This window comes from Pinus tabuliformis, chromosome X, assembly GCF_031772625.1.
Source record: "Pinus tabuliformis cultivar Carrire ecotype Pingquan chromosome X, CPIR1, whole genome shotgun sequence".
Classification (NCBI taxonomy): domain Eukaryota; kingdom Viridiplantae; phylum Streptophyta; class Pinopsida; order Pinales; family Pinaceae; genus Pinus; species Pinus tabuliformis.
Genome location: NC_142308.1, coordinates 12749955 through 12822043, shown reverse-complemented (window position 1 = coordinate 12822043; position 72089 = coordinate 12749955). Strand labels below are relative to the sequence as shown.

At 40.1% G+C, this 72089-nt stretch overlaps 1 protein-coding gene across 1 annotated transcript; it reads right to left on the bottom strand.

Moving 5' to 3' along the window:
- Positions 1 to 26114: 26114 nt before the first annotated feature.
- On the bottom strand, positions 26115 to 66082 carry LOC149138042 (cytochrome c oxidase subunit 6b-3-like). The gene is made up of 4 exons (XM_089447037.1): positions 65891 to 66082; positions 50071 to 50162; positions 49524 to 49605; positions 26115 to 26481 (listed from the first exon to the last, which is right to left on the bottom strand). Exons 1-4 carry the CDS (start codon positions 65918 to 65920, stop codon positions 26428 to 26430), a joined length of 258 nt encoding a protein of 85 aa, XP_089303163.1. The 5' UTR covers positions 65921 to 66082; the 3' UTR covers positions 26115 to 26427.
- Positions 66083 to 72089: the final 6007 nt, after the last annotated feature.

The window sequence follows — 72089 nt, the reverse complement described above, 5'->3', positions numbered from 1 at the left end:
GTCTCTCTGCACCTGTAATGACCAAGTCATCCACATATAGCACCAGAATGAGAGGCTCCTCACCTATCACAATATAGTAAAGGTTCGGATCGGCCTCACTCTTTGTGAAACCCATCCCCTGCAAGTATGTATCTATTCTAGAGTACCAAGCTCTGGGAGCTTGCTTCAGGCCATAAAGGGCCTTCTTCAATCTGCACACATGGGACTCCTTCCCATGCACCTCAAAGCCCTGTGGCTATTCAATATACACCTCCTCATGTATGAAGCCATTGAGAAATGCAGTCTTCACATCCATCTGGTGGATCTTCCAACCCATCTCTGCTGTTATCGATATAATGGAGCGGATCGAAGTATATCGAGCCACGGGAGCGAAGGTCTCCTCATAATCAACTCCCTCTACCTGGGAGAACCCTCTAGCCACAAACCTCGCTTTGAATTTCTCAACGCTGCCATCTGCAGCATGCTTTACCTTGTAAAGCCATCTGGAAGTAACCACGGATTTGCCCTCAGGCCTCGACACCACCTCCCAAACATCATTCTTCATGATAGAAGAATACTCCTCCTGCATGGCCTCTCTCCAGACCTGTTGGCTAGTTGCCTCCTCATAGCTAGAAGGCTCAAAGTCAAGGATGCTAGTAGCCATTGCCATATAGCTACAAAACCTCTCAGGTGGTCTACTCTCTCTGACCGGCCTCTTAGGCTCAGCAACAGATGTGGCATCTCTCAAGGTGTCCTGAAGCCACTTGGGCTTCCTCTTCCCTAGGCATACTTCTCCCATTGGAGAATGAAACTCCTCCTCCTCATCATCATCAGGAGCTTGAACTCTTGACTGTCTGTCTGTTGTCCTCCTTCCTGCACCTGAACCTGTAGAAGCTGAAGTACTGTGTGAATTGTCCATCAGTGGACTCCCTAGTGAACTGCTCTATGAACTACTCTGCACGCTGCCCGAAGCACCACCCCTCTGGCTCGGCGAGCCACTGCTCACTGATGGACCTGACATCCTCATAGATGTACCTCCGGATCCTCCTGATCCACGCCCAGTGGATCCCTGCGACTGACTCAACTGTTGTTGAGGGTCTGGCTGATCCAGATACTCTAACTCTCGTGATCTCCTAAAGGCCCTGTCCTCCTCGAACTTCACATCCCGCCTGACAACAACTTTCCTCTGTGCAGGAATGTAAATCCGAAAGGCCTTTGAGGTCTCACTGTAGCCCACAAAGATACCCTTCTTTGCGATGGGCTCTAGTTTGATCCTCTTCTCCTTGGGTATGTAGGAGTATGTAATGCACCCAAAGATACGAAGATGACCAATATCAGGCTTCTTCCCAGAAAAATCCTCCTCTGGAGTCATGTGCCCCAAGGCACGATGCGGACTCCTGTTCTGCAAATAAATAGCTTTGTTGCAGGCCTCTGCCCACAAGAACAATGGCAACCCCTGATCATGTAACATGGCTTTGGCAGCCCCTCTGATGGATCTGTTCTTACTCTCCGCAACCCCGTTCTGTTGGGGGTTGTAAGGAACAGTGAACTCCCTCCTAATGCCTTCCTCCGCACAATAGTCAACAAACTCTCCAAGGGTGTACTCTCCCCCATTGTCTGACCTCAGGGACTTGATCTTCTGACCTGTCTGTGTCTCCACAAGAGCTCTAAACTCCTGAAACCGCTTGAAGACCTCACTCTTGGTCTTCAAGAAATAAATCCAAGTCCTCCTAGAGTGATCATCAATGAATAAAACATAGTACTCATATCCACTCAAGGAAACATGAGACATCCGACCGCTCACATTGGAATGAATCAAATCAAGAATCTCAGTCGCTCTGCTGTCACTGTTGGGAAAAGGGGATTTGGCATACTTGCCCATCGCACATCATCTGCAAGTATCAAAGTGATCAGTGCTGAAATCTGGCACACCTGTAGTGATCTCTCGCAAGGTCCTCAAGGCTCCATGATACATATGCCCCATCCTGCGGTGCCAAATCTCACACAGCTCAGAACTACTAGCTCTGCTGTCGGTACTACTGCTCAATGCCAAAAGGGGTTGGAATGCAAACTTGTACACCTTTGCATGGCATACACCTATCACTCTAGCTGAATCAGCTAGAGTGCCCTTGGGATACATCAACACCTGTCCTCCCCTGAACAGTACCTCATATCCTCTGTCCTCCAAAGCTGAGATGGATATGAGGTTCTTCCTCATCCCTGGCACATAAAGAACATCTGACACCTTCAAGGGAGGTTTGGACTCCCTTTGAAATGTCAGTGTCCCCACACCGACTGCTCTAACAACTTTGTCATCACCGAGTACTACCTCTATATCAGTGCCACTCTCTGAAAGCTCTGAGAAGTACTCACGGACTCCTGTCATGTGACGTGAAGCCCCATTGTCCACATACCAAATACCCGAAGATGCTCCACTAATCAAGGGAAAAGCATGCTCCCTCTGAACCTGTGTGGCAGGTGATCCTGCACTAGAGGACTTACACGCAGTGAACGCAAAATCCCGGTCAAAACGATCTGCAAAGTCCTCAACCTCTGCTGAAGCTGTCATGCTCTGGTTCTTCCCCTTCTTCTTCTTCTTCTCCGGACACACAACTGCATAGTGTCCCATCTTTTGACAATTCCAACACTTCACCTTGGAATAGTCCTTCTGTGTGTTATCCTGTTTACCTTTACCTTTGCCTTTGCCCCCACCATTGCTTGTGGAAGCCTGCTTCTTCCCTTTGTCTTTCTTGCCTCCTGCCAACAGTGCTACATCATCATCCTGCTCAACTCGCTTGGCTGCCCCAAGCTGACCTTTCCTGATCTCTGTCTGAATGCAATCATCCCAAAACTTCTCCTATGTGGGAAGGGTCTCACGTGCACAAACCCCATCAGCAAAGTTCATCCATGAACGGGGGAGGCCATTCACTGCAATCCGCACCAACTCAATGGATGGAATGACCTCTCCAACTACTGCCAACTCATCTCTCACATTAGTAATCTTTGTGAGATATCCAGCTGCACTATCATTGCCCATCTTAATGGTCTTCAGCTTCTCTTTCAGGACCATTTTCCGGTTCTCATTGGTACTCTGGTAGAGATTGGACAATGTTGTCCACATCTCATGGGCATTTCTCTTTTCTCTCACATGAGGAATGCAATGGTCTTTGACTCCGTCTAGAATCAGTCTCTTACCCTTGTTATTCTTTTTATTATAATCAGTCAACTAAGTAGCATCAGTAGGCACAACAACAGGGTTCTGTATGGTATGCACCATAATGTCCCAGACTTCTGCCTCCTCAAAGATGCTCTGCATTCTCTCCTTCCAAACACTGTAATTGGAATGCCCATCCAACATATCCTCCACCCTCAATCCCAATGACATCCTGTTGTCCTAAAACTGAAAAATAGCACTGCTGTAGTAAGGATAAAACTGTTGTTTGTGAAAAATCAGCTCGCTGGAATTTTCTGAGTGAAAAATCAGCAGGCTGTAATTTTCCTCCTTGCTGTCCCAAACTGCACTTCAGCACTCAAGCTCTGATACCATGTAAAAATTTCTCATTTCCCACCCCGATTTTCAGTTTCACCTTATTTCTCCAAAATAGTTAAATTCTCTTTCCCATATCCATATATTCAACAACTGGAAAATAAATTTTGCTGAAAACACAAATTCTGGAAATTTTACAGAATGCTGAAAATGCAGAAATATAAAAATCAGCACATACAAGCAGCGATTTAACACATTTAAACACAGTGATTTTTTGTCAAGGTGACCCTGGAAAAACCCCTACAACTCTTGGGGAAAACCAGTTCGAGAGCTCTTTCTTATTTCTGAAAAATGCTTTTTACAGTGAAATATTCAGCAAAAAAATCAGTAAGCAAACTTTTACAACTTATCTTGTTTTCCATGCCTCACAACGAACTAGAAAAACTTGCAAACAACAAAACAGAACAGCAATAAATGTTGTACGACCTCCTAGAAAAGCTTGCAAGCTGCCATAAATACGTGTACAGATTTCCTCGATTTGCGTGCAGAAAAAAACCATCAGTATAGTTGTACGGATTTGCCTTGATTTGCATGCCAAGGTACAGCCACTTGCTGTACGGATTTTTGCTCCTCGATTTCTGTGCACTTGCTGTACGGATTTCTAGAAAAACGTGTCCAATATCTGCCTTTCACTGTGTGCTAACTCAGTTGTACGGATTTTTTAAAATGTTGCCTTGGAATGTGTGCCAAGCTGCTGCCTCCTTCTCCTTCCTGTCCAGAAATCTCCCTTGCTCTCTTGCTCTCATTCTCCCAAACTGCTCATGAAAAAATTAATGACCTTTTCCTCCTTTCCCTCCTTTAATCTAACCCTAAGTGACTTTTGGGGAATCCCTAAATCCAATCGCTGAAATAGATTGAGATCTAGAGATGAGATTAAATGTTCATTTAAATCTCACTTTCTATTTTTTAATTCACCCCACTTTAATAAAAATCCACTTAGTCATTTATTTCCAAAGTCATTTTTCCTTTCTAATTTTACATTGACTTTATTAAAGTCACTTTAAAATTAGACTTTAGTAACTTTATCACTTAAAGTCACTTTTAAATTAGATTTGACTTTATAAAAAGTATAAAGTCATTTTAGGAGAAAAATTAAATTCTTTTGGACACTTTTCCCTAGGCCAAAGATCAAAGCCTTAGGGAACCCCCTATCCTCTAGTACCAAATTTCAACATGTCTCATGCATTCATGTTAGTTGCATATGTGTTTCTTATGTTGTAAGACTATGTGCTTATTGCATTTATATGGTATGGGTTATGGTTGCAGTAAGGTCGCCACGGGAAGTTGACAATGTTGTTGTGGACTGTGTTGTCATGAGTGTGTGGTTGATTATGCATTTTTTATGCACGTTAATGTTCACATGTGGTCAAATGTACAGTGATGTAGTGGTTGTTGTCATGCATGAGGTCATGGTATGTGTAGTTGATATGATCATGTATTGATGACTGGACTTTAGCTAGAATGGTGGTTATATAGTCGTATGCTTATTTGTTATATTTCTATATGTTGTCATGATTATGTTATATATATATTACGTTGATTTGTTCATTTTGCGAACGAGGTATCCTCCTTGAATTATGCTAAGGTACGTTGGTTTATTGTGATGTGGTTTACATGACATGATATACCTTGCAGGAAGAATATCAAAGATGACTAGCAAGATGGTAGACTATAGTTCATGAGAGTCTCCTTATGGATCAGATGAGCAGCATGGTGTTGTACACTCCTCTGATTTGAAAAACACACTAAGCAGCTTAAAGGCGGAAGTAAGGAGTTGTAAGGCAAACAATGACAGAATCATACAGGCACAGGAGAAACAAGGAAAGGTAAATGCAATGATACTTCAGAGTTTTTCAGAATTTCAGTGACAAGGACCACTTCGGATCAGCCATGAGTAGGAGGATAGAACTAATGGGGCATTTGGCAGTAGGTTGCATGGTGGTCACGAGTCGGATAGAGATGACACAGTGAGAGGTGGCATGGTGTTGGATACTCCACATAGGGGAGGTGATGAACATAGGTACTTACTCTAGTTTTGGTTCTGATAGGCATTATGGTCATCATCGTTATCATCCATACAGGATGAGTGATAGGGGATACTTTCCAAATGAATTTAAGAAAGAAAATCCACCTACATTTGATGGAGAGATGAAAAAGTCATAGGATGCAGAAGCATGGTTTCTTGGTATGAGAAAGTTCTTTAGATTGCATGATTATTTAGAGAACATGAAATTCAAAATAGCTACATTCAATTTTAAAGGTAGAGCAGATATTTTGTGGGAAAATGTGAAGAACTTCAAAGATATTTATGAGGAGGAGTTGACCTAGAGTGAATTCGAGAGACTATTCAGGAAGTACCTATTGGAGAGATACTTCAATGACAAGGCAAAAGAATTCTATGAATTGAATATGGAATAGATGACCGATGAGGGGTACACTAGCATATTCTTGGAGCTATTGAGGTATGTGCCTAGTACACTAACATATTCTTGGAGCTATTCAGGTATTTGCCTTACCTCAAGGAGGAGAAGGTCAAGATTCAGAGATTCATTAGTGGATTACCGATTGCATTCAAAGACATGATTAAGTTTGATGAACCTAGATCATTGGAGGAGGACATCTGAAAGCTAAAGCATTGTTATGAACAATTGAAGCGCAGATTTGAGACTAAGTCAGATTATAAGGGTAATGATAAGAATAAAGGAAAATGGGACAAGAAGCAAGCGAGACCTCAAGGTACAGGTAATAAAGAGAATGCAACATCGTTTAATAATTTCAATGCATCTAATAGAGGACAGGGACTTCGATCTAAGGAGAAGAATAAGGATGAAGTTTGGAAGCCTTTACAGTGTTGGACTTGTGGCAAGGATCGTCGTAGGAGAGATTGTCCACAACATCAGGGTGGTAGACCATAGATCTACAGTGCTCAGGAGGCACAGACAGTGGGAGATGTTGGGCAGAGTATTCCTAAGATCTATGCAGCACTGAATAACAGACAGACAGATCATCAGGCATCTATCATTGAGATGGACAGTGAGCTTCGTGCTCAAGTTGCTTCTATTTTTGTTGACCTTGGATCTAATTATAACTATGTTTATCCTTGCCTGGTGGATAAGTGTGGTTTGAATAAATAAGTGCATGCATAATCTTGGTCACTGCAGTTGGCTATAGGTACAAAGAAGCAAGTTCACCATTGGGTAAGCGCTTGTGCATTTCATTTGAATGGTATCCCTATCGCAGCACATTTGAATGTATTACCATTGGGATCATATAATACGTGTTGGGAATGGATTGGTTGTACATTCATAGGAACAAGGTGGATTGTTATGGGCATTATGAGTTTGTTGAAGTTCCCTTTGGTTTAACTAATGCTACAACTACCTTTATGTGCTTGATGAATAGTGTGTTGCATCTGTATTTGGACAAGTTTGTTATTGAGTTCATTGATGATATATTGGTATATTATAAAATAAAGAAGAGCATGTCGAGCATTTAACAACAGTGTTGAGATTGTTGAGAGAGCATCAGTTGTATGCTAAGCTCAGCAAGTGTAGTTTCTTTCAAACTAAGGTAAACTATTTGGGATATGTGGTTTTTGTGATACCTTGGAGGACAACCTCTGGCTAAGAAGAGGTCAGTGCCCAAGTCATTTATTCAAGACAGGGAAATTATCAATTTGTTATCCCATTTTTCCAGACCTCAGAAATTTTAATTCTACAGACAATGCTTTTAAATATTCCTTGGGAAAAACACTCTTTCAAAGTGGCCTTCTAATAGTGAATGTGATTTGTAGTTGTAGTACAGAGGATGAAATATTTTGAAGAAAGATTTAAAGAACGAGATACTTGAAGCAGAATCTCTTGTCTTAAACTTTAGCATAAATATATAAGTGATATGAAATGGAATACCGAAATGAGAAGCGCATATTAAGGTTATTTAACTTTAACTTACAGATATCAAAATTTCAATGAAATTGTAGTGCTAAAGGCCAACAACTTCATTACTCTCTTCTATAGCAAAATAACATTAAATTGAAAGATAACAAGAAACACATATCACACTTAACATATTTCTGGAATCACTTTAAAATCTTTATTAAAATCACCAAGAAGATCAAAATTACAAATGAAATTTTTGCATCTGAGGTCCAAAACTCAGAACCCTCCTCCTTCAAAATTGTCTTTTGTAACATAATTACAATAAGGACAGTTATGAAACTGTCAACTGTCAGAACTACTAACTATTTGCACTGTCTAGAAACTACTTTGTCCTTCGAAAACTATAATCATGAAGAGAATAAAACAAAATTACATAATTTTATAAAAACGTTTTCCAAATTTTATGTTGAAGTAAGAGGTGGCATTAGCTCATTGAGGTAACTAAGATTCTGGTGCAGTTGAAGCCCAACTTTTGTACTTGTTGCTGTAGGTAACATCCACTCTCTACACATCCTCCAAACTGTCATATCTGCTTTGGGCTCTTAACAAACATTAGTGGAATTTTTAGGTATAAAATGGACCTCCTAAGGAAATTATAAAATAATAGTGGAAACAATAAAATAAGATTAGATTACATCATCAAATATTAGAGGGAAAAAAAGAAAAACTACTTTTTCAACTCGTATTTTCAATTTATCTCCCTATAGTTTTACTCAAATTGTTAGATGTAGAATTTGAATCCCCATCTAAAAAATACCCATGTTGCATACTTTTGATGGACCTTGCTACACAAAAAATGAGAAATACTTGAAAAAACGTGATTGTAATCACGATTTTTCATGTATTTCTCATTTTTCGTGTAACAAAGTCCATCGAAAATATGCAACATCGGTTCTCCTTGGATGAAAAATTAAATTTTGCATCCAATGAGTACTCTCACTCTAAATTTGAATAAAACCTTATGGAGATAAATTGAAAATACGAGTTGAAAAAGTAGTTTTATTATTTTATTATTTTTTATTCTTTTTACTTTTTTACTCCAAAAATGGTGAATCATCCCCCATGATTGACATCATCATCTTGAATCCTATTGGTTCTTATAAAGTTTATTTTGGTTGTACATTTTTCTTAGGGGGCCCATTTTAGACCTCAAAATTCCCCTAATGTCTGGTGTGAGCCATTCTAAAGTTGGTAATCTTGCTATAAGTTGGTTGGTCAGTAAAAAGAGTTCTTATTAAACACAATAGTTGAAAATCCATATGCAAATAATTCATTATTGTTTCCCCTTTTAGTGATGAAAAGTGTAACTAGGTTCGATCTTCATAATGACATGTAATTGTGACTTCTGTAAATAATGTAATGAAGAAAATAATATTATTATTATAAACCTTGCTTCATGGGTTTCATGAGCAAGTGATTTTATTTTTAGATGGCTCCCATCGAGAGCCTTAGGATTGATCATTAAAATTCAAAGAGTCTATGTCATGTATGAAGAGCCCTTCTTGGGCATGTAACAAATGTATTTGAGTTAATAGCATTGTCTAGAAGCTCTCCAATGATAAGCACTAGCTCTCTTCCTCATGTTGGTTTCAAAGATGAAGTAAAGATCACGTCGGCTTACCTTATGAAGACACAATGGTTCACATGGTTCATGTCAGCTTAATATAATGGACAACCCACTATATATAGCAACCTTGGCCTATTCCTCAAGACAGAGATTTTTTTCATACCTCTCTGAGTTTTTCAATACGTAGAATAGAGAAGTATTCAAACATCTCTTTTTAGTTCGAATGATCCGGATTTAAACAGGAACGCAATAAAACACAGAGATAACCATAAAGACAGATATGCAGCGGAAATAATACTTCATTTCATTACTGTAAAATACTGAAATATGCTTACAAACAGAAATAGAAATAAACCAGCTAGGGCGATGGTAGCTTATCTCTGAGAAGAGATGTGGCGGCTACATGCCTCTGAACGGTCTTACAATGAAGCTCAAAGGCCTATTTATTGTTGAGAAACAATGGAAAACCCTCAACATTCCAAAACCTAACCCTAAAAGATGAAACGCCAAACTGTGGGCCCCGTTTGGGTAAATTAGTACATCAACTTCCTAGGGTAGTAACTTTGGCATACGATCTCCGTTTGACGCGTACAATAGCTCGTTAGAAAGATCTATCCGAGCACTACCACTTTGGGAGGCAACTTGTTGCCCCAGATTTCCCAAAAAACGTTGTTTAGGGTCTCAAAACGGCTCCGGAAGTTCAGGACCCGAAACACTGCTAAAAATAGTAAGTTGTGCTACCATTAAGGAAACTGAAAATGCTGAGGGAAACAATGGTGGGGGTCCAGGTGGGATAGGTGGGTGGCCACCAACATCCACCTGGATCATTCCTCCCCCCTTAGGAAGCAATGGTCCCCATTGCGTTGAATTCATCCCTGAGATGAGGAAGCTTCTGCTAATCTGGGTCTCTGGTGAGCTATTCTGCAATCTCTGATGTGTCCAGAAATGGTGGGAAGCATGGTCGACAATGGTCTGCATTGAACACTCGATGCAAGCAAAGGAATGGGGGAATGTTGTGCTTCAAAGCATTCTTGCCCATAGCCTTGGTATTGGTGTAAGGACCATGTCGGAGTGGTCTGAGTTTCTGATGGGTTCTAGTAAGGCGTTCTCTCTGCAGATGTAACTAAACTTTGTTGCCCACCTGAAACTTATGTGGTACCCCTGTGGGTGAGGAGAAGTTGTTCCTGTGTTTTGTCATGACCGTATCCCTTTGCTGTTGTTGCTGCGTGGAGGAACCCTTTGCAGGGGTCATGGATGTAGCAACGATCTTCCCCTTACTTTGGGAGTGAACCAGACAGATGAATTTCCTGGGCTGGGAGATGAGCTTGCTAAGTTTCTTAGTAGTGATCAAAGAGGTGGCAGTAGGTGGGGCTACCTCTGGTATCCTGTATAATGAATTACTCAAAGAAATAATAGCAGCACGAGGCCTTGACTCATACACAGCATGTCGCCTCCACAAGTATGGCTGGCCTAATAATACATCACAAACATCCAGAGGTGTAACATCACACAATACCTCGTCTGTGAATGGTTTGATGTTGTAGGGAAGGAGGCACTGCTGGCGAACTTTGAGATCTTGTCCTTCATGAAGCCACCCGATATTGTACGGCTGTGGGTGTGGTGTAGTCGGTAGGCCCAACCGCTTCACGACCTCTGCTGAAATGAGGTTCTTTTGGCTGCCACTGTCGACAATGAATTGCAGCGGCGAACCCTTCACCCACATCTGTGAGTGGAAAAGATGCTCCCCTTCCTCTGGATTTTCAGGCTCATTTTTCTGGATCTTGGCGGTGCCAACAGTGGCATTGGGATCCGCATCAATGATTTGCTTCCCTTTTCCATTCCCCTTGTCGGGTTCTGGCTCAGAGTCGGAACATGCATCTGATTCAGAAGTCTTCAACTCGGCCACCAGCAACTACTTGGTCCGACACTCACTTGTGTTATGAGTGGGACTCTTGTGGAACTCACACCACTTTCCTGTGTCCTTTTTCGACTTCGTGGTGTTGTTCTTTTCTTGCGGCTTCGACGGGTTGTCTTGGGTCACCCCGCCTTGGCTTTGTCCTTTAGGGTTCGGATTTGTAGATCCAAAGTCTCGCTTCTTCTGTTTGAACTTTTGCTCGATTTTGACAGTGTATCGGTACGTTGTGCCGAGTGAGGAGATGTTCAAGAACTCCATCTCTTCCTAGATGTATCTGTGTAGGCAGCCGCGGTATTTGAGTACCAGATGTAGCTCAGAATCTTTGATACCCAACTGTGTGCAAAGTGTATGAAAAATGTTTGTGAACTCGGCACATCTTGGTCTCGTCCTTGCCGCAGTGTGGTCCATTTGATGTATTTGTCCTCATAACTTTTGACAGGGTAGTACTGCTCCTTGATGGCATTCCGGAAGTCATTCCAAGTGGGTGCAGCCGAAAATAGTGAGCCTGTACTTTCATCCTTCTGCTCGCAGTAGGTTTCCCACCAGTCCTTGACGTGGGGGGCTGCTTTGAGAATAGCGAAAACAATCTTTTCTCGACTTGAAAATTCATGAACAAAAAAATAACCCTCTAGCAGATTTAACCATTTATCTACGACATCTGCGTCTGTCTGACCCTCGAATATGGGGATTTCAAAATTAACTTGTACCTTAAAGGGCGTGGCGTTTCCAAAGTAGCTGCTGGAAGCCGATGCGTCACTTCTGGGTAGCCGTTGAAGGATCTGGCAAAGTTGTCCATCATCGCGTTCCGTTTTCGCTCGAGGGCTTCTTCGAGCAAGATTTTGATAGGATCTCCTGCCCCCTCATCTTTCTTCTCATCTGCCATGGGAGACCGTCGGGACTTGCGAGGCTGGTCTTGCAAAGGTTCGACCAGTTCAAGCCCTAACTCCTTATATCCCGACCTCGTTGGGGACATGCAAAGAAAAATAGAAAAAAAGCAGACCGCTCTGATACCACTGATCCAGATTTAAACAGGAACGCAATAAAACACAAAGATAACCATAAAGACGGATATGCAGCGGAAATAATACTTCATTTCATTACTGTAAAACACTGAAATATGCTTACAAACAGAAATGGAAATAAACCAGCTAGGGCGATGGTAGCTTATCTTTGAGAAGAGATGTGGCAACTACATGCCTCTGAACTGTCTTACAATGAGGCTCGAAGGCCTATTTATTGTTGAGAAACAATGGAAAACCCTCAACATTCCAAAACCTAACCCTAGAAGATGAAACGCCAAACTGTGGGCCCCGTTTGGGTAAATTGGTACATCAACTTCCCAGGGTCGTAACTTTGGCATACGATCTCCGTTTGACATGTACAATAGCTCGTTAGAAAGATCTATCCGAGCACTACCACTTTGGGAGGCAACATGGGTCTTTGGACCCATGTTGCCCTAGATTTCCCAAAAAACTTTGTTTAGGGTCTCAAAACGACTCCGGAAGTTCAGGACCCGAAAAACTGCTAAAAATAGTAAGTTGTGCTACAATTAAGGAAACTGAAAATGCTAAGAGAAACAATGGTGGGGGTCCAGGTGGGATAGGTGGGTGGCCACCAACATCCACCTAGATCATCGAATGAGATGATAAACAGAAGTTCGAACATCTTCATGACTTCGGGTGGACAACTATCATGTCCCTTCTCGAACACATTAGTAACAGGGTGTTACTACACAATTTTGCAAATTTTTTACTAAGGAAGAGGGCCCCACACTTTCGACCTAGTGACTTAGGGACCAAATCGAATTTATTTAGTTGCTAGTGGAATGTGGGGGCCACCCACTTAGGAGTTTGAATTAGCCATTCGATATGCTTGGAGGGAAAACCGAATGGGTGGATGGAGGGGCCCACATGAGGCTAAGGGGGCCCAATGAATTATAAATAGAGATCAACTCTCATTTTTTTTCATTGTGAATATTTCACAAACAAACTCACTCTGATACGCTCTGCTACTTAGCGAGTCTGTCGGTTGTTTAGCCACGAGTCTTCCACACGGAAGATTAAACCTCTACTTCGGGAGACCATCCATTCCTGCCCTAGGGAGGTTGCTCCACAAAGATTGCAAGAGTTTTCAGCAGCGATTCATAGCTCATCCAGCCACGCAGAGGAAGGGACTACATATTTTCTAGGCAGCCAAAAATACGCAGAGGTTGATTTAGCCACCCAAGAGGCCGAAAATCCATAGTCAAAATCAGAGAAATTCCCTTCTGGGTTTTTTGGGTTTTGTCCAAGGAGTCTAAGGCTAAAAGGGAAAAATTTTATGGGCAGTTTTTGGGCACTTTCTATCAGGCCGAAAATCAGCAGATGTAGCCGAAGCACAGCTCCCAAGAGGTTGAAATTCCAAAGTCAAAATCAGATAAATTCCCTTCTGAGTTTTTCTGGGTTTTGTTCACGGAGTCTAAGGCTAAAAGGGAAAAAATTTCTGGGCAGTTTTTGGGCACTTTACAGTAGGCCGAAAGTTAACATATGTAGCTGGAGAGTAGCTCCCAAGAGGCCGAAAATCCAAAGTCAAAATCAGAGAAATTCTCTTCTAGGTTTTTCTAGGTTTTGTCCAAGGAGTCTAAGGCTAAAAGGGCATAATTTTCTGGGTAATTTTTGGACACTTTCCAGCAAGCCGAAAGTCAGCGGATTTAATGGGAGAGCAACGCCCAAGAGGCCGAAAATCCAAAGTCAAATCCAGAAAAATTCCCTTCTGGGTTTTTCTAGGTTTTGTCCAAGGAGTCTAAGGCTAAAAGGGAAGAATTTTCTAGGCAGTTTTTGGGCACTTTCTAGTAGGTCGAAGTCAGCAGATCAAAAGTTTACTAGGACAGCATAGAGTATAGTAGAGGAGCAGCTGAACAACTATCTTTCCAGCTATTCTACCACCTAGGTTTGGTCTAGCTTGTCCTTGAGACAAGCCCAGGTGCACTACTCCATTTATATATTGTACTCATGCTCTCATATTTCATAATATATGGCTCAGTAGTTCTAGTATTACAGTGTTTCATGGGTGTTTGCTAAATGTTTTTAATTTTTCACTGTTGCACTATTTGTTCTACATGTCGAGCTTGTTCTATGTGCTAGAGTTTGTGCATTTGATCCCTCTCTTGGGGTTGGATGGCGAGAGATTCTGAGTTGGTACCCAGTGGAGTGGGCTAATCTCATGGAGATGGTTGTAGTTCGAAGTAAAACTCAATGGGAGCTCTCAAACATTGAGGGTGTTGGAGGCCCAAGTTGGCATTGGGATCCAGGTGGGGCTTCCTATCCGATATTAGACATGCGTGATGGTTATGGCATTGATGAGGTAGTCAACCCCATGCCTAAGCGCATGAATTCCTTAGGGGAGCTCCAGTTGACGCTAGTGGCGAGGTGGTTTGTGAGTAGAATCCGTTGGTTGTTTTGGCATGTTGGTTGCGCATGGGAGAGCAGGATGATTAACATTCTCTAGCAGGAGCTGGTTCAAGGAGGTGGCATGGGTAGGCCACCAAACCGGATATTGTATGGAGATGATGTTCTCCCATTGAGGTTCAAGACTCAAGGGTCACAGACGATCATCAAAGCAGAGATATCCCCCTAGCAGGATTGGAGTAAGGGTGCTCAGGTCTACCAGGATGGACAAGGGGACATGACGCGTGTCATGGTGGGGTCACTATCAGAGTGGCGGACACTTTGGCACATGCAGGATACCATATGTTACAGGGTGGTATGATAGTAGGCAGTGGTACACAAGACTACATAGAGTCAGGTCATAGCGTTCAATGTTATATAGAGGGATGTGGCTTGATGCATACAGACCCAATTCTAGGCCAAAGAACCCAGTGATGTGTAGGGCTATGCAGCGAGGAGTAGTGGTCTACAGAGAAGCATGGAGATACATGGTGGTATACCATAGCATGCCAGTTTACACTGTGGGGTAGGAGGAGTGACTCGCATCGTATTGAGGATGTGCGGGGAGTGACAAGTGTAGTGACACATGCAGGACACAGGAGGGTACAGGATGGTATAGCCATAGTTGGGGGTATCCAGTGGTGTACAGGGATAGGTTGCAGCATACAGTGGCATTTCATGGAGTGTGGTGGTACTTGGTGGTATGCAGTGACACATGATGCGGTGCAACGAGCTCCTGGAGATTTGCCTCCAAAGAGAATTTTGGACAAGGATAGTAGGTGTACCATTGCATGCAACTCACCTAGGATCGATGATGACATTGTCGAGCATTTGGGGACACCATGTTTAGTGGAGGCAGGGCCTCGAGGGAGTTATCAGCAGTTCTGAGGCAGAGAGAGGGTCGTCTGTAGGATTACTCTTGAGTATTCCGGCAGACTCTTGATCATACTCTTTGGGACATACCCACCCATCATCCTCTAGTGTTGCTTACAATCGCAGAGAGTTTTGTTGTTTCACTTTGACACTCTCCATTCAGGCAATAGGGCATGGAGGACTCACCCTAAGCACTTGGATGAGACACCACATGTCATGGGCCGAGAGGAGACTCTCTAGTTGAGACACTTGTAAGGTGCACGAGTTGACATTTATAGACTTAGGGATGGCATGGTTGATTGTCGAGGTAGCATATGTTCCACCCCTAGGTTCACACTTGGAGAGGTGACCGAGAGGGAGTTACATGGTGCTTTTTCAGTTGGACAGCTTGAGGCATTAGGGGAGCATGAGGTGCAGAGGACAGTAGTCCTTGTTGGTAGGATGATTCCTAGGTTCTGGCAATACCCGAGCACATCATCAGGAGTTGGGTAACAGATCTCGCTGTGTGATTTGTCAAGCAAAGAACAACTGGATATTTGTGGCACAGGTTCTTAGTGCTCAATGCCTACCTATTGGATACCTACAGGAGGCAGAGACAGGACACAAAGGGGTCCCAACAACTAGCAGCATATCACAGCGACAGACAGAGAGGATTGGGGTTTGTGGACCTCTAGTATGGTTATGGGATTCATGGATCCAATGGATTGGCGGGATACTCCACTCCTCAGTGAGAATGGTCGGGATAACAAGTGGACTCATTCATTCACAGATAGACACATGGGCTATCACCGAATTCCTCACTATAGTTGTTAATGTTGTCTCACCCGTGTGGGCTATCCTACTGGACACTCGACAGAACCATTCCCGTAAACTTGTTATAATGACCGTCGCACTCGTGTGGACTAATCCATTGGAGGTTGTATGTGTTATCCGTTCACTATGTGTTTGTGACTATCACATCCGTGTGGACTACTCCACCGGAAGTTGCGCATGTCTTGGTGTGTTGTGTGTCTCCGACAAAGTTGGGACTATTCCCTTTCGACTTGATACTCACTTCCACCCTCTCCCTCTATGGTGAAAGAACCTTGACACAACTAACACTAAGCACTCACCAGGCACGCGAACATCATTGTTCGAAAACAAAGCAGACCACTCTCATGTGCTGACAAGCAAGAGCTAAGGCAAACCTTTAAGATAATGGCAATCAAGTCATCATACCAGATGGGACTCCTACACCAAACAGTGTGAGGTCTAGTTGGGACTTCATACCGGGGAGATCCCTTGAATGTTGGCAGGTCCAACACCGTCAACACAATCTAAATTCTATTAACCTGAACATGAATATATACATAAATTAGAGTGGCCTTCGGGATTCCTATTCCAAGGTCTCTTCAGAGTACCCTATTTTATTATTTACATATTCTACCCAATCCCGGAGTATTAGGTGTTGAACATTATGTACAAAGAATGACAATGTTCATTTGATCCCACACTGGTTCGGACCCCCCATTCCATCGCAAATGTGTTATTTATGTTGTTCCTCCATGTCAATCCACCAAGCCATACATTGAATGGTACTCCTACACAACACCTTTGCACATTCTAATCCCACATTCCTCTAATTTTGAAACAAATATTAGGTTTTGAACTTGTTTACAAAGGGAATTTAAGGCAAAGGAAGCAGTCCTCTTCTATGTGCTCTTGGTCCTCCACACCTCAAAACAAAAGTAAACTTAATCAATAGGCATCAAGGCTTTCCTTCGACCAACTTCTTGGATCGATTTCATTGGAAGATTTCTATCGAAACTTGCTGAAAGAATACTTGATGTATTGTAGTAGCAAGGGAACTGTTTGACAAACTTGGGAGCCAGGAAGCAATAGTAGTAGAAAAAATCACTCCATCAAAGAATGGCCATTTGGCATGATTGCTTGGATTACGAAATTAGGAAGTACGGTGATAGCCAATTTTTATGGATTTTTTTTTAATTATTGATATGATTTTAAGGATGGGAATACGCTGGCTAGGGAGAAACATGTTACTTCCAAGCTTCTTCAAACCTTTGAATCCATAAAGAAAATGTACAAGGTCAATGATGTTGCATGTGCGACTATTGCTATCATACCAAGTCATGGGAGCAATTATGGTATGAGGAGAATGATTGTCTTTTCTACTATTTTGAGACTATGGGTAGAGAACCCAACTCAAATCTAGTTGAAGAGAGGGTTTAAAATTGCAAACTTGAGTGACTGAAAAAACTGACAACAAAGAGACCCGGGTATTTCTAAGCGACAATATAGTAGAACATGCGCTAATACCAGTGAAGCACCACCCGCATAAGACCCGCGAGTACCCGCAGGTCTTGGTGGGTTCTATAGCGGGTCACTCACATAAAACCCGCGCTTAAGACCCTTACTCAACCAAACTCGTATTAAACCTGTGTACTCGTATAAGACCCACGGGTTTGGCATGGACCCTTAAAGACCCATTGAACCTCAGATTGCAAAAAAAAAAAAAAATTGAATTGTTTTAAATCTCTTTTGGAAATGAGGTGGAGGAAAAGAGAAATTGAAGGCAAGAAAATGCTTTATAAACACCTCTCTCCCATCCATTTGTCATTCACTTGGCATTTGAGTGTTTGGCTCATTTCTATGAGTGTCGAGTGACTCCATTGCATAGTGAAAGAGGTCTTGGAGGAGGCTAAAGGAGGTTTCATTAAATCAGACCCCGCTTCAGGTAGGCTTCATGAACCTTGTTTGAATGTTTTCCATGTAAATTTTTTGTACTCAGTTTCATTTTTTTTTAGGCCGAGGGGGACTGCCTCCTCAGCACGCAGGGCCTTGTGGCTGGGTTTTTCGGCCACACAGGGCCGCTGTGTGTCTGATTTTTTCAACCACACAATGCCACTGCGTGGCTGAGAAACTCAACGACAGGGCCCTGTGGGCAAAGGAGGGCTCACAAAAAAAGTGCAACCAAAGGATACAAATCCAATTTTATTGGATACTATTCATTTAAACTCTGATTAGGTTGAGGAGTCCCCTGATTTGAGTTGTCTTGATGAAGACACTGAGGATCTCTCTAGTTTGCCATCTCAAAAGGAGACTCCAAATAGTAAATACAACTGCCTCACAGTTGCTTCAGCCTTCCGATGTTAACATCAGCTCCACGAGGGCTTATTGTAGGCGTGGTCGTCCAGGAGTGATGAGACTCAAGATTGTTATGAGACAATCATATTAGAATATTTCTATTTAGTATTTAATGCTCATTCTTTTAGCTGTTGCTATTTTTATTCTTTTAGCAGTTTCTTAGATGAAACTGATTGTTTCCATATTCTACATAGAAACCTGATGTTTCTATTATTGTAAATATCTCTGTATTATCATTGAGCTGTTTGCTCATTCTGAATTAATTCATTCGATATTCTTTTATGGTATCAGAGCAAGAAAAAGAGATTTCTTGAACAGTTATTTCCTCTGCATCCTAATCTCTTGAGCTCTCTCTTTCATTCATTTCTAAGGTCGAGCCCTCTGTAAGCCAGGTAGCCTTCACTGAGTCTTAGCCTCGGCTTTGCTCACTGTGATAAAAGCTTACAGTCGTCTATCTCGATACAGAAATGGATTTTTCTTCCTGCGTCTCTATTGTGCTCTCATAGGACGGCAATTTCTCCTTTCTTCTTCATATTTCAAACTAGAAATCCTCGAGCAGTCTTCGGGCTGTCATAACCTGCGATCCTGTCATAACCTACGACCCTGTCAACGTCGAATTTATGCTCAAGACACGCTTCTGCAAACTTCCGGAGGGACCACGCTGTGACGCGGATTCATTCTGCTCGATTATTATTACAGTTGCTGTGCGAATTAAGGGAGCTGCCGTGTAACATGATGCTACCGTATTTGGTCAATCGCATTTCTCTCCGACAGTGGAACCACAAATCGACGGCAGCGTGGGTGTATCAAAACTCGACAAAAGACTCGAAACAAAAACGCGTCACGGGGCACTCGTACAGGTCCAAAGACACAAGGTTAAACTGTGACAACGGAACAAGATCCTCCAATACATGTATTCTATTATTCGATAGATCGAGATCCTCCAGAAATTTAAGCCCCGCTTGCACCACGTGACGGCATTTTCCAGTGACGGCATTTTCCAGATTATAGTGACGGCATTGAAAATATCAAGCATTTTCCAGTGACGGCATTTTCCAGATTATAGCCAAGCATCTGATACATTATGGTCGATACACAGTAAAACTTGTTCAAGCTTCCACAAGGGTCTTTCTGAGCTCCGTTTGGGTTGTGTTTGCTTAGCGATTTGATTAAAGTTTATTTTGATTTTCTTTGAAGCGGTGGGACCAGAACAGCAAATATAATCGTGGACAGCTCACGATTTCAGTCTACGTATTTTTTTCTCTCCTCTTCAAATCAGCCTTAATTTTATGAAGATGCATGCGACCTCTTGTCATGGTTTTGGTCTGGTGTTTTGATCTGGTGCACTGATACAGATCTGAGTTATTTTTTTGTGCAAGCCTATTTCTTTCAAAGCAGAATTTGTTAAGGTTCGGTACAGTCATCTTAATATTTTCTTGGAATTTTAAGCAGGCAGCTACATTTTTTTGTGTGTCAGACTTCTGTATTGTCTTTGGGAAAATGGCCACGCTCACCAATCTGATGTTAGAAGGAAATCAACGCTTTAATGGCAGCAACTATAACATTTGGAAACAAAGAATGCTGACCATTTTTGAATACAGGCGTCTTGATCAGCTCATTTTGGGCAAAGAGCCTCGTCCCGGTACAGCTGGTACCGATCAAGATAAATTTGATGATCGAAATCGAGACGATGTTATGCTTCTCAAGCTCTCTGTCGCTGATGATCAGTTACCACAGATTCCTTCTGGCAAGACAGCTACCGAAATCTGGCAAGAGTTGAAAGAACTGCACGAGACATCTGACAAAAGCAGAGCATTTTTTCTCAAAAATCAGTTGTTCTCCATCATGATGGATGAACATATGTCTTTACAGGAACATCTCAACAAAATTAAAGACATTCGAGATCAGCTCGAAGCCATTGGTCAGACCATGGAGGAAGAAGATATGGTAGTCATTACTCTGAAAAGTCTACCGAAATCTTATGAACACTTCATAGAAACACTCAACATTACGACCACAAATGTTGATCTGAAGTTTCCAGACTTATGTACCAAACTTCTGCAGCAGGATCGGTGGAAACAGCAGTTTGGTAGTGGTGCTTCATCAGTGTCCTCGGAAAATGCATTTACTGCAAAATACCAGTCCTCTCAGTCCTTTCAGCAGAAAGGCTATTTTCAGCCTTTTGATCCTGCTAGGAAGAAAAGTGTGCAGTGTAATTACTGTCACAGGTTCGGTCACATGAAGAAAGATTGCCAACAGAGGATTGCTTCTGAACAGAAGAAACAGGGAGGACCACATCAGACAGCAAATGTTGCAGAACATTCCGAGCAGACAGATTCTGCCTTTTACGCCTTTATGGCTAAAAGGTCTTCAGAACATGTTCCTTCCTCTGCATGGTACATTGATTCTGGTGCATCACGCCACTTTTCTCACAGGCGTGACTGGTTTATTGACTTCTCACCTTTCAGTGATTCCGTGGTATTTGGTGGAGGTGAAAAGTACACTGTAGCTGGCAGGGGTACAGTTCAAATTCAGTCTGGTGGACGCACACTCATATTTCTGAATGTATACTATGTCCCTGGTATGGAAATTAATCTGCTATCTGTCAGCCAGATTATGAGAAATTCTCCTCAGCTTGATGTTGTGTTCAGTGCACACAAGTGCTCCATCATTGACAAGGAGATCAGTCTAACAGTTGATGTTGGCCTAGAGGACCATGGTCTATACAAGCTACTTGACACCGGTGACTCTCCAGAAGTGGCTCTAGCAGCACGTGTCTCTCCCATCAGCACTCTATGGCATCAGCGATATGGGCATCTAAATATGCAGTATCTCTCTCAGCTCTCTCGGGAGGGACTTGTGTCAGGATTACCTGATATTCAGACTCAGCAGTTGGGGGTATGCAGCGCCTGTCAAGCGGGAAAGCAACATCGGTCTTCATTCAAAGATGGAGAATCTTGGCGCGCATCTAAGGTACTTCAGTTACTTCATGCTGATATTTGTGGTCCTATGAATACAGCTTCTATCACTGCTTGCAAATATTTTTTACTTATTGTAGATGACTTCAGTAGAAAGATGTGGGTGTATTTTTTTTAAAATAAATCTGATGCTCTTAGTACCTTTCAGAAGTTTAAAACCTTAGTTGAAAAAGAATCTGGTTGTAATATCATGACCCTTAGGACCGACAATGGGGGGGAATTTTGTTCCTCAGCTTTTGCCAACTTCTGTGATATTCATGGCATCAAACGTCAATTAACCACACCTTACACTCCCCAGCAGAACAGTGTTGTCGAGCGTCGCAACCGCACAGTTGTTGAAATGGCTCGTTCCATGTTACAACACAGGAGTGTTCCAAACAAATTCTGGGCTGAAGCGGTATTTACTGCTGTTTACCTTCTTAACCGATCACCTACTCAGGTTGTTAAAGGGAAGACTCCTGAAGAAGTTTGGTCTGGTCGTAAGCCTAAGATCAGTCACCTCAAAGTATTTCGCTCAGTTGCATATGTTTGGATTCCACCTGCTAAGCGCTCTAAGTTGGATTCCAAAAGCCAGAAACTCATGATGACAGGTTACAGTGATCATCACAAGGCCTATAGGCTGATAGATATAGCCACTGGTCGTCTTAGCTTCAGTCGAGATGTAGTATTTGATGAAGACAGAGGATTCTTTCAGTCTTTTTCTTCTGAGCAGTGTTCTGAGGATCAGCCTCACAGTGTTCTTCTTCCGGTCGGTCCCCCTGATGGGAGGGATGATGTAGCATCAGTATTTGATAATACTCTATCTGAGCTTCCTCCAGAAAATAACCCTCCCCTTGCTGCCCCTATTGCTCTTGAGTCTTCTCCACCTCCTCCTGATATTGGTTCCTCTACTCCTGATATTGGTTCTTCTACTCTTCGGCCTAAATGGTGGGCTAAAACCATTGGTGATCTCCGGGATGATGAGCTCCTTGAAGGTAGAACTTCTAGACATAAGAACAGACAACAGTCTACAGTCAATTTTGCTCTTATGGCTAACCTACACAGTATTTTTGAGCCTCAAACCTATTCAGAGGCTAAGGGTACATCTGAGTGGGAACAGGCTATGGAAGCCGAATTCCAGAGTCTTCAGAAGAATCACACCTGGACACTTTCTGATCTTCCTGCCGAAAAAAAGCCCATAGGCTGCAAATGGGTGTATAAAGTGAAATACAAAGCTGATGGAACCATAGACAAGTATAAAGCTCGTCTTGTGGCTCGAGGGTTCTCACAGAAGGAAGGCATCGACTATGAGGAGACTTTTGCTCCTACAGCCAAGATGAGTACCATAAGGCTTGTCCTTGCCCTAGCAGCGCAATTCAATTGGAAAGTTCATCAGATGGATGTAAAGAGTGCTTTCCTAAATGGTGATCTCCAAGAAGAAGTCTACATGACGCAGCCTCCAGGCTTCAAGGTTGCTGGTCAAGAACAGAAAGTGTGTCGGTTAGCTAAAGCAATCTATGGATTGAAACAAGCTCCTCGGGCTTGGTACATGAAAATTGATCAATACCTGACAGATCAGGGTTTTCAGCGGAGCCCATCTGATGCAAACCTGTATATCAAGCATACTGGTGATGATATCTTGTTTGTGGTTGTCTATGTGGATGACCTTATCATTACTGGCAGCTCTGCACATTTGATCCATGGGATCAAACAAGATCTATGCAGAACTTTTGAGATGACAGACTTGGGACTTCTTCATTACTGTCTGGGGGTTGAAGTTTGGCAGACTGAAAATCAGATCTTTCTCTCTCAGTCCAAGTATGCCAAAAATCTTGTGGAAAGGTTCAGAATGCAGGATTGCAAACCGGCCACGACTCCTATGGAACCAGGGCTCAAACTTTCAGCACAGTCACCCTCTCCCCTTGTGGATGAAACTTTATTCAGGCAATTAGTGGGTAGTCTCATCTATCTTACTGCTACCAGACCTGACATCAGTTTTGCAGTAAGCTACATTTCCCGCTTCATGTCAGCTCCTAAAGCTGATCATTGGATAGCAGCAAAGCGGGTGCTACGATATGTGCATGGTACTTTTGATTATGGCCTCTTATATACTCGCAGTTCCAATCCTATTCTCAGTGGCTACACTGACTCTGACTGGGCAGGTTCAGTTGATGATCGTAAATCTACAGCTGGGTATGTGTTTAGTCTAGGATCTGGTGCTGTTACTTGGACTAGTAAGAAGCAAAAGGTGTGGCTCTCTCCTCAACAAAAGCAGAGTATCGGGGAGCAGTTAAGGCATCCTGTGAGGCAGTTTGGCTTCGACGTATGCTTGCAGATATGCCTGTTTTCCAGACAGGGCCTACTTCTCTGTTTTGTGATAATCAGGGAGTGCTCAAACTTGCCAAGAATCCAGTCTTTCATGAACGAACAAAGCATGTGGAAACTCATTGCCACTACATTCGCCAGCTGGTTGAAGACGGCTCAGTTCAGTTGCAATATGTTCCCACAACAGAGCAGCCCGCCGACATTTTCACCAAGCCTCTTGGTCCTGATAAATTTGTAAAATTCCGAGGGTCTATTGGTGTTGTAAATAGATTGAGCATTAAGGGAGGGTATTAGAATATTTCTATTTAGTATTTAATGCTCATTCTTTTAGCTGTTGCTATTTTTATTCTTTTAGCAGTTTCTTAGATGAAACTGATTGTTTCCATATTCTACATAGAAACCTGATGTTTCTATTATTGTAAATATCTCTGTATTATCATTGAGCTGTTTGCTCATTCTGAATTAATTCATTCGATATTCTTTTAAATCATTTATCATTTATGACATGTATTTGAATTTTGAACTCGCTGACATTTTTTATTTTAATTATGGAATCATGATTCCTTTTCTTATTCAATATCTAAATGTTTTGCTTACAAAAATCAAATATGTTATGTTGTACTTTTATAGATATGAGATGATAATATGAATTATTGCATATTGTAGTTTTTATAAGGATTGGAATTGTCATTAGTTTTTTTTTGTGCTTAAAATTTACCATATTTTAAGGTTTTTTTGCATTTTGACGAGTCTTATACGAGTACGAGTCGTGCAACATTGGCTAATACCATGTCAGAGGAATGACTCTAATGTTGGATGCTCATTTCATTAACATGAAGCTATTTTTATTACATGAGATGACTCTTGGTTTCATCTTCCAAGAAATCCATTGGCCTTTCAAATTCAGCTATCGATTCACATCTCTACCATTTGCAATGACAAAAAAATCTCATAGGATTATGTGTCCAACGCTTACAAAGGCTCCAACATAAATTGGTGGGATCCATTCTTTGTATCAGGGATCAAGCTTCAAAGAGATATCAAGGGAGTTCCATTAATCATTCGAAACCCTTATCAAGGGAGTTCCATTAATCATTCGAAACCCTAGTCATAATATTTCAATGACTTAGGATAGCTCTAGGGCAAAAGTGAAAGTGAAAGTGAATCCTACTCTCTCAACATCAGAGCATCAAGGAGGAGAGTTCAATTAATAATTTGAAGCCCTAGTCATAAGATTTCAAGGACTTAAGAGAGCTCTAGGGCAAAAGTGAAGGTGAATCCTACTCTTTCTACATCAAGGTATCAAGGAGGAAACAACATTGGGTCTCAGTTTACATCAAGAATTCAAAACACTTGAAAGACACATTGCAGGTCCACCTTTGGTCAGCATGTTTAAGAAGATGATGGAAGAAATTCAAAACAGATAAGCTCGTGCTAACAAAACATGAGGGCATTTGGACTTTGCAACCAGACTTAATATTCGAAAGGGCCTGATCTCTAAATGTTTTCCCAACTGAATTTCATCAAACTCCGAGGAGGAAGCCCTTTTCATCAAGCTAAGGCGTTCAAAATAAGAGCAGCTTTGAATTCTGAGTAAAGAAATAAAGATCTGAGGAAGTATGGCTTTCAGAGGACCTGTACAGAAGTATGGTCTTGTTGATGGCTCAACAAATCCTGCTCAATGGAGATCCAATCACAATTACGGAATTACATTTCACTATGTTAGAAACCACCATTATAACCACCACAGTATAAACACTCTTTTTGATGTAAGTATGGATTGGCAAACCACATACTTTCATTCATTTAGTTGCCATGGAATTCAACGTAGACAACATTCACATAATGGTGGTCTTCCCTGAGGCACTGTCTTTTCATCACCCTAAAACAGAAGATAGGTTTACCTATACATAAAAATTACTTTAAAGTTTAAACAGCACACTCACTACCTAGAAAACAGATACACAAGCATATCTTGATTCAGAAAAGAACAGGATGAAATGCATTATATTTTATGCTATAACGATAAGCATTGTGATATTTCCAGTCTGAAGTTTCAACATGACTCTTAAAATGGCAAGGTGATATTTGATAACTTGGAGGTAAAACAGTAAAATTTACAGTTCCAGTTATGCAGGATCCTATGAAATTTTGAATCTTAAATAACTTGCATTAACATTTTAAATCAAGCAAACTGCATGCAGTGGTAATAATATAAAGCTTCCATTCACAACAAAAGGTAACAAAATTACCATGATATAAACATTCATAAAGAAAACTTACAGTTAAGAAGGATTCTGTGAAAAGGTAGCAAAATCACCAGGATATAAACATCTCACAAAACAGTTACAGTTAAGCAGGACTCTATGAACTTAACTAGCATTAAGATTTCAAATCAAGCAAACTGCATGGAGTAATAATATAAAGATTTTACTCACAACAAATGGTAATGAAACTCCCCATGATTTCAACATTGATAAAACAAATTGCCATATTGAAGGGCAGCTCTGCTGCGCATGTAAGAAATTATTAGAAAAATATGGATGCAAGTAGTTCATTCAACATCATTTCAAAACTGTCATTTACACAACTCAACATTGAAAAAGTCCTGCAATCATCACTACCACATAAAACCCACAAAATGCCCTTGAGACAGTAGTCTTTAGAAAAATTAATTCAGTAACCCTCCAAAACAGAACTAATTTGGATATAAATTATAGCCATTTCAAGCCAACACGATGCTTCCTTCCAGCTGCATTACAGAGGTCCAGGAAATGTTCCAGATTCCCTCTGTTCATTCCATTTTTCAATCTGACAATACATCAAAAGCTAGGAACATTCAGACAAACAATCCATTTGAAAATATAAGTAGACTTCAAATAAGTGAAATTATCGCAAGCGGCACACTCAAACGCATTGTGATGTTTTTAAATCTCAAGCCAGCATTTGGAGGGAGGGGCAGCTAATTACTCATATCAGAAAAGCTCCAGATAGAGAAAACATGTGCGCTGTTTTTGAGCTATGTAAATGATGGAAAAGAAGCATATGATTCTCTTTTAGTTTCTATTCAGTAGTTAAACACAATCCCGTCATCATGGCTATTGCCATAATGGAAACTATAGAATACAACTAGATTCTAGAGCAGGAACTAGAAGCTAGAAGAGTCTAGTACATGAACACATTCATGAAGATGACTAATAGGCAACAACAAATTTGTCAAACTGCTAGGCAAGTTTCATAAGAACGTATGGCAGGTGAACTATGACGTAAACATTCTATCCACAGACAAGAAGCAAGCTCATTAGAGCTCTTCCTGTGATGAGCTTCCTATTATCATAAATTGAATGTCTAACAGGTAGTTCTTTGCTAAGCAGCCATGGGTGTTGGGTATCTATTCTGTTTAGGCACCCAGGAATTGCAACTGGCCCCAACTGATTTTTCGCATGCACTGGATCCACAGGCACAAGCACATGCATATGAGCATGTCACCAGCAGGACTTGAACCTTAGTGGGGTCTATATTAGCTCCCTGTTTCAACAACCAGAGCAAGATGTTCTTGACCTCACTAGATTTATTTAACAACTTCAAGCAAAAAGCTGGGAAGTAGAGAGTTTATTTAAATGCTGCTATTTTCTCATATTTTTCTTTTTTTACAAAGATGACTTCTATAAACTCTTTGAACCTCATCCCTGAAGTTTTTAATCGGAATTCCCAGAGTTTGCAAGGAATTTGGTGTAGTCCACATTGTTAGGCAGCTAACATCAGTCAAGAGTAAACATTGTTTAAGTAGATTGAACTCCAGTTACCAACAGAAGGAAGAACTAGGCAGAATAAAACAGGTAATCCTAGTATATTCCAGTTAAAATGCCAAACATCACTTTTTGGTCAATCAAGGAGAACAAAGATCGTTTGACAGTCAGCAATTTCTCCACTAGTGTTAACACCAGATTTTACCCAAGCAAAATCCATGTAAAACTCAGCACCGTTAACCCCCAAAAAATCAGAACCTTAGATCAGATTTCTCACGCAGATTTCCAAGCCTTGTACCGCTTAGAGAAAAGCACTTCATAAAGATGCCTTGGGCACACTCCCATGAAATATCATTATCCACTGTTTGAGACAAAATGTTGTCTTTTGTGATAAATTTGTCTTGGAGCTAGCATTTTTCTTTAGTCAAAATGTTCCTCCTACTGCATTGAATAATGTATCCATTGTTTCCCTTTGATCCAACTTTCGGTAGGAATCTTCTCTTTGAACAGTTATGACCAGCAGAAGGGATGGCAAACTTCCAGAATTTTGTCATAAGCTCATCTTGGAGCCAGCATTTTTCTTTACTGAAAATATTTCTGCTGTTGCGTTGAAGAAATGTATCAATATCAGTGTTTCCCTTTGATTCACCTTTAAGCCTGAATCTTCTCTTTGAACAGTTATGAGCAGCCGAAGGGAGGGCACACTTCCCAGTGTAATCACGGCAGCCTAGGAGGTGCTGTCCTTCATACAATAACCAGAAGGAACAAGGTGTTGTCCTTCATACAATAACCAGCAGTCTGTTTCAAGCTTCAGCAGATATAACCAGTTAGAGAGGTGCTCCACTTGAGGCTGTTTTCAGACCTTCTGGGGCAGCTTTGTTAGCAGTTTCATGGATTTGATACAGCAGGTTGAGACACATTAATGTTGAAAGTTACATTCTAATTTCGGCCATGACAGAGGGCACCTCAGTAAATTCATTTTCTATCTTTAGCTCGGTGCATGCATGGAGGTTACAAATCCTATTCTGGACAGCATTGATGAGAGGAGATGTAGGAGTGTTTCCTGTTACCCACCAAAAGTGGGTAACCCACAGGAAAAAAAATCTCCCCATTTGTCTGCCAGCCAGCAGCCCTATGATGGCTCACATATAGCTTTACATCAGAGCTCTACACCTATGCTCTGGTCAGTTCTCTCTCCCATCTGGCATGCTTGTCGAAGAAACGTGGGTCATCTATCGGAAGGTACATTAACCATTGTTGTAATCATGTGTTTTCATTTAGTGATTTGGGGCATACTAATATGGATCACAGGCCAAGCTGGATGATTGACTGCTCTTGATTGTATCCTTATTCCCATGCTTCCCTTGAAGTTGCATGTCCAAGGTAATCCATACTTATCACATTCCATGTTTCCCTTATTATCCACAATCATTCTTTGGGTTGATTGTCATTTGTCATTGGGATTGAAACCATGTATCTTCATTTCTGAGTCAACCCAAAAATTCACCCAAAGAGGTTGATGCAGCTGAAATAATGATAAAAGCATATGAAGCCACAACTAAAGAAAAGAAAAATGCAAAAGATGGCTGGGACATAATAAGCTCTACTCCCCTCTTTTGCCATCACCCAATTCCTCAGCATATCATGCTCCATCATAAAAGAACTCTTGAATGTCCCAACCCAGATGAGTGAGAAACTGCTACATCGTTAAGGGGTATTGGAAAGGCATAAAGCAAGCTTGGTCTCCTAAGCTATGCAATAAAGAAAGATAAATCATGTTATATAAAAATTAGTTAATTAAGTAGTTATTAGGCAAAGGGCATGATCCATTCACCAAGAGGCACCCAAGGCAATATAAAGCCAGGGGCCTCCCACAAATTGTAATCATCTTCTATATATTTTAATAATAATAAATATGAATTTGCTGAATAAGCTGAGTTAATTGTGCCATCTGGTATCAGAGCAGCTCGGTCTTCGGCAAATCTCTGCACGGCCTTGTCATTCACCACTCATCGTCCACGTATGTTCGTGCGTTGACCCCTACCTCCACTCCCCCGTGCTCACTGTGCTCCTCATTGTCGCTACATCGACTATCCACACTCTCGTGTTCACCTGTGCTCTTCGTTGTCGTTGCATTGACCCCCTTCACGCTGCATCACCCTCAACAATTCACGCCAAGTCCACGCCACTCCAAACACCAAGCTACCTGACCCGCGTCAATCACTGTCCATCACACCTTCGTCCATCAATCCCTGTTTTGTCCGTCAATCATCCACCACACCGCACCTCCGGCCATCAATACCTGTTTCGGCGTCGACCCCAACTTTTTTTCCATGACAGATTAATCAATCGACGTAATATATATATATATATTGTTATTATAATTGTATATGATATATATATTATAGTTATTATAATTATATATAATATATAATTAAAAAAAAACTTAGTTCAAATTAAGGAAGAAAGCTTAAGCTAGCGGACAAATATACACCCCCACAAACCCATTCAATGTCATCGATGACAATGACCGATTTCAACAAAAAATTGATTGATCTTGAGAATAGGATTACTAGCCACTCCGATGATTTTAACCAAAAATTAGTCGATCTCGAGAGTAAGGTTACTGGACATTCCGACGACATCAAGCTTCAAGATACGACAAATCGGATAGAACAACAGCTCGGGCAAAACCATATCAAATCCGAATGAATCATAATCAAGCAATGACAATGTTGACCGTTTTGTGTGACGGGATGAAGATTACACCCGAATAACTATTCCAAGATGATTGAGGTAATCAACAGCACAATTCATCAGATTCAACAAATTCGGCAGATTCTCATGAAAAAACGGAGTCTCCAAAAAAATCATCCACGCACCATCAAGAAAATAGTAACTCGACTTTTCAAATAAGCAACTTTGGAATTCATTCACCAATCAATACCCTCTTTTCGCTCCGTTAGCGACGTATCAACGAAGAGAAAAAATCAAGCTACCCAAGTTCGATGGTAATGAAAAATGCAACATTGCGTGGTTGAATAAAGCAGAAGAATATTTTGAGATTTACGATACTGACAATGATGACGAAAAGATTAGGCACGCTTCCATGAAAATGGAAGGTGAAGCATATAATTGGTATATGTGGTGGAAGAAGACGACACTCGCTATCAGTTAGAGAAAAATTAAGGATGTTTTCTTTAAAAGATTCCAAGGTGTAAAGGAAGAAGAGTTCTTTTCAACACTCATCAGATTGCGACAAAAAGGAGATGTGGATGAATACACTCAAGAATGGGAGACCTTAGCAACACGAGTACCTGGGTTATCATAATCTAGTCTAATTCAATCATACATCTCCGGACTCAAAACTCATCTACAAGCAGAACTTGAGCTTCATGACATTATGTCAATAGAAGTAGCAAGATGAAAAGCAAAAGCTGTTGAAAAGAAATTTCAAAAGATACTATGGTCAAAACCAGAAAAAAAATATTTGAGACGAAGAATTCCCCAGTCTGTGAATACGGATAATACAAGATATGTTCCACCACATCTTCGTGAAGGCGAAAAATCTAACCTGGAAATGCAAAGGATGAAAGAAGGCAAGAACAAACGCTGTGGCGAAAAGTGGGACCCTAAACATAGGTGTGCTAAAGGAAAAGAGACAAGGAACCTATATAACTGTGAAGCAACTAATGATTCAAACAGTGATGAATCAGACATAGAAGGAATGCAAGATGCCTCAGAATTCTCTCCAGAGTTAGATGACAAAAGCATTCTGCAAGTGTCATTATCCGCTATGACAGGTATATCACAACCCCAGACTTTAAAATTAAAAGGACATATAAAGAAGAACAACGTAGTGGTTCTCATCGACTCTGGTAGCACCCACAATTTTTTAGACTCAACCATGGCAAAGAGACTCAACATCTTCACATTTCCCATGCCCAACATGAAGGTGATGGTAGCTGATGATAAGAAGATTGAAAAGGTAGGGAAATGTCATAAGGTCAAATTGTATATTCAAGACTTTAATTTAGAATCTATGTTCTACATTTTACCATTAGGAGGAGTAGATGTGGTCTTAGATATCCAATGGCTACGAACCCTAGGCACTTACTCTGCCAACCATCAAGCGCAATTTATAAGCTTTAATTGGGAAGGGCAGAGGTACAAGTTATACGGATTCCCTATATTGTTTTCAACCAAAGTCCTTGAACATTTTGAAGGTTTCATCCTTGTGCTTCAAATAATATATCCACGTCTTTCTTGAGAAGTCATCATTGAAGGTGATGTAGTAGATATGGCCACCAATAGAATGTATCGACATCAGACCTCATATGTCGGAATGAATGAGATGGAGGATGTCATTTGTCTTGTTCTCGCTAAAGGGGAATGGTCCCTTGTCTTCTTTCCATTAGCACAACCTCGACATACTCCATCATGTTGGGCTTGAACATCGAGAATACTAGAGACCAATTTCTTCAATTTCGGAAGAGCATCATAATGTAAATGGGCCAATCTTCGGTGCCATAACTCACTTAGATGATTGGTATCATGGACCAATGCTAGAAGAGGTCTTCTAGTAACTCTATAGAGTCCTTCAAATATCAATCCCAATGTGAATGCATCTCTCATAGATGATCCAACAGACCAAGTAAGAACCTTTCCCTTGATGAAGGTGACCCTCATCCTTTTGTCTTCCAAAGCAGTATTGATACCAAATTCTTCTTCAATCTTGGCACATACATCACATCATGGAGCAAAACAGATTCCCCAAAATCCAAATGAAATTTGACGGACCCAAGGCCTTTAACGAGATGAGTGGAGTTGTCTCCAAGAATAGTTTTCAAATTTGACTCCCTCTCTACCTAATTAAAGAAAACTTCCTTATACCTAGATGATGAAAATGATTCAAAAAGGAGCACCAACTTATGTAGTACAATGTCACCAATTAGAAATGCTATCTGCAAAAGTGATCAGCGAAGAGTCACCAGAAGTACAAGAGCTAATTCAGAAGCATGAAAAGGTAATCCAAGACGTGCCCATGAAAATACCGCCTAACAGGGAAATCGAGCATACAATAGAAGTCAAAGCAAGATCAGACCCCGTCAACATCAAACCTGTATCGATAGCCACATCACCAAAAGACTGAAATTGAGAGATTAATCCAAGACCTTTTAAAATGTGGAATCATCTCGAAAAGTAAGAGTTCGTATGTTGCTCCAGTGGTATTGGTAAGGAAGAAGGATGGATCATTCACGCAATTCATTGATCATAGAGGATTAAACAAAATAACGATTAAAAACAAATTCCCAATTCCCCTTATCGACGAAATGTTGGATGAACTACATGGTGCAAAATACTTCTCAAAATTGGACTTAAGGTCAGGCTATTACCAAATCAGAATCAGGTTGGTAGACATACCAAAAACTGTGTTCTGAACACATGAAGGTCAGTACGAATTTAAAGTAATGCCCTTTGGGTTAACCAATGCACCAGTAACATTCCAAGCCACTATGAACGAGTTATTCCGTCCATATCTCAGGAAGTTTGTATTAGTATTCTTTGATGATATTTTAATTTACAGTAAAACTTAGAAGGAGCACCTACAACATCTGGATAAAGTTCTTACACTACTGAAAGAGCATCAGTGCTATGCAAAGAAATCCAAACGCACCTTTGGGAAGGAACAAGTAGAATATCTCGGACACATAATATCCCATGGAATAAAAGTGGACCCTAATAAAATCAAGGCTATAAAGAAATGGACCAAACCAGTTAATATATCCAAGCTAAGAGGGTTCTTAGGATTGACTAGATATTACCGAAGAATTATTAAAAACTATGCACATATAACTGCACCTCTAACAAACCTTTTAAAGAAGAATTCATTTCAATGAATGAGGAAGCAGGAAGGTGTTTTGAAGAACTAAAGGAAGTTATGTATAATGCCCCGATATTGGCAACTCCAGATTTCTCTAAACCATTTATCATCGAGTGTGATGCTTCCGGGTTCCGTATAGGTGCAGTGTTAATGCAAGAAGGGCATCCAATAGCTTTTGAAAGCATGAAGCTTAATAAACGAGAACGTCTTAAGTCCACACACAACACGAAAATGCTCACTATTATGCATGCACTGGCCAAGTGGAGACAATATCTTTTGGGAAGTAAGTTCTCCATTCGAACAAGACCATAACAGTCTCCAACACCTCCTTCAACAAAAAACACTTTCCGAAGAACAACAAAAATGGATTGAAAAAATTGTCGCCTTTGACATGGAGATACTACATAAAAAAGGAAAAGACAATGTAGTAGCAGATGCCCTGTCTAGGGGGGACGAAGAACCAACATTGCTTGCAGTCTCGGTTGTTGTTCCTGAATGGCTTAATGAGATTCGAAGTGAGTATGCCAAGGATCCAGAAATAACTATGATAATCAATAACCTTCCAGACAACTCAAAATTTGAATGGAAGAACGATATTCTATGGTACAAGGGAAGAATCTATCTGAATTCAAACTCCAAGTTTAAATCCAAGATACTCAAGGAGTCACATGATTCACTGTCAACCGGACATGTAGGATTCTTTAAAACTTACTACAATGCACGTCAATCATTCTTTTGGAAGGGTATGAGTCGCGATATTCATAAATATGTAGCAAAATGTGACAAATGTCAAAGAAATAAAAGTGAAAATATTATGACACCTGGATTACTTCACCCCTTAAACATTCTGAATCAGAACTGGGAAGAAATAGCAATGAACTTTATTGAGGGATTACATGTATCTAAGGGCAAGGATAAGATTTTCGTAGTAGTCGACAGACTCACCAAATATGCTCACTTTATTGCAATGCAAAAATCAAACTCAGCTAAACAAATCGCTGAGATATTTTGCAAAAATATTTATAAATTACACGGTTTTCCAAAAGTCATTGTGAATGATAGAGACGCCAAATTTAAGGGTAATTTCTGGAAGGAATTGTTCAACCACATAGGAACCTACCTAAATATGAGTTCCGCTTACCACCCTCAAACAAATGGACAAACGGAGGTTGTCAATAAATGTTTGGAAGCCTGCCTACGTTGTTACGCTACAAAAAAACTAAATAAGTGGGTTCAATGGTTGCAACTCGCTAAATGGTGGTATAATTCTACTTATCATACGTCAGCAAAAATGACTCCATTACAAGCTTTGTATGGGTACGAACCTTCGAAATGGAAGGATCTAGCTACCATCCAGACAAATCTACTAGTTGTTAAAAACCAACTAGAAGAAACCCAAAAAATTGTCCAAACCCTAAAAGAAAATTTAAATAATGCAAGAAACTGTATGAAGCAACAAGCTGACCGAAACAGAACCGAGAGAGAATTTGAAGTTGGAGAATGGGTATTTGTCAAGCTCTAGCCATACAAACAGTTGTCCTTGAAACAAAAAGGAAAAAATAAATTGGCACCGAAGTTCTATGGACCATACCAAATCAAGAAAAAGATCAACCATGTTGCATATACTTTAAGCCTTCCAGATAAAAGTCGTGTTCACAACATCTTCCAGGTATCTTGCCTTAAAAGGGCACTGGGCGACCATCAATCAGCACAAACAACATTTCCATCCTTAAATGATGAAGGAAGGGTCATTTTAGAACCAGAAGGTATCATATCCACTAGAGAAAAGAAGCTTCGATCTCGTGTAATCAAGGAATACTTGATCAAGTGGAAGGACTTACCAGAAGAAGAAGCTTCTTGGGAGACTGAAGCATTTCATCAACAACATCTGTCGTTACGTATGCTTTGAGGACAAAGCATTTTTTTGGGAGGAAGGCAATGTTATATAAAAATTAGTTAATTAAGTAGTTATTATGCAAAGGGCATGATCAAATATCATGCCATTTACCAAGAGGCACCCAAGGCAGTATAAAGCCAGGGTCCTCCCACAAATTGTAATCATCTTCTATATCTTTCAATAATAATAAATATGAATTTTCTGGATAAGTTGAGTTAATTGTGCCAAATCATTAAAATAAAAGGCACACTAGAGAGGTAGAAAAAGCAAGCCGAGGAAAGGGGTAGCTCATGCCTCCACGATTTCTCCCTCTTCTCAGTATAGTACTCAGAGATGTTGGACTACCTCTAGCTAGTACCATGGCTATGACCATCTTCCTTGAAGTGTTGCTCACTTCATCACCATCATTATCACATTAACATATGAAATTATGGGTCTACCTATGAAATGTCCTCCACCATAGGGGTTGGAAGCACCTAATAGGGCTAAAGGCATAATCATCCCTAAAATAAGTGTGGTAACTTGCTTACAAATCCTGAGCTAGAAAGACATTGGAAGGAAAGGTTTGTGTGAGCTATTTTTCTACCCTTAACATTGAATATGGTCCACCATGATACTTATATGGCTTTTGTCCCTGATGATGTTGATCTCACTTAATCTTGAGGGTATGTTTCAAATGGTTCATTACTCATACAGTAGAGATCCTTTGAAGGATGAATTGAAATATATATATAGCACCATTCAGAGAATGTTTTGCCCATACTTGAGAGCAGATATGATCTTGAAGCCCTACCATTTCCCTCTTGAGATGGGCGTTGGGCTTTGAGGAGCATCCACATTATTGAACCCCTCTTGCTACACCCCTAGATGTTGAAACATTGTACCAGGAAGCCAAGGGATTGGATTACTTAATGATGTACCCAAAGAGACCCAAGACGCCCCCAGGATAACCTTGGCCCTGTTTGATGGATGTTGCCTTATTCCATAGCCCAGATCACTAAAATGATTTGGGAGAGCTAGTACATCATATCCACATACCAATGCTTGCCTCAGGGCTTGCCATGTCATCTCCACATGCCCTAAAAGGGTGATGTGCGCCTTTTTGGAGAAGACATCATAGTGGATGAGGCGTTATATAGAGATTGTGTGAAAATTCTTGAATCTAACACATCAGAAATCCCTACAGTATTTTTTGGTTTACTATCTCCTACTTGTTCTTTACATTAACAAGTTATTTAAATGCATAAATATCGAAGTAAACACAAATGCAGCCTTCACAAATATACAGATCAACAACTGAAATAAACTGAGACAACACAAGGGACATTGTTATTTTTGGACAATCATCCCCAATGCGAGAAAACCGATGCAGCATATAGAGGGTTTTATTATTAAGCAGATTCTGAATACAACTAGGGTGTCAAAAATGGCTCACCCTTCAGAGAATTTCCTTGGCAGCAATACCTCTATCTAGAGACAGATATTTCGGCTGATCAGCAACCGGATGAACGATCCCAAAGTGACTCCAGTTTTCCTTGTGCTGGATAACGAAAGCTACTCCACGCACTCTCTAGAACTGTGTCACCCTCTTAGGGACTGCGTCACCCTCTCTAGCTCTACGTCAACCAATCAGCTCTTAGTCTGTCTCACTGAATCACCTCAACGCAGCCTCTGAAGCCCTCTACGTCAACTGCATCAGCCTCTATGGCCTATGCGTCAGCTCCTTTGGCCCTCTGCGTGCTTTGCGCTGGCCTCCTTAGCCTCTGCGTCAACCCTTGTTGCCTCTGCATCAGCCTTCCTAGGCTCTGCGTTGCCTCTTCAGCACTCTGCTGCCTGTCTGATATGTATTCCTCAGCCTCCTATCGAGCTGCCCCTCACTGCAACTGATCACTTGTTCAATTTCCTCATCAAACCCCGCCCTAGAAAATCGAACTAACTAATCTCTCAAGTGTCTTGGTGTGTCTCCAACTGACCCTCAAGCCTCCTCTTATACTTTTCTTGTTGAAGATTCAATGGTCGAGATTAAGTCCCTAATCAACAACTAAGATTAGATCTAGCTTTATCCTCATTATTTAGAACTTTCTCACCCATATTATATTAATACACATTAATATTTTAATTTTCCTAAGTTTAGACTTAAGAACCTTATTAAAAATATTAATTATTTTAATATCTCTTCATCCGAGTAGAATTTCCCCAAACGATTTCTGGGTCTTGGAGATCTCGTGTGCCTTAGCCTCTCTACCAATTTTCATGGCTAAAGCACATCTGATGCTACCAAAAATCAGCACTCCCTCTTAGCGAAAAATGTGCTCTAATAATGCTTCAGCATAGAAACATCACACTGATCTTTCGCATCGGTACCTGTGTTGATGCTTGGCCTGCTGCCTCACATCCCCTGCACTATTGCTTCCTGGGACCTGTACTACTGCCCATGACACTGCCACTACCACATCTGTACTACAACTCCCTCTCGATATGCTGCCTCATGTTGCCCATAGCACTGCCACTGCTAACTGTTGCACTACAACTCAGTTACTGAGAAGTAGGTAACTGACTTCACCCAAATACTGACATCCTGGTCAGTCTGGAAGCCTCGTGATGCTAAAGCTGCCTCTACTGCTATCCTGTGCGCCCTCTGCTGCCCCTGCGCTGCTGTAAACACCTTTATGCCTCTTGCACTGCTGCAACCTCTACTGTGTTGCCATAGACTTCTGCACTCTAGCCCTGCCTTGCCGCTCCACCACACTTTGCTCCACCCGACACCTGTCATCATGCTACTGTCGTTAAGGGTTCCCGTAGCCGGATGTGACCCAAGAGTTTGGGTACCTCAAGGATCCGGCCCCTAGCATGTAGTCCTCCCGACTACAAGTCGATGTCAGCCCACCTCTTCTCTAGACGTGCATGAGCACTCATGGCACAATCGTCATCAGTCTCGACATCCTTCTTCGCCTTAGTTGGAGCTGCCTTTGAATCGGAAGCTTCTCCCTTGCCTTTCTGCCTGGGGCACTGAGATGCATAATGTCCCAGCTCCCCACAATTGAAGCATTTGACCTTGGAGATGTCCTTCATCTTCCTCTTCCCTTGTTGTCCCGCAGATGCTATAGCCGCATCCTCCTCTTTCTTGACTCGAACTCCCTTACCGCTACTCCCCGCCTTAGTCAACCTCCTGATCTCTTCCTGTCGAAGAGTTGGCCACATCTCCTCCCAACTAGAGAGAGTCGCTTTGCCCAAAATGCTTTGGACAAATGTCTCCCAGTCCTCAGAGATTGCATTCAGAGTAGTCCTGACCATAAACTCTGGATCCGATGTAGACCCCACGGAAGTAAGTTGGTCGCCAATTCCTTGCAACCTGGGGAGGAAGTGATTTATCTCCTCTCCTTTCTGCATCTAATATGACCTTAGCTGATTTTCCAATAGCATCTTTTGTTGCACAGAAGAGCCCTGGTATAAGGTGGTCAGCGCCTCCCACATCTCCCTTGTTGTGTTCTTCTCAGCAATATGTGGTATGACATGATCTTTGACCCCGTCTAGGATCATGCATTTCACCTTCGCCTCGGCCTCCTCATACTTCTCATTAGCATTTGGGTCAACTGGGACAGCTATGGTTTTCAAGGCATAGTTCTTGATGCAATGTTTATCCAAGATTGCTAGGATCATGGCCTTCCAGATGACAAAATTGGAAGCCCCGTCCAATCTGTCTTGATCCCTCAATCCGTTCACTACCATCTCTGCTCCTCTTCTAGACTCCCTCTAAGTCTTGACTTCCCTCCTAGAAATTTGCCAACTGTCGAATCACTCCTCTCCAATCCCCCTTTGCTGCTGCAACTCGGATCTGGATTTCTTAGCTAGGAATCTGTCGAGGTAGTGCTTCCCTCTACCTTGGTTCCATCTCCTTAGACATTGTTCTGCTCAGACAGAAACAGCGTCCTACCTGCTCCTCAAATCACAATCTACATAGCTCCCTTAGCCCCGACAACTGAAGATTATGAGCCCTTCTAGCTCTACGCAATCACAGTGAGAGTTGGATCAGCTCCTCCTAGCCCCAGCGTCAATCCTTCCTGGCTGAGAAAGATGATCGGGCACCACATAGGCCTGATCTGCCCCTCCTTTACCTCTGCATTGGCTCTCCTCCTAGCTCAGAATGCTGACGTAGGCTCTGCGTGAGCCTCTGCATCACCTTCCAAGTACTGCGTCACTTCTCTCGCCGCTTCAACTCTGGAACAGTGTTATCTCTCGAGACCGCTGCTTCTGCTGCAAATTTTCAGATTTCTTCTGTTGATGTCTTCAATCCTCCTGTGATCTGCAATCCCTCTGATACCATGTGAAAATTCCTGAATCTAACACATCAAAAACCCCTACTACATTTTCTGGTTTACTATCTCCTACTTGTTCTTTACATTAACAAGTTATTTAAATACATAAATATCAAAGTAAACACAAATGCAACCTTCACAAATATACAGATCAGCAACTGAAATAAACTGAGACAACACAAGGGACACTGTTATTTTTGGACAATCGTCCCCAGAAAAACCCAATGCGGGAAAGCCGGTGCAGCATATAGAGGGTTTTATTATTAAGCAGATTATGAATACAACTAGGGTGCTAGAAATGGCTCACCCTTCAGAGAATTTCCTTGGCAGCAATACCTCTATCTGGAGACAAATATTCCGGCTGATCAACAACCAGATGAACGATCCCACAGTGACTCTGGCTATTCCTTGTGTTGGACAACGAAAGCTGCTCCACGCACTCTCTGGAACTGAGTCACCCTCTCTGGCTCTACGTCAGCTAATCAGCACTCAGTCTATATCACTGAATCACCTCAGTGCAGCCTCTGAAGCCCTCTGCGTCAGCCTCTATGGCCTCTCAGTCAGCTCCTTTGGCCCTCTGCGTGCTCTGCGCTAGCCTCCTTAGCCTCTGCATCAACCCTTGCTGCCTCTACGTCAGCCTTTCTAGGCTCTGCCGAGCTGCCCCTCACTGCCTCCTGCTGAGCTACCCCTCACTGCAACTGATCACTTGTTCGAATTCCTCAGCAAACCTCGCCCCAGAAAATTGAACTGACTAATCTCTCAAGTGTCTTGGTGTGTCTCCAACTGACCCTCAAGCCTCCTCTTATCATTTTCTTGTTGACGATTCAATGGCCGAGATTAAGTCCCTAATCAACGGCTAAGATTAGATCTGGCTTGATCCTCGTTATTTAGAACTTTCTCACCCATATTATATTAATACACATTAATATTTTAATTTTCCTAAGTTTAGACTTAGGAACCCCATTAAAAATATTAATTATTTTAATATCTCTTCATCTGAGTGGAATTTCCCCAAATGATTTCTGGGTCTTGGAGATCTCATGTGCCTTAGCCTCTCCACCAATTTTCATGGCTAGAGCACATCCGATGCTACCAAAAATCAACAGATTGTTGATGATGATAGCTCAGGCAAGTGCTTTTGCGTAAACTAGGTGTCAAGCATGCAAAATATGTCCAGTTTCCTCTTTAGGTACATGCTCATCTTGAGTAAGTGACTTTTATTGATTCTTTCCCAAGTCTAACTTTGGAAAAGCGCATTGATTAATTTATTAATTAATGTTGTCTATTGGGCTAAGGCTTATAATGAAAAGTAATTTAATTTACTTTAGTGAGTTAGATCTAATATCTACCCAGGTTTGTACCAATGGGAATTGGTGTCTCTAGTAGGTTGGTACCTACAAATATTTGTAACAATAGGTTGGTACCTACAAATTATAGAAAAAAGTTTTGTAGTTTCTCTCGAAAGGGTTTCCACATAAATCTTATGTTCCATGTTCTGCAACTGATAGATCTCATATGTGATTGTTTTCTTATGGTTCATGAATGTTTTAAGTAAGTAAAAGTTGTCTCATATTGATTCACCCCTGCCTCTCAGTATAAGTGTGTGCTCAAAAATGCATGCTCTCAGGGTTCCTCTTCAGTGATTTCATGTGGGCTCTCATCAGCTTGGGGTTGAAACTGGTCATCATATTACATAATGAGATAGGATTTGCCATTTCTACCATATTCAGAGGACCAAGATGAGGAAAGCTTCATTTTCTGGTGTCGCATCTCTTTGATTTCTACTATCTCTTCAAGAGTCGCATCACTCTCTCTCCACTTTCCAATTTCTCAACAAGATATACCTAGCCCTATACATGAGGGAGCCCCTCAGAATTAAACAACTCCAAGTAAATTACCTCTTTTGTTCCTGTGCTCCTGACAGACAGACACCAAGAGCCAGGGAGACAAATGCACTGTATCAATCATTGGACCCATGAGACTCCAAGAGGTCACCCTGAACTTAGCCTGCAAGGCCCTTATATTAGATCATGGGACAGTTAACGTGGCATCAGCAGACAGGAGATTTCCTCCAAATCTTGTCCCAGGCCTCTACATCTACCACACAGCAAGACTGTTAAAATTAGCAACTAGGGCCAAACTCCGTGTGGGTCATCTTATTAATGGAAGCTGATATTTTTCTTGGATCCCTCTCATTGAGAGGTGTAGGATTGATCTAAAAATCATTTGATTCCGATAAGTATTCATGGAGATATGAATTTATTTGTGTTATGGGACAATTCGTCAAGGTCGGCCAGCAACCAAATAAACCCCACTTGTGCTCAATGTTTTAGTATAAATAGAGGTGGCCTTCAAGTCATTTCAACACACTTGGGATCTCTTCCTCTCTACTTGTCTTTGGGTTTTAGTAGGAGGAGAGATTCTAAGGGATAACGCTGCCCTAATCCAGAGGGCAGAAGCCGGAACTGTCGGAATCGCTGGGAACTGTCAGGAATAGCCGGAATTGCGGGAACTTCCGGAACTGCCAGGAATAGTCGAAATTGTCGGAACTGCTGGAACTGCCGGGAATTGCCGGAACTGCCGGGAATAGCCGAAATTGCCGGAATTACCGGAATTGTCACAACTACCGGGAATAGTCGGAATTGCCGGAACTGCCGAGAATAGCTGGAATTGCTGGAACTATCGGTAATTGCCAAGACTGTCAGAACTATAAGGAATAGCCGGAATTGCCGGAACTGTCGGGAATTGCCGGAACTGTCGGAACTGCTGGAATTGCTGGGAATTGTTGGAATTGTCGGAACTGCCGGAACTGTCGAAACTGCCGAGAAAAGTCGGAACTGCCGAAATTGTCGGGAATAGCCGGAATTGCCGAAATAGCCGGGAATAGCCGAAATTGCCGGAACTGCCGGGAATCGTCGGGAACTGTCAAAACTGCTGGGAATAGCCGGAACTGCTGGAATTGCCGGAACTGCCGAAAATAGCCGGAATTGTCGAAACTATCGGGAACTGTCAGGAATAGCAGGAATTGCCGGAACTATCAGAACTACCGGGAATAGCCAGAACTGCTGGAATAGCCAGGAAAGCTGACGTATAGGGCAGAAGCCGGAACTGCCAGGAACTACCGGGAACAGCCGGAACTACCGAAACAGCTGGGAAAGCTAATGCAGAGGGCAGAAGCCGGAACTATCAGGAACTGCCGAAACTGTCGAGAATAGCCGGAATTGCCGAAACTGTCGAGAATAGCCGGAATTGCCGAAACTGTCGAGAATAGCCAAAATTGCCGGAACTGCCAGAACTGCCGAAATTGCCAAAATTGTCGGAACAACCAGAGCATCTGTCTCCGAAGGAAAGCAGCATGCTAGGGACAACTAACTAACATTGGGACAGTTTTATGGTACTTAGCAGCATATACACCAAGCATGCAATGTTACAGCTAGCATGCAAGGGACAACTAGCATGCAACAGCAAGCATGCAAAGTACAACAAGCAAGCAAGATGCAACTAGCACATAGGTCAATATGGCAACATGGTGCAGCAATGGCACATAATGCAGTACAATGATGGGTACAGTCATGATTAATGAAGCATGATGAGATGCAGCAAAGTGATGATGGGTGCAGCATGGTGCAGCACGGTGAGGTGCAGCATAATGACGAAATGCAGCACAACGATAGGTGAAGGAGTCACCTTGGAGAATCAGTTGAAGTAGCATGTCTTCAACTGATCCCATGTATCATCTTCTTAGAGATGATCTATGCTCTTATCTAGATAAGTCAAAGTGTTGACTTCTGTTGTAAACATACTATCTCTCTCTCTCTGTTGAACTATTGAAGAACATATAAGAAGAATTGATCAAGGGTTTCCCCACATTGGGGTTTGTCCCTGGTTAGCGCCACATCTTGTGTCCTCTTGTCTTGGCTTGTCTTCTGCGATTTATGTTTATGTTCTATCTGCAATTTACTTTAATGCTGATGTGATTGCTAATTTGGAAAAGATATTGAGCTAACTGTGAAAATTGAAATAAATTACTCTAAGCATAGAACATACCTAAAATTAACATGGAATCAGTGCTGAGGTGAAGACAATGCCCAAGCAAGAGTGAAAGAGCAATCACCGAAGACAGTTGGAAAAGGACAAAAGGATCAATGGATTCCTCATCCCTCTTCAAATTCACCAAGGGTGAAGTCGAAGCAGAGAATATTATCAGAATGGTGCAGCAGAAGTTTCTTATGGCCTACCTAAAGATCACTTCAATGGGAAGTCCAGATCTAAGGGTGGAAGGAAAGGCAGATGCCTTGGTTGTAATAAGTTCGGCCATTATGCGAAGGAGTGTCCGAATGGCAGAGACACATCTCTTGATGAAGATAACAATCATTCCAGGGACATCTTCAATGATCAAAGGAATGATAGGTAATGCAGGTCATCAAGGAAATGGCCGACTCTTCAAAGAAAGCAAGGAACCCCAGGTATGAAGAATCAAATGTTGTTTTTGATAAGATAAAGAAGCGTTATCTTGTATTGGCCCTCTCCTTCAGATTCTTTGGGAATCTGGCTTATTGATTGTAGTGCTTCAAGGCACTTCATTGGATAGAAGGGTGCACTCTCTAATTTGGTAGAGATGGAAACAATCGTGGGATTATACTTGGAGTCGATGCCACCTATCCCGGAAAGGGTGTAGGGAATGTTACCCCTCAATTGAATGAGGGTAACTCGATTCATTTACAGAATCTCTTTTATGTACCCGATCGCAAGAAAAACCTGGTGTCCATTTCAATGATGGAAGTCAAAGGTTACGAGGTGGCACTCATCGATGGAAAGGTACGTGTTTGAAAATAGAATTTTCAAAGATGTTTTTGAGTTCAGGGTTGTATCAAGTTGCAGGAAGTCCACTAGGGACCATGTCCATTGACACATAGCACCAGAGGTCTGTGAGTCAGATGGTGACAGAGATGCCTGAATTCAAAAAGAGCATGAAAGTACATGTCTGAGATGTACCGAAGGAAAATCTTACAAGGGGACCATTCCCCTCATGTAGCAGGTCCACAGGTTTGGAACAACCCGAGGGGTTTGAGATTGATGATTAGGAATCTCACATATGCAGGTGGAAGAAAGCCCTCTATGACTTGAAGCAAAACTCCCTGGGTGTAGTATGAGAGGATTGATAGCTATCAGATGAAGCTGAGATTCACTAAGAGTGAAGTCGATCCAAACCATTGTTTGAATGTTGTGGATGATAGACCTCTCATACTAGCACCTTATGAGGATGACCTATTTCTGACAGGTGCAAACCCTCTCATTTGCAGAAGTAAGAGGGAGTTGGATTCCGGATGTGAAATGATAAACTGCAAGCTTGTGACTACCTCGAGGATCTTAACTTTCAGAAGTTATATGGTAGTGATGTCGAACCAGATTTGGGAAATGCCTCTGAGTTTCATAAACTCATTCGCATTGATGTTCTTGGTGAACTTCCGTCCAGACATATGTTTTGCAGTTAGCATGGTGAGCTCATATTTGGTTGAGCCTCACTAGATTGGTGCCAAGAATCTTCTGAGATATCTTTGGGGCACAATCTCTCATGGATTGAGATACACTGCCGGAAATATGAAACTGCATGATTATTCGAATGTTGACTGGGCAGGCAGTGTGGAGGATCACTAGAGCACTTCTCAGTGTTGGTTCTCTTTGGATTTTGCTTCGATATCATCGATGAGCAGAAAGCAGAAGTCGGTTGCTATAAGCACCGCCGAGACCGAATACATAGCTACGAGTATGATCTCATGTGAAGCTGCATGGTTGCAAAAGCTCTTAAGTGAGTTGTTTGTACACATGATGAATACCACTGTGATTCTCTATAACAACCAAAGGGGGGATTCGATTATTGAGGAATCCCGTGTTTGATGATTGCTCCAGCAGATAGACATCAGATACTGCCTTATCTGGGATATGGTAAGTCGATGAGCAAGGAGGCTCCATCGCATTGAGACTGATGTACAGGTCGCAGACATTTTGTCAAAGGCCCGGGAAAAGGTCAAATCTATGACTTTCTCAAACAACTTGGAGTCATTGAGAGACCTTCTTATAAGGGTCCTGCATGTTGCATGCATTGAGCTCTGGGGGGCTTGGGGTACTTGCTGGAGAAACATACGACCACAGGGCGACTCACCCTCCACTAGTGATGCGCTATGTACAAGATGACAGGTTCAACCTTCCCCTGTGATACCCCAAGGCAATTGTGGAACAGGATGATTAGTTCTCATATGGGCCGGGATGATTAGTTCTCCCGTGGCAACTATGGAACCGAATGATTAGTTCTCCTGTAGGCTGGGATGATTAGTTCTCCCGTGGCAACTGTGGAACAGGATGATTAGTTCTCCTGCGGGCCGAGATGATTAGTTCTCCCGCAGAAACTGTGGAACAAGACGATTAGTTCTCCTGTGGGCAGGGATGATTAGTTCTCCCATGGCAACTGTGGAACAAGATGATTAGTTCTCCTGTGGGCCGAGATGATTAGTTCTCCCGTGGCAACTGTGAAATAGGATGATTAGTTCTCCCGTGGCAATTGTGGAGCAGGATGATTCATTCTTCTGTGGATGGGATGATTAGTTCCTTTCGAGGCATCCTACCCATGCAATCTGGGACTCATGGGAAGTACCTCTCATCTGATCAATGAGCAAGGGAATGGGGTTAGGGACCATAGTAGTACTATCGATGGACGCATCAATGTATCTACCGTACTCCCTATGCTAGGATGGCCTACATTGATCTGGGATCAATGAAACTGATCTGGGATCAGTATGAGTGGTTTGAGACACTTACTTGTGATATTGATCTTGGATCAATAAAACTGACTTCGGGCCAGTAAGAGTGATGTGACACTCTCTTGAGATGAAACTGACTTCAGGTCAGTAGAGAATGGTATGAGACATTCTCGATCAATTCTTCTTCTTCATGGTTTAGCAGAGCAGTGTAGGGCACTGATGGCAGAGATAGTATAGTCGGACATATGGATCAGCGGATGGAGTTCTCCCTAGTTGAGAGGGAGTGTTAAATTTGGCAACTAGGGCCAAACTCCATGTGGGTCATCTTATTAATGGAAGTTGATATTTTCTTGGATCCCTCTCATCGAGAGGTGTAGGATTGATCTAAAGATCATCTGATTCCGATAAGTATTCATGGAGATATGAATTTATTTGTGTTATGGGACAATTCATCAAGGTCAGCCAGCAACCAAATAAACCCCACTTGTGCTCAACGTTTTAGCATAAATAGAGGTGGCCTTCAAGTCATTTCAACACACTTGGGATCTCTTCCTCTCTACTTGTCTTTGGATTTTAGTAGGAGGAGAGATCCTAAGGGATAACGCTGCCCTAATCCAAAGGGTAGAAACCAGAATTGCTGGAACTACCAGGAACTGCCGAGAATTGCCAAGAATAGCCGGAACTGTTGGAATTGCCGGAAACTGCTAGGAACTAACAGAACTGCCGGGAACTGCCAGATCTGTCGGGAATAGCCGGAATTGCAGGAACTGTCGAGAATGTTGGGAATAGCCGAAATTGCCGGAACTGTCGGGAACTGCCGGAATTGCTGGGAATAGCGGGATTTTCCGGAACTGCCGGAACTACCGGGAATTGCCGGAATTGCCGACATTGTTGGGAATAGCCCGAATTGTCGGAATTGTCGGGAATAGCCGGAATAGCTAGAACTACCAGAACTGCCGGGAATAGCCGGAATTGCCAGAACTGCCGGAACTGTCGAGAATTGCTAGAACTGCCGAGAATTGCAGGAACTGCCGAAACTGTCGGGAATAGTCGGAACTGCTGGAACTGCCGGAATTGTCGGGAATAGCCAGAATTGTCAGAACTGGTGGGAATAGCCGGAACTGCCAAGAATAGCTAGAATTGCCAGAACTGCCGAGAATAGCCAGAATTGCCAGAACTGTCGGAAACTGCCGGGAATAGCCGAAATTGTCGGAACTGTCGGAACTGTCGAGAATAGCCAGAACTGCCAAGAACAGCGGGAACTGCCGGAACAACCGGGAAAGCTGACGCAGAGGGCAGAAGCCGTAACTGCCGAAACTGTCGGGAAAAGTCGGAACTGCCGGGAACTGTCGAAACTGCTGGGAATAGTCGGAACTGCCGAGAATTGTCGGAACTACCGAGAACAGCCAAAACTGCCAGGAACAGCCGGAACTCCCGGAACAGCCAGGAAAGCTAACACAGAGGGCAGAAGCCGGAACTACCGGGAACTGCCGGGAAAATCCGAAGCTGCCAAAATAGGTAGGAATAGCTGGAACTGTCGGAAACAGCTGAAATTGCCGAAACTGCCGAAACAGCGAGAGCATCTGTCTCCGAAGAAAAGCAGCATGCAAGGGACAACTAACTAACACTGGGACAGTTGTATGGTACTTAGCAGCAAATACACCAAGCATGCAATGTTACAGCTAGCATGCAAAGGACAACGAGCATGCTAGGGATAACAAGCAAGCTAGGGACAACAAGCAAGCAAGATGTAGCCAGCACATAGGTCAGTATGGCAACATGGTGCAACAATGGCACATAATGCAGTACAGTGATGGGTACAGTCATGATTAATGAAGCATGATGAGATGCAGCATAGTGATGATGGGTGCAGCATGGTGCAGCACAGTGAGGTGCCGCATGATGACGAAATGCAGCACAACGATAGGTGAAGGAGTCACCTTGGAGAATCAATTGAAGCAGCATGTCTTCAACTGATCCCATGTATCATCTTCTTAGAGATGATCTATGCTCCTATCTAGATAAGTCAAAGTGTTGACTTCTGTTGTAAATGTACTATCTCTCTCTCTCTCTGTGCTGAACTATTGAAGAACATATAAGAAGAATTGATCAAGGGTTTCCCCACATTGGGGTTTGTCCCTGGTTAGCGCCACATCTTGTGTCCTCTTGTCTTGGCTTGTCTTCTACGATTTATGTTTATGTTCTATCTGCAGTTTACTTTAATGTTGATGTGATTGCTAATCTGGAAAAGATATTGAGCTAACTGTGAAAATTGAAATAAATTGCTCTAAGCATAGAACATACCTAAAATTAACAAAGACATCTCAAACCAGATCCTCCGATTAGTCATCTATCATAAGTTTATTTCCTTCAGCTTCAAATCTTAAAAGAGTGAGCTTTGGGGGTGGGTGACCTGCAGTACTTGCATGTTTTGATTTTGGGCTCTATTGTTACTTGCATGTTTCTGCATTACCCCTCTGCTTTTTCAATTTCATTGTCCTAAACCATTGAGCTTATATAGCATAGCATAGTTTAGATCTGCTTCATACTTTTTATATGCCTTCTTTAGGAGTGCACTTTGCACTCCCCCTTGTATATCACACTGTTGTACTAAGCAGTCCCTACAACATATTTGTTGTCAGTAGTTGGACATTAATAAAATTACCTTCAATAGTGTTTCTGAAAGGTTTAAATGTATGTTTTTATTCTGAGAGAATCCTTTGGTGATGATCCCTGGACAGTCTAATAGGCCAATTTTTTAGTTTGCTTGGAAAACACTGATTTAGTTAGGCTCCAAACTCTCTTGCTCTTGGGAGTCTTTTCATAAAATGATGTATTTTTAATAGAATCCTTCTGTTTACTCGAAAAAACAATGATTGGTTTCTGCATTGCAACCCTCTAATCTAATGTACTATATTATTATTAACTAAAGACTTTTTCCCTGCTAGGACAAAAAGGACAACAAAGATATTGAGACTTATAAGAAAGATATAGCAGTGTAAAAGCTAAAAGAATTCCTTATGTGATTGAGGACATAAGCACCACAATGCAATATGATCACCTACGGTTTTGGGATCTATGCATTGCTACATTAAAATAAGGTAAATCCATGCCAATTCAATTATTATTTAGCAAAACACCCAGAAGTAAATCACAACCATGAAAAATATCTAAAAAATTTGGAACAGAAAAATAGCACTACACTACTATGTTTTATTAATTAAAGTAGGAAAAAGCACAAAATCTTACCCATTCACCAGGGCAAAGAGAACGATAATGCTTTGCAAATTTGTCACATTCAGGAGCACCTTCGCCTTTTGCTGCTACACATCTGCATATAGCCATGTAAAGTTCTGTATAATCAATATTGTCTCATCTCATCGTAGCATTCCACAGATATGAACCTCTTTCCCACAGCCACCCAAATCAATCCCTTTTATAACCCCCCACCCCTGCCACAGCAACACATCTTAACTACGTGCTTCCCCCAAAAAATAACATATGGAAAGAAAAAGTCAATCAATCCAAATCCATCCCTCCTTCCACTCGTTCAATCAACCCCATTGCAAACAATCTAATGCAACTCTCTACCCGCCATCCCTATCCACACCGATAAAATACAAAACAGAACAATTGCATGGCTTCACTTTGTGCACCATTCGCCCGGAGAGTATGGTCCTTTCTGTTTTCATGGCAAGTTAGCATGGTTTGTACTAATTCTTCTACTATATAATCAAATTCCATAGCAACTACAGAAAACAAATAGATATACATATATAAGAAATACTTGTCATACTTGTGGTACTCAATGTAACGAGTAAAGCAGTGCCTTGTTTGATTTGTTGTTGGGAATCGGAAATCTGCTGGCGCAGTCTTTAAGGTATCAATCTGATATCAGTCATCAACGTGAGATTATTGTTTCCATCTCCAATGGGATAATATATGCTAAGAAAAAAATAAACGACTAGAGTCTAACTCTAAATGCCATCTCAGCAGTTAACTATGATGAGATAATCCACTGTTTTGTTGTATATCACATCTATTGCTAAATCTATTGCTGTATAAGTTTCACCAAAAAACAGTAAAAACAGTAAATATGGTGCTTTTTAATTCAATAACAAGTACTAAGAAAAATCCTAACCTGTATAATAATTTAGCAGAACTAATTTCATGCATGAAATGACCCTATGTCACAAAAACATCTGGCATTCCTTCACAGAATAAAAGTTTACCATATTGGTTGTGAATCCAATAATTCTATTCAAGAACCTGCCATATTCTACTTTGCAGTAAAGCACAATGCAGAATTACTAGTCAAGAACGAAGCATATATGTTTTTTTCCAATGTTCCACCAAGTCTCCGGGACGGGGAGACGCGGGTGCGGGGAGACGCACAAAGGGGACGTGTGGGAGAACCCTGAAATTTTAGGGAAATTTAGGGGAGACGGGGAGACGTCGAGGTATATATAATATAATTTTTAATTATATATATTATATATATGTATATAATTTTGAAATTTTCATGTTCATATTCATTGTTCAATAATGCTAATTCATCAAGATTCAATAATAAAATTCAATATGAAATATTCAAATACAATGTACATTGATCCATATCATTCATCATTCATCAATCATCATTCTATAATTTACATCATTCTATAATTTACTGTTATATTGAATCATTGAGCTAAAAATTAAATTGAAAATTTTGAATTCATCATTCATCATTCTAGTCTTCTAGATTCTAAATTGAACACTAAATTCAAATTTTCAATTTATATAACTCAAAGTTTCAAACTCAAAAATAGTTCAGAGTGAAGAGTCGGTCATCAATATCTAGTGTCACAACTCAAATGTTAAAAGTTAAAACTTAAAAGTAAAAATGGAAAATCAAAATGAACACTGAAAATAAAATCAACTTCAAGGACTCAATCTCAATGATTGGTCCTCTACATCCATCTGCTGCATGAAGTCATCAGGAACATCAATGGGAATGTCGTTATCTGAGTCAGAGTCACTCTCTTGAGTAACCAATGGAACTCCAACCAAACCATGCTGCAACTCATCTGGTCCATCCTCATCATCTATCTGTGCACTATCCTCTGGATCCACATCCCATCGTGTTGCTGGTCCCCTTCGATACTCTGGTGTCTTCCTATGTGCAAGACGTAGAGAACTATGCACTGCAACTAGCTTCTCTGCTCTCCTAGAGGAAAGTCTATTCCTCTTGATAGAGTGGATGAAGCTATATGTGGACCAATTCCTCTCTGCTGCAGAGGAACTGGCAATCTGACTCAATAAGCGAATAGCAAGATGTTGGATCTCTGGAGCCTCATCCCCATGCATGGTCCACCAACCAATGGGGTCAGTCTGGCCTAAATCATTGCGATCTTCCCTTGCATCCGGCTTGTTGAAGGGACCACTGAGACTTGCAAATTGCATCCACTGTCTCCTAATGGATCTCCCTTCTTCTGAACTATACATCTTTGTAATGGCTGCTCGAAATCCCTTTTTGACCTCTGGATCTTCAATGGGAAGAATTCTACCACTTCTTGCCACATACCATTTTGGGTTGAGTGCATATGCCGCCATGTGCAAAGGTGTATTCATTCGATCCCACCTACGCTGAATAATGGGTCGAATCTGAGTCGTATAGAACTCTAAGGAAGGATCTTTCTCACGAATGGCCACCCTTACTTGATCCAACATACTATCAAAAGTCTCATAGATTTCTCCAAGACTAGGAGAATCTGTGTCAGTGTAGCGAATGACCTCAACTACAAGACGTAAGAGTGACACCAAATAACCACAATCTGTCCACCAATCATTATCCAATATCTGAATCCTGATTTTCTTCCCTTCCTCTGTCTTGGATTCTGCCCATCTGTTCCAATCTGGAGTCACAACCATGGCCTGCAATGCTGACTGCACCTCCAACATCCTCTCTAATAAAAGAAAATAACTAGCATATCTGGTATCAGTAGGCTTGAGGAATTCCTTCCTCGCATGAGACCTGTACATGGCTAAGGAGGTGTGGTGATTGCAAATAAACATTTGCACATTTCTTGCAGCTGTCACCAAGTTAGATACCCACTCAATTTTGCCAATGTCTTTCAATGCATTATTGAGTGCATGCACACAACAAGGGGTCCAGAAAATATGTCTGTATTTACTCTTAACCATTAATCCTGCTGATCTACACACTGCCGCTGCATCTGTCACAACCTGTACAACATTTGTAGAGCCAACCTCCTCTATAGCATCACGAAGAAGCTCAAATTGGAAAGCCGCATCTTTGCGCTTTCCAGAACAATCAATAGCTCTAAGAAAGAAAGGCCCCTCTCGGCAAGTGACTATGATGTTGATGAGTGGACGTTTGGCAATGTCTGTCCACCCATCCATAACAATAGAACAACCTTCCCTCACCCATGTCTGCCTCAAAGTTTCCTTTTGCACATTAATATTGGCCACTTGCCTTTCTAATATCACTGTCCTCAACTTATGTTCACCTGGGGGCACATATGAGGGTCCTGCTGTTGCAATTGCCTTGACCATCTCCTTGTAGTAAGGAGAACGACTAACATGGAAAGGAATTCCATTGGCAAAAAGAAATTTGCCAATGGCATCATCTGTATCATCACGGTTCAACTTACTGTACATCCCTGCAAGAGTTGGTCCCACTGCACAAGAGCGGGAACCCTTAGTCCCAATATGAGGTGGTGGAGGCATATCTTTCTTTGATTTTCTTCTTGAGCTTGTGGCTTCATTAGAATTTTCTTGAGGCTGGGCCATGACATTTTTGCTTGAGAACATGCCCTTTGCATCTGCTGCCATTTGCATTCTCAAGAGCTCTGATTTTTGCAGCAGTGTTAAATGTGAACATATGCTAACCCCTTTGCCACCTACACCCAAAAGATGCATCCTGAGACGACTATAACTCCCAGCCCAAGAATGGGCACAAATGTTGCATTTCCAATGGCGTGTCCCACCTCTTGTGCTTCCCGGTTTTGGTTGGGTTGAAGGGCCAGTGATTTTGGTAGCATATAGCACAAGAGGTTTGCTTGGATTGAATGTCCCCTTTGCATATTCTGCCAATGACTTTGATGGGGTTGCCGTTGGAGTCGTTGAAATGACATTAGCACTAGCTGTACTACTGAAATGGGTTTCATTCCTTGTTGGTTGCGTTTCAGTTTGAAGAGGACTCCTTGTTTCCGTTTGAGAATCATATTCATTTTCAGTTTGACTGTCACTGCCACTTTGGTCGCTGTCACTCATTTTGCAAATAGTTTATTTTGCAGATTTTGTATTATTTAATGCCCTGCAAGAAGGGTTTGCTTTAAAAAAAAAAAAAATTTAAACGGTGAATTTAACAAACAATTTAAATTTTACAGTTCTGAGTTAAAAAAAAAAAAAATTTAACAGTGAATTTGACAAACAATTGAATTTACAGTTCTGAGTTTTTTAATTTTTAATGACATGTAAATGAAAAAACTTCAAAACTTTAACACTGAAACAGTGAAAAATGAAAAAAAAAATTAAAAAAAATTGCAGTCAAACTCACTGTGTACAGTCTGGAGCAGCTGCGTGGAAGTTTGGACTTTGGAGCAGCTGCGTTGCATTACACTTTACACTGTACAGGCTTACAGTTACAGCAAAGATGCCGGCTGGGTGGAGGACGATGGTATAGCAGCAATGCTGCCTGCGTGGAGGGTTTGGCACAAGTTAAAACAATTTAATAATTAATAATAGCATTAAAATTTAAATAATAAATGGCCAGATTAGTGAAGGCTGAGAAGCCCAACGAAACCACCTCAGAGACAGCAAAAAATTTAAAAATCCCACAAAATTACTTCACAAAATCAGTAAATCACCTCAGAAACGAATTCCTCCGAACGTCCTCCTCTGTTCAGTGTTAAAACTAATTCCTCCGAACGTCCTCCTCACAAAATCACTTCAGAAATGAATTCCTCCTCTGTTCAGTGTTAAAACTTAACATCTGTTGCGTGGGACTGTGGGAGAATGTCGCTGCCGGCGTGGGAGAATGCCGCTGCCCGCGTGGGAGAATGCCGCTGCCGGCGTGGAAGGATTTCGCTGCGGCTGTGGGAGGATGTCGTGGGAGAATGCTGCTGCCGGCGTGGGAGAATGCTGCTGCCGGCGTGGGAGGATGTCGCTGCGGCTGTGGGAGGATGCCGCTGTGTTAATCAGCTTGCTGCCTGCCGCCTGCCTGGAGCAAGAACCTAACAGCACCCTGAACCTGTCGCTTCCTGCACTGCCTGGAGGATGCGCTGAAGGTTTGAAGAGAACTCAGAAAATGGAAGAGAAAAAATGCGTTGAACAATGAAGGGTAAACCGTAAGCATACGATTCATGAATGGCGGCAAGTGAAAACTAAAAAGTTGAATTAAGTTTTAAGTTTTTAACCCTAACTTTTTAAGTTTTAATGTAATTTTTTATTTGTAGTTATTAATTTAGTTTATTTTTATTTTTTATGTTTTTTTAATAAATTAATTTTCATTTTTTTTTAATTTTTTTTTTTAGTTTATAAAGGGTAATTAGACAAAAATGAAGGGGGACGCCCAGAAGAACCCCATTTTCGGGGGGACGCCCAGAAGAACCCCATTTTTGGGGGGACGCCCAGAAGTACCCCTTTCGAAGAGTCGAGTCTCCCACACTGGGGAAACACACCCCCTTGCGTCTCCCCGAGTCTCCCCAAAAGGGGGACGTGGGGAAACGCACCCCCGAGAGTCTCCCCGTCCCGGGTGCGTGGGGTGCGCGGGGTGCGTGCACCCCACCCTGGGGGACGCGTCCCCGTGGAACACTGTTTTTTTCCTTCCCTTCTAGTATTCTTTGTTATAACTTCTTGTAAGGATTAATTGACTTTCTAGACTCATAATTTATACCTTTTACATGTTACAAGTTACAACTTGCCCAATAGGGTCTTATGCAAATGACAAGGACTCCCTTGACTCAAGAAAAATATTATTTTGCCTTGACAAACCCTAGGAGCATGAAATGCATGCTTGACCTAATTGACCAATCAAAAGAAGCATGAGACTCATACTTGAAAATAATATTTTTTCTTTCTTCTTTTGCTTGTTACATATTATTATTATTATCCAGTTTTAAGGTCACGGCCAAGCCAGACACCAAATTGGTGTATGAGACCCCCTTGTTTGTGGGACAAGGGACCCACCTCCGCGCAGCAATTTCACTGCTAAGTCTACGAAGGCATACATACTCTACCCCCTTCTGGTTTTGAACCTGTGACCTCTTAGGAGGAAACACATGCTCTTGACCATTAGACCCACTATACATAATGACATGAGTACAGTGACAATTATGAAGATTGAAGTTAGTTACAATTTTCCAACACTCCCTCTTAACTAAGGAGGTATTCATAACTGTACAACCGGTACAAGGATATTCTCAAACTGAAGAGTTCTCATAAGAAGAGTCAGATTGGCAAGTCATCTTTAAGCATCAATATCATAACCAACATTGTCAATATAGCAAGGCCTTAACTGAGAAGCTCTTTTTATATCAAAGCATAACGCTAGGAGGCTTTATGTGAGATATCAAACTACCTCTCAAGGTACATACCCCATTCGAATATTCACTAGGTATGTCCTTTTAGGACTATTCTTATCTTGGATTCCCAATCCTCAAAGAATATCGGTCCTCTTCGACCACTCGTCTCGGATACATATCCAATCCTCAGAGTGTTGGTCAACAAGATTACTTCCTATCTCGTATTTTATATCCTCAAGGAGTATTAATCTTAGATGCTTATCCAATCCTCCATTCCCCCTACCATGGCTTTCACAAGACGTATGACTATTAGTCCTAGCCTAGTGCATGACAGATGATAGAAGAGAATACGATGTTCATCATTACTCCCTCTCAACCAGGGAGGATGACCCCATTCCCTCTTAAAAAAGCAATAGATCCTTGCTCCTTCATAAACATTTAAGGAGACTTCTTACTCCCTCTTAAGCATAGAAGAGATTCCTTACTTCCTTTCAATTGGGAAGTCATAACCACAAGCTTTTTAGCTTGTTTTCATATATGTATCAGCTACTAGTTCTTCATGGAGATCTTCAAGTAGTAGCTGCATTACTCCTCCATTCTTTGCATCTCATCATATTGAGCTTCTTTCTTCATGGATGTTATGGAACCATCTTCTTCCTTCAATCTTGTGACAGGTGTCAGGCCATCAACCTTTCATATCACTTTCCTCTAGTCATCATCAATAAAAGCATTGTATCAAAGTAGAGCTTAGTTAGACATGAAAGAGATCTTCATCATTATATGAACAACAGGTTATTTCTTTGTACTGCTACTTCTTAATCCCAAGATGATGTAAACATCTTGACCATACAATTCTTCAAGGATTACCAAAACCATTCACTCAATCCATAAGTTCTTTGAATTGAGTTCAACACCAACAGTTGAACTTGCCTCAATTGTTATATGCAATATTCTTCTAGGTAGCAAAACTATATATCAACCAAGTAACCAATACCAAAATATAGTATCAGACTTGCCTTATCATGATGGCCCTTTCATCAAAGCATTTTCTTACTTGTATCCTTTGAGATCAAAATTCTTCCACATGATCCATCTCCATATTGTACTTCTCCATGCATTTACTTTTAATCGAGTTGCTCATGGAACAATTTAATCAACAAGCTACAATATCTTTGTTGGAGTTGTCATTATTAACTCCCTTTCTTTCTTCAGGAGACCATACTTGATGTTGATCAATATCATTATGTTTATGTCGTGCTATCTTATGGAAGAGTCGTGATCTTTGGCCATTCCAAAGCATACCAAACTCCTTTCCAGCAATGACTAATCACATGAAAGACTTACCAAGCACATTCTTATAGCCAACTATTTATGCATGATTCTTGTAGATATGAACCCTCCCTTGGAGAAGAGTTACTTAAAAATATGCATACCCCTGCTTCCATACAACCATCTAGCCATCCTTTTGAATGACTTGCTTCAATACTTATTGAAGATAAGTTTTTTCTTCATAGAGAAAGACTCCAATTCTGCCTTTCAAATTGCGATTCGACCATTTGCATGCCTCCATCCTTCAAGACTATAGTTTCCATACTAGATGAAATACATACTAGCCATAATGCTTCTTCCAAGAACCTTCCTAAATGATGATTCTTATGGGATCTTTAATGATCCTTTTTGCAACATGACTATCTCTAACATTTGTTAGAAAACATGCTTGGATGAACTATAATATGCAATATGGTCCCAATCTTCTCATTCTTAAAAGCTAGATGATTCCTACCAAAGCAACTTGATCATGTAGACTCTAATTCTTCTACTATCATATGCTTCCTTCTATGATGCCATGCTTTTACAAAAACCAAGACTCTTCTAGAGAATGTAATAATGCATGCTACTCTACTTTCTACTTAATAAAAGAAAGATAAATTGCATAATGAACCTAATAGAGATGGAGCTTCCTTCAATAGTAAAGATCCTTGGGATCTTCTCCTTTCGGCTTCTTCTCAAATTCTTCTTTTTCTTCAACTATGTGAGTTTCACTCCTTTCCTTCCTTTTGTTGTTCTTCTTGTTTGGACAATCCCTCTTAAAATGTCCATACTCATTGCATCCAAAGCATTGAATCTTAGACATATCTTGTTTTCCTTTGGACTTTCCAAACTTCCCTTTCTTCTTCTTCTTGGACTTTACAACAAAGGCTTGAGACTTCTCATTTGATTCAATGTCATTTTTTGTCTTTATCCTAGTTTTTTCCAAGAGACATTGAGCCCATAACTCATCAAAAGGAGTAGTATCATTTCTTGAGTAGACACTAGTTGCAAAATTGCTCCAATTAGGTGACAAAGCATTCAATACACAAGTAGTCGTTTTTTAATCTGAAACAACTTCCCCCAAGCCCTTCCAGCTGGTCATTTATTTGTGAGATCTTCATAAGATAAGTGGCCATGTCTTCATCCTTTAATTTCCTTGTTCTATATAGTTGATTCCTCAAGGATATCTTCTGGCCTTATGTACTTATACAATTTTATCAACTAATAATACATAGCTTTAGATGTCTTCAAATCAGCAACAAAGGGAACAAGATGATCCTTTCGAGATTCAACAATGATCCTTTGTTCTCTCACTTCTCCCTTCTTGTATTTTGCTAACTCTTGAGTCTTATATTTGTCTAGTACAGCAACTTCACCAAGAACATATTTCATGACTTCATTTTTGTGAGCACCACCAAGTCAATCCTCTTCTTCCATGCTAGGAAGTTTGTTGATCCAACGAGCTTGTTGATTTCCTTGCAAAATGTAGCCATATGATTTGTAGATTGAGACATAGAAGACAATATGATACTTGTCAACCAAGAGTCCTCCTTCTTGATGATGTCTCCAACTATCTTGATGCTTTCAAGACCTTCAAAGAGACTTAAAAAAAATGCCCTAAAATGATGACTTCTAGGATGCCTTCAATAATAGCGTCTTCAACCAGCTTCAAAGAGTGGATGATGATCCAAAATTCTTTGATGTTTCCTTTTCTTTAAGATGATGGAGTGCTCTAGAGAGCCTTCAAGAAGAACTTATTGTTCCTTCCTTCAATGAGAACTTGATCTTTCTTAAGATGATGAGGTCTTGATTGAGAGCTTGATTTAGTCATCTTTCTAGATCAATAGGTCTTCTTCTTCTTTCCTTGTGTCCATTGCAAATGATTCCCCTTGACAAGCAATCCCTTCTTATGTCAACAAGATAATCTTCAAGCTGCTTTCTCTTTCTTCACCTTAGCTCTGATACCATGTTGGAGAATCTAGTAGGGCAGCTATTTAAACCAATTATCCTTAACCTTAATAATTGCTTCTGAACTTTAATTATCTTCTTATGTTTCTTTATTAGATCTTTTTACCAAACAATTATCAAGAGCAAAAACAAAAGGCAATAGACACAAGAAGTAAGCTCCAAGTCAGGGCAAAACCCCTCCAAGTGGAAAGTCCAAAAAGAATCTCCTCTTCTTATAGAATCTGCGTCAAATGAAAAACCAAGACCCAAACTCCTAGACCAAGTCCTCCTCCAAGCACCAAGTCAGCTCACCAAGAAGTCCTTCCTCAATCTAGTAAAATCCTTTAAGATCAAGAGTCAAATGTTCCTTGAACTGCTTCAATTCCACTGTTCGGTCCTCTACTTCAGATCTGCAACTTCGACCCCTTGTGGACAGTAGAAACCAGTGTGGAAAAAGTCGAGAAAAAATTAAGATTAAATCCTAAAAATCTAATTTTTTCAGTTGGGCGATTAAATCGGCCGACTTTTTGCCGATTTTTTCACTCTCGAAATAATAGGGATTAAATTGTAAAACTCCCAATTTAATCGGGAGTCGAACCAAAAAGTCTCCCAGGCCGCGGATAAGAGGCCAAAAAGGGGGAAAATGTCATATTTTTTTCGTTGTTTTTTCTCCCATTCGTCCTGTGGAGAGAGGAGTTGTTTGCCATTGCCCAAGAGGAGAAGATTTGCTAGTTTTGTGGTGGGGATTTGGAGATTTGTCCACTGTTCAACATGAGAGATTCAAAGTGACGATTTGTTGTTGCCGAGTATGTATTTTAATTTCTCTCTTAGTCTTTGTTACATAAATGGCTTCTTAAATTTTTCTACAATTCTATTAGTTTTTTTTATCTTATTTTTGCTTAGAATTTTGAATCAAAACATTGTTTAGAATCTAGATTGAAGCAAAACTTCAACTTTCAAGAATCAAATGACAAAAATTCAAATCCTTGTCTAGTGAATCTGAGTGTGTTCAAGTGAGTGAGAAGGGGCATTTAAAATCTAAAATCAACAATTACATTTGTGTTTGCTTCTTATGTGATGGGAAATTTTTAATTTTTTTCAATTTTTTTGTGCCCAGGTTCAAATTCAAGTTCAAAGTTTCAAACATGGGAATATGGTGAATCTGATACTATACCTGAATCTGGGGGGGTCAATAGAATGTATTGGACTTGCAAGTTGTGTGGCAAGCATATGTCAGGGGGTATCAATAGATTAAAATTCCATTTGGGGCAAATTCTAGGACAAAAGGTAGACCTTTGCCCAAATCCATCTCCAGAAATCATCTGGCAGGCCATTCAATCGTTGATGGATAAAGAGGAGGGCAAAGACACCAGAGCAGCACTAAAAATCCAACTTGTAGGGGCCTGGGGGGAAGTGAGAGTTGTTCTTCAGCATCACCTTCCACACCCATATGTCCCAACACCTCAGCTTTCTCAACTTTTTTTGTTCCTAGAACCACACCTAGTGCACAACCTGGCATCAAATCGGCACTTAAAAAAAAAGGAAAAGGCAGAAGCTGACAGGTTGGTCAGTAAGTGTCTTCTATGGAGTGATGTTCCTTTCAACATTGCCAAGACAAACCCATTCTACCAACCTATGTTTGATGTTGTTGTTGTCATTGGCCCGGGGTAGAAAGCCCCCACCTTTGTAGAATTGAGAGGGCCTCTTCTTCAAGATGAAAAGACTGATTGCACTTCTAGATTGGAGGAGTTTAGGGCATCATGGGAACACACTGGATGCACAGTCATGTCAGATGGTTGGACTAACTAGAAGGGTAGGACCCTTCTTAACTTCTTGGTTAGTTGTCCCAAGGGGGCAATGTTTATGAAATCCGTTGATGCCTCTACACACATCAAAAATGCATGTTTATTATGTGAGTTGTTGGACATCTTCATTCAAGAAGTAGGCCCAAGAAATGTTGTCAAAGTCATAATGGACAACGCTGCAAATTATGTTGCAGCTGGCAAGTTGCTTATGGAGATGTATCCTAACTTGTTTTGGACACCTTGTAATACTCATTGTATTGACTTGATGTTGGAGGATATAGGTAAGATTCCTATTGTGAGGGATATTGTTGAATCATCCAGGAGCATAACAAAATTTATATATAATCATGCATTTGTGCTTAGCTTGATGAGAAGATTCACCAACAACAAAGAGTTGTTGCGTCCTGCCATTACACGATTTGCCACTACTTTCATATCTCTTCAGTCTCTGTTGAATTCTATGTGGGATGTGAAGAGCATGTTTCTTTCACAGGATTGGCGTGCTTTATCTATTAGCTGCAAACCAAAGGGAGAGGGCATATGCAGAATAGTTTCTTATGATCAAAGCTTTTGGGCGGGAGTAGAGGAGGTGTGTGTCATTTCAGAACCTTTGGTAAGGGTTCTTCGGTTGGTTGATGGAGACAAGCCCGCAATGGGCTACTTGTATGAGGCCATGGATAGGGCCAAAGAAGCCATTCGTGCTTATTATGAAGATAAGGGAGACGAGGGGTTAGAGAAACAACAGGTCATATGGAGAGTGATTGATGAGCAATGGAACAATACCCTCCATCGCCCCATTCATGCTGCGGGTATCTAGCTCAACCACGGCATTTGCTTATGCATGTGGTTTCAAATTTGATGCCGAGGTGATGGATGGGTTCTTCACTTGTGTTGAGAGGATGGTGGCATCTGAGCAAGAACGTGAAGATATTTCTAAAGAAACGGAGGTATCTAGGATGGGAGGTGGCACATTTGGTTTTAACATGGCTATTAAGAATAGGACGGCCAAAATGCCAGGTAAGCTTCAGTTTGTTTCAAACTTTCAATTTTAGAATTTCAATGTTTTAACTTTTTTTTATGTTTCTCATTTTTCTTTAACTTGTAGATGCTTGGTGGACAAGCTATGATGGCAGAGTACCCCATCTCCAAAAGCTTGTCATTCGAGTGCTCAGCCAAACATGCAGTTCCTCTGGGTGTGAGCGCAACTTGAGTGCATTTGACAAAATACACCGCAAAAAGCGCAACAAGTAAAAAAAATTCAAATTAAATTTTTTGAATTCATTTGAGTATTTTCAATATTTAAATTTTCTAAGTACTAATTTACAATCCATGACCCTAATACAGATTGGAGTCCCAACGCCTCAATGACATGGTCTACGTCTACTACAATCTTCGATTGTGGGTGAGACAACTTCAAAATCCTCCTGATGTGGAAGCCATCTCATTGGACAATATTGATACCATTATTGCATGGAGGGTCGAGACTGAGAGGCAGACCATGGACTCGATCCCTGATTGGTTAGATGTGGATCCAGAGGAAGTAGCAGTTGCAGGGGAGGGAGAGCCAAAGGTAGAGGAGGAGGAGGAGCTTCAAGGTCAGGAGGCGGAGTAGGATGAGGATGATGAGGAGGTGATACCATCTAGGATGGGCAGCAGCAACATAAGACAGTGACCACTTCTTTTATCGGCTTCTAGAGGACAACTGAGTCCATTTGTATCCCCAGGGGTTGGGGCTTCGTCATCTAGAGGAAAAGGCATTACATTTATTATATTTTTTGTTGATATTTTGACTCTTGAGAGTTGAGACTCAAACAAGACTCAAGATTCAGGAGTTAATTCACTATTTTGATATGTGATGTAGCACTAGACTTCATATACATATTATATATTAGCTTTCTTTACATGTTTATGTGGAAATGCATTTATTTGATGTTGTGGATAATTTTGCCGACTTTTTCAAAAAACTCCCAACTTTAACGAGTTTTTCAATTTTTTAATCCTTGTCGATTTAATTCCAACTTTGACTTTTTCCACATTGGCTGAAACCCTAGCCTTCTTGCATGTGTCAACCTTCCAAGAGATCCTTCCTCAAGCAAATCAAGGTCTTCAAACTCAACGAAAGTCAAACTTGGTCAAATAAAAATTTTGACCTTCTATTCAGACCTACAATTTGGACCTGCAATTTTTAGCCTTTAGCAGTTGTTGAAACCCTAATTCTTCACATGTGTGAGAGAAAATAGTCACAAACTTCATATTTTCGATTTCTTCTTGAAATGCTTCCTTCTCCTAGACCTTCGCTCTTCTTTCTCCTTTTTTCTTGCTCAAGATCGAATTGCAGAAGTGTGTATCCATTAAGTCGAAGTCCTTTCTATATATATATGCTTCTCTTGTGGTTGAACTAGGCCTCTTAAGGCCGATTTCTCATAAGTAGGGCTGACTTGAGTTTGGAGGCTTATTTTACTTTCTAGACTCATAATTTATATCTTTTACATGTTACAACTTGCCCAATAGTGTCTTATACAAATGAAAGGGACACTCTTGACTCAAAAAAAATATTATTTTGATTTGACAAACCCTACGTGCACAAAATGCTTGCTTGACCTAATTGACCAATCATAAGAAGCATGAAACGCATGCTTGAAAATAATAATTTTTCTTTCTTCTTTTGCTTGTTACATAAGATATACATAATGACATGAGTACAATGACAATTATGAAGACCGAAACTAGTTACATTTTCCAACACTAGGCAGGAGGAATGTCGCATGGCATAAGGGAGAAAGGAACGTAGTAGAGGGTTTGGACATTTTTATTTTTATTTTATTTTTTAACCCTAATAATTGAATCTAGTGGATTTTCAACAAATATAAGTGAATTTATAGTGCCTTTAATGCCAATTTTTTAATCGAGTTTGTCCCCAGGTTTGCCTATAAGTTCGACAAACCTCAACGTATGTTTGAAATTGTTTGAGGCTCAATGAAATCCAAACTTGAAAGCAGAAATTCGTCGAAACTGGTGACTTAGGAACAAACCAGGCCATGAGGGAACACCATCATAACGGGTTTATGTTGCACTGGTTTTTAGGACAGGGGCATGGTAGGGACATAGGGATGCATCCTTAGGACGGTTTGTGCACCAAGGGATGGCAGATTGGGTACAACAATTATATATATATATATAGAATTCACTATAAACATTTACAGTTGCTTGTAAGCGTAACAGACTAATTTTTGCTGGACCTAGTGACTTTCCATTAATGAACAAAATGTATCGATTTTAAATTTACAACAAGGTCCATGAAGGATCTGAACAGCCTCTATAGCAACTTTTCTTCCTCATATTTCTTGTCAATGATGATTATGTTAAAGCATAAAAGGCAATCCCTTCTCAATACGTTCTACATTCTTTGACAGATGTGTTGAAAACCGCTGCAAAACACTTTGGTTCCAAAAGCTTTATTGAGATTAGATTCACATTTCAGATTAAGAAGGTGATTGAATAAGAACTTATTCAAACATTTAGTACCAAACTTAAGTCACTACAATTTGATTGCTTTCACAGTGCTTAAGGTTGCGATGGTGGAAGAACTACACTTTAATAACTCTTGGATACCTATGCATAATAGGTAAAAGTTGAGATGACCCCCAAAATGAGAAGAACACAGCAATAACTACAAGGATCAGCTCTTTGAAATGTTGTGTTTCCTGGTCTTTTGATATAAAGGCTTTGATTGCTGTAATGTTGTTGATGAAAAACAATAGTTAAATTAACAAAAATCCAATCATGATCATATTATCCAATCATCAATGTCCATTTTCAAAACTGAAGATACATGTCCAGAGTATCCCCAAAATCTGCCCAGAACATCCCAAAATATGTCTCAAGCATTCCTAAAATCGGCCGGAACATCCTGGCGGCGACTAGCAAATCCTTGAGTCCCCATAAATTTGGAGAAGTTTCCTAAGATTCCCCCACCGGCAAATCCTTGAGTCCCCAATTAAGTTCCCATAAATTTGGAGATGTTTCCTAAGATTCCCAAAACCATGAAATGCCGGAACTGTGCGCACAGGGATTTTTTCTGGGTGGGGGGCGGTGGGCGGGAGAGTTCCTGTGCAGCATAGCAATTGGCCTCGCAGCCTTCAACCCATGCATCTGAACAACTAGGTTTCTATGTTGGCCCTGACTATTTCCAAAGCTGAGAAGCCCCACGAATGATAGTCGGGAAGTTGATGCACTAGAGCCAGGGTAACCGATCGAGGGTCAGGGAGGGCAGCACAATAATAACACGGATGATCGTGCTGCTGCTGGACTGATCCCTGCAGCCACATGACATTCTGCCTTTATGATTCTGTTGATAATTTATGTGATCTTTGTTTTCCCTAGAATGGCATCACTAAATTTCGGACTCTTGGACCGGGGTGGAAGTATGATATTTATGAATTGATATGATAATTACATCAATTACATTTTGAGGCATTTAATATCCTCAAAACTGGTCAGTAGCAGCCCAGGTTTATTGTTATTAAAAATATATATATATATATATCATGTGCATATATTTATAATTAATAGTGAAAGAGAAACATTTCTTTAAAATCTTAGAATCATCCATGGATGAAGTACCACAGGGTAAACAAATCTCCGTTTTTGAAAAAATTGCCTGAAAGGATGAAAAAATTCCAAGGCTAAGAAGGCGTAGACCGTCCATAACGATCAAAATCGGAATTTACCATTAAAACTAAAGGCCTCGCAAAACCCCATGGAATACTTTAAAATAACAGAAGCAGGCAATGGTTGTACAAAGATCAACAAAACTTGCAATGGGGAAACGCGGAAATTCTCCAAAAAAAAAAAAAATCCCTGGCATGAAAGACATTAGGGTATGATAGCATCACGGTTTTAAGAGCCGCAATTCCATGCAAAGTGTTACCCTGCTGAACATACGAGGAAAGGCAAAATTTTGTAAATCGTCTCTAATTCATATAGATTAAACTAAATCGTGTGATGGCGAGCTGATAGAAACCTGAATGATTCGCCCCTCGACGCCCGCCATGCCGAAAATAGGAAAAATGTTTTCAGAGCAGAGAATGAAACCTGGTCGCAAGGCACAATTGTTCTGGAATTAACCGATCCCCTACCTGTATATTCGCTTAGCTCCTACTTTTACGTGATTCATAAATAGATCGATTCGTTCAATTTTACACATGATGAATAAATTAGGAATGCGGTGAAAAGCGAGTTATTAAATTATTTAATGGTTCTAACGAAACACAGAGATATATGGAGTTGTTTTTAGAATTCGGCGGAAAAAATTGAGGTTAAATTGCTGCCGGATTTTGACCAAAAAAACTCACTAGAAAAGCTTCCAAAAAGTCTCTTTAAAGACAACTCCATTACAATAAAACCGTATAGAAGAGTTAGATGAGGTAGATGAGGTGTTATTTTTTACGATTGAAGTTATAAATGATATGTGAGTTTAATATTAAAAGATATTAATTAAATATATTGTTTTATTTTAATATATTAATTTGGTTTTGGGTTGGTGGTGATTTTAAAATTGGTTAATAATAATATGAGGTTATTTTTTAGAAATAAAATTATTTTTATTTTTTAAAGTAAAGCAATTAGAATTAGTTTATAATATGTCCATGAGTCTTGGATACTTTGTGATTGGGTGATTTGTTAAGGCACTCTCTTGATGTGAAGTCATTGGTTCAATTCCTTACCTTGCGGTGATATATTGGACATGATAAAGATATAGTGTTACCAAACTTATAAAAAAAAAATAGTTTATAATGTTTATAACAAAATCTTTCAGAAAAAATCACAGAAGATTTAAACGAGAATAATGTGATTTTTACCAAAAAAATTGTTATAATTATTATAGATCACAGAAATCTTAATTCAAAAAAGTTTATAATCTATTATTTATATAAAGAATTATTTTGAAATACCCTATTTCTATTTAATGTATGGTTAAAACAAATTAATTTAAGATGATAAATAGTTTTAATGTTATATTTAAAAAATTAGTTTTGACTTGATTTTATATTTTGTTTTTTAATTTAAAATTTGTATTATTATCTCTATTTTTTAAGTAATGTTTTTCCAACTCTATTTATTTAAGATTTTAAGAAATTAATTTTACATCAACTTCTCTCATGTTTGAGGTTTTCATTGTTATCTCTATATTTCTAACTTTACTAAGTTTAACCCTATTTATTTAAAACCCTAAGAAGTCAAATTGCCAAGGTAATGTCTTCATCAAATTATTCTCAAATTTGACTTCACAAATCGAATGTCAAAATGTATGACATTGTTATTCAAATTCTCATCAAATTTGTTGTTAAAGGGAAACAACTCTGGCATTGTTCTTCTAATTTTCATCAAATTTGTTCTTACGAGGAAACTAATAATGTTTACCTTACTTTTAATTGAGTTTTATTCATATAACTTTATGTTCTTGAGCTAGTTTCATTTAGGTAAGATCTTGATCAGTTATACTTATATTTAAATAGGGTTTTTTTATTTTATTTTAATATTTACTTTTAATATATTAATAAATTAATATTATAGTTTAAACATTATTTAAATATAGTTATTATTCGAAATCATGTTTTTATATTGTTCTTTATTTAAGTCTTTGCCATGTTTTACCTCTTCATCTGGCCCTGATGATGAACCACACTTATTGGTTCGAAACGTGTCGGCCAAAAAATTATCTCATCTGATTTCTATCAAAAACTTTGTTTAATTCATTATGGATCATAAAAACTTGAATATAAAAAAATATTATATTTTATTTTTAGTTTTATTAAAAAAATAAGTTGAAGAACTAGACTATTTTCATTCTTTTTTATATTAAATATATTAATAAAAACATTCTTTTTACTTAATTAATGATTTATATAAATCGAGATCTAGAGTTTGTACTCGAGTAAAATCTTCGTATTCTATTTTTATTAAAAAAATAAAGATTTATATATATCGTGATCCTAGAGTTTGTACTCAAGTAAAACCTTCGTATTCTATTTTTATTAAAAAAATAAATTGAAGAGTTAGGGTATTTTCATTTTTTTTACATCAATATATATTAATATAAACATTTTTGTTATTTAATTAGAAATCTATGTAGCATCCAAAGTGGCTCACTTCCAAAAATTGGATTAATGTGTTTTAGAGATAATAATATTTAAAATGTAATAATTCTACACTTTAATATAAATACAGTATATTTAATATTTTTCCGAACTTAATTTTCTTATCAATATGTGAGAAGATCATTTTAATTATTGTGGAATCTTTATTAATTAAAATTTTGAATAAATTTAATATAATTTAAACAAATAACCAATTTTCTTTAAAATCATTAATTCAAACTTGGAAATTTAATGAATACCTTTCCTTAAAGCAATTACCATCCTAGTTATTTTGTTTAACAATTGAATTAAAATAAAATAAAACACTTAATTTTTTATATTTATTTCTCATAAAATCTCTTAATTTCTTATATTTATTTCTCCAAAAGGCACATAAGCACAATATCAAATTAAAATATTTAATGATTTGTATAAGCAAAATATATATTTAATGATTTACATAAGCATAATATCGTATTAAAATATTTAATGAGAATAATTTACGCATGCATTTCGATGGGATTAAGAGTGGGGTTGGGTTTATTTAATACATAGTCATGGTCAATGTGATGTCAATTCTTGTTAACAATATTTTTAACATTAAGAAATGTTATCGCTAGTAGAAAATGAGAAATTAAAGTTAGTCATAGGATGAAATACTACCAAAAATGAGTAATCTTAAGTGACCCAATTAAAAATGACTAATTTAGTCCTGAGTTAAAATGTATGATTAGTTAATAAGTAGTACAACTAAATAATACAACTAAAAATCACTAATGGGGTCTAGGAACAAAAATATGACTACCTAGCAAGTTCAACAATAATATGAATCAAACGTTTATGTTAGTCATTTTAATTGTGACAAGAGGTTAATCGCGAGATCACTCTCATTCACTAATAATTAAGGTCCCACTTTTTTTACTTGTAACCAAATTAGCTTTTGAATTGGGCACATGGTTATGCTTTTCAAGAATATGGAACCATTGCACATTTTCAAATGTGCCGCAAGTATTTCTTATCTTTTTTCAAAATGGAGGCCAGACAAAATTAGATGGAAGAGTGTTTGAAAGCGTGTTTTTTACGAGGATGCTTGAGCCCCCAATGATAATTAATTTTCTAATTTATGGATTGGTGTCTATATTGAGTTATCACAACCAAGTGTAAGTTTGTGCTATTTTGTTAGTGATGACTTCAATACACCATTCATAGATATAAACTATTGTCCCCTTAGGTTATATATAGTCCCTTTTGCACCTACCACCTTGTTTTTAAATGATCTTTCTAAATCATCATTAAACTATCTTTTAAGTATAATATACTTTCAAGTAGACAAGGATAAGCTATCAATCAATGGTTATGACCTTATAAAAGGCTTGAAGTCATTACAACAATATACTTGATATGAGCTCAACATGTCACTTGTAATATTAGAACCCAGGGGAAGAAAATGAAAATTATTTCTTGGAGTCCAAGCTTATACAACCTAATAATGCATTATACCACTTTCCATATAAAACATTTTCTTATTCAAATTGATGATGAGCTAGCCCAACCTTCTAAAAATCCCATCATTGAAAAGACAACGCCAAGAAACCAATGCTAACATTCCCATAACTTTCTCTGATGTCTTTGAATGCATCAAATTCCAAAATGAAATGTTTTTTCTGATTCCACTGCCCCATGCATGCAAAATGTACACACCTGTTCTTCCCAAGATTCTTTAAGCTTTTTCCACCATCCTGTTTCACACCGAAGTTGATGTGAGTTGGTTCTTAATTGAGCAATAAGAATGAAAATAATGAAATTATAAATTTATAAAATAAGAGAAGACATTCGATTGGTACCCAATTTTATATCCATAGTTTTCTATGTTTTGTTTTGGCCAGCAGTTTGGTTGGCAATATGGGGGATTTGGCGGGCAATTTGTTTCAACAAATATAGAAGTAAGGATAATCAAATGTGGATTAAGATGGAGAAGAGGAAGGTGTACTTGGGTAAAGAAGTCATGGGTTCATATTCTCTCTTTGATTGGGCTAGCGAACCCTGTGTAATGGGCATCGATGAAGCTAATAGAGGCCCTGATTTAGGTTAAACATGCCTTTTATGATAACTATCTTTGTCTACAACATTTTCTTGTGTGAAATTTGACCTAATTAGGCCTAATTAGCTTCTTATCAAAAAACCCTTGCTACATTGAAATTTGTAGGTTATTACTTTTTCATACCTTTTCTTTTCTTCTATTATAAGTAATGCATTAGAACTACGATTGAATGTCCACAATAAACGTTGGATGGATTTGAGTATTAGGATGGCCTCTATGTGATCGTGTAGGCACACAATTATGTTATTTGCATCACTTCAAAAATGCAGAGCTAGACCTAACCCTTCCCCATCGCATGAACCCTAAACTATAAATAAAATTAGTGTACAGGGAGCTCTATGGTGTCTGGTTGGTGCATAACACTACCCTTGCTTGTTTTTGATATCCAGGTTTTAAATAACTTCATTGTAGACTAGCCCATTATGTGTCTTCTCTGCATCATCTTATTTAATTTTCATTTTTTAATTTGGTTTTTTGAAAGTTGCAAAGAAAAACATGACCTAGGGTGGTGTTGCATTGCATAACATGGGCTTCCTCGGGCTTAGGTTCTAGGTGTGATGCATATTTTTTTGCCAAATTCACTTGAAACTTGTAACTAGCCTCATCCCTTTTTGACATGATGCTCAGGTGACGCATACCATAGTAAAATGGGAACATTGGAAGTGGCTGAGGGCTAGTTGGAAACACTTCATCATTTTTTAATGATATGACTTTAATGTTGTATAGGAGATTCGACCTACAGATTTCGATTGAAGGAAATGAAATCCCATAGATTCTTCTCTTGTTCACAGGATTCAAAATTTGGCTTCAAAATCTAATAATGTGCTTCTTCGCATTTCATAGGCTTTGCCAAGTTGTGTGTGTTTGTTTCCATTTAGCCTACCATTTGATTATGTTGAGAAGGACTACATTTTTATCCTCTTTATTATCCTTCATTTTTTCTATTACTTCTATTGGAGTGTATTGCCTCCTATACTAGCAAAATATTGTCTATGATTTGACATTTTTTAACAAAACCTTCTTGATTTTTAGAAATTAAATTGGGAAGAATCCTTTACAATTTGTTGACAATTATTTTTGTCAGCGTTCTGTAATATGAGTTTATGCTCCTTCATATCTTTGGATTTATTCTGATCTAGCTACATATTTGACATATTCAAACTTTATAGCACTCCAGTAGGGACAATAAAAGTGAACGGTAAAGAATGGGAGACTTATCTGGTTCTAAACCCCATATTTGAGAAATGAGTTTCTCTTTTTCAATCTCCTCGTCAAGTTCTTGGTTATCTACTCTTGAATCCAAACAAGGGATTCCTCGAACTATAAGTTATGTAGCTTCTAGATTTTCTTCCTCCTACTTCGCATATAGCTCCTTAAAGTGGTTGAATGCTCCCTCTTTTATTTCTTCATATACTGTCACCCTATCCCCATTCTCTTCGAGTATTCCATGAACATTATTCCTTTGCTGTCTTGACTTTGATTGTTTGTGAAAGAAAAGAGTTGTTATCCTTAGCTAGGAGCCATAAACTTCTGGACTAGATTCTCTAGTACTCTTCCTCCCGCATGTAAGCTAAATGAAGTTTCCCTGACAAGGCTCTCTTCTAAAAACGTTGTTGTGGTATCACCTCTTTATTTTCATCATGAAATTGGAGGTCTAATGGTTGTTATTGAAGCACATTCTTTTCAAAAAACGTATCTAGTTAATAATTCTTTGCATATTCTTTTAATGTTGATTTCGTTCCTCTAGTTTTACCTCCAAAACATAATAGGGAAATCCTTGAACCTATTGTTTCCATGTTTCTTCTATAATGGCTAGAGCTCTCTGATCTTGAAGCCATAAAGGATTAAATCAGAAGGGGAAAGGGCCATAGTTTTGGGTCCACTATAACAAAAGAGAAACTGACCTATGATCCGGAGCTCTATAAGGAATTATATTGGAGGTTATTTCCATGTCCTTCATACGAAGCCCACTATAGATTAAG

Excerpts from the sequence above, each read along its gene's own strand:
- LOC149138042 (XM_089447037.1), bottom strand. The coding sequence starts at position 65,920 with ATGGCGGGCGTCGAGGGGCGAATCATTCAG. Across the intron at positions 49,606-50,070 it reads CGTTACATTGAGTACCACAA|ATGTGTAGCAGCAAAAGGCG; the intron begins GTATGACAAGTA and ends GGCTATATGCAG. Across the intron at positions 26,482-49,523 it reads CTCTTTGCCCTGGTGAATGG|ATTGAAAAATGGAATGAACA; the intron begins GTAAGATTTTGT and ends ATGTATTGTCAG.